The sequence below is a fragment of the Salarias fasciatus genome, chromosome 18 (genome assembly GCF_902148845.1).
Source record: "Salarias fasciatus chromosome 18, fSalaFa1.1, whole genome shotgun sequence".
NCBI lineage: Eukaryota > Metazoa > Chordata > Actinopteri > Blenniiformes > Blenniidae > Salarias > Salarias fasciatus.
In genome coordinates this window covers 21,652,166-21,720,424 of record NC_043762.1, presented here as the reverse complement: position 1 = coordinate 21,720,424, position 68,259 = coordinate 21,652,166, and the positions used below count along the sequence as shown (strand labels likewise).

Below are 68,259 nucleotides of genomic sequence, written 5' to 3'. Positions count from 1 at the left end.
AATGAGATTACTCCACGATAGACTCCCTTTCAAAAAGAAAACCTTTTTAATAACAAAAGTAAAAACAAGCCTCTAACCCAATAATGGGTTTCTCTCTGAAAAACAACCCAAAAATGGTGCATAACCTTGAAAACCCAGAAATTGGGTTAAAATAATAGGGCCTAGCAAATGGGTTCCTCTTTATAAAAATAACCCCAAAATTCAGCTCAGCACTATCAACACTTACAGTAAACTGGGTTACCAACATATTCCCCATCAGTGTGACGCAGCATGAATGCCATATTTAAGAGCTGGAGAGCTCGGCCTTCGTCCTGATCATGGGAAGAGGAAGTCTTTTATTACACGGTCTGTCTTTGAACCAAAACCAGAACTCGATTTCAAGAAAACACACATACATAATACAATCATTAATTATGCTGGATGATTGAGGGAAGAGCTCCCTGGGTTCTCTGTCTTCCTGCCACAGGCTGTTCAAACTGAGCACAGTGTTTGTTTTTTAGTGTGTTGTTGTGTGTGTAACGTACTTTACCAGGAACTCTTTTTTTTAATCGTTAATCGTCCACCTGACTTCTCCATCCTTTCACATTGACTGCGTACTTCATAAGATTGGCTCAATACCATCACCGTGATGAGCGGTGAGATTTACGCTTAAAGCAGCAGAGGATATGCGTAGGGGTGGTTTGGCAAATATGAAAGGCCGTCAGATAAATTAGTGCTGAACTCCTGTTGACAGTAAAAATCTCGACAAATGTATGTTTTTACGTAAGTGATCAATATAATAATGTAGCGCTGAAACATACTAGAACTTCTAATTAGATTCTTCAAGAAATCTTATTCTTTATTAGATCAGATTGAACCAATATTTCATTAGGAGGAATCTGTGGCCTCTGGTTCTGTCTGTACATGTTTCTGCTTCACGTTGGGCTGTGACTCGTTTCCCCGCTGCTCTGGTTGATCCCGCCCTCCTGCCCTCCCCCGAGCCGCTCGCCGCTCCTCTAATGGCTGTCAGGTGTGAGTAGTTCCTCTGGCCTGTTCCCCGGCGTGGAGATGTTTGTCTGCCGGCTCGTCTCTCTCGTCTGTCGCCTCAGTTTCACCCCCTCACCTTGGCGTCTCTTGTCTCTCTGCCTGGACTTTGCCAGTTTGGACTCGTTACCTGTTGCTAAACTCTAAACTCTGCCCGCATCTGAAATAAACTGAGAACGTATCTGTGGGGCCGAGCGCTCGGGTTTCCAGTCACTTCCTGACAAAATGTCTCCGTTTTGAGTTTAGAGTTAATCGACTGAGTTTTACTATCAGTGCGAGCGAGGCGACAGCTCTGCTTTGCTTTAATATTAAAGGAAATTTATTTGATGTTTTTCAGTCCAGTCTGTTGGTGAAATAGCTTTATTCATCATCCAGGGAAGATGAATTTCATTTCTCCTCTAGGCGGAAATGATTAAGTAGATCAGAGGTGGGGTGTGTATATATATATATACTGTATATCCTTATTGCTTCCAGGAAAATCACACTCTGGAGTTATGCATAAAATTTACTGACCAATTAAAAGGTTTCTCTTTAATTCTTAAAGGTCCGTGGATCGAGGGTCTTGCAGAAGGACCATTGATTTGCTATTTAATTTATAGGTCGTTGCTGAGCAGATCTTAACCTTTAACAGCTTTGACCATTGTTGAAAAGACGCCACACAACGCCAAAGTCTCATATTTGCGTCATCATTGAAAAAGTGAAAAAAATTCACTAAAAACATGCATAACGGAAAAAAATAAGGAAACGTCTGTCTGGTAGATTCTTTCTGTGGCGTGTTGTGAACAATATATTGGTGGAAAGCCTGTTCATTCCCCTTTGAGATTTTAGAAATATCACAGAGTTCATATTTAGAAATGATCAGAAACCCATAGGAACAGAGGGATGCATTAGGAAATACCAGCGTCACAATAAAATGAGTGAATGTGTGTGAGGAAAATCCGTTTGGGGTATAAGAAGCAGAGCATGAGGGGCCGATTCCACCGTTCCCCACAAAATACCAAATCTCCTATATGTGATGTGAACAAGTCATAATCTGCAGAACAGAAATACTTTCTCTCTTTTCCATACATGCTCTTCTCTGGTCATGTTTATTGCAAAGTTCAGGAATACAGAAAAACAAAACTTTAACCTTGTTAAATGTGAAAATATGTCTTTACTTTTCTTTGAGGAACACGGCATAAAAAATACATCAAAATTGAGAGAGCACATGTTCTCAGGTGGAACAGAATCTGTCGCTGTTTTCATCCCGCTGCTCGTTGCTCTTGCTAGCAGCATCACAGGCGCTTTGAACTTTGAGCTAAGATGGATTTCTTTTTTTTCCCTCTGTTTTTCGCTGTTGTTGGAATCAGATGCTGCTCCTAAATGAGCCGAGCTCATCTCTGCCTCTCGGCGTAACGCGTGTTCATCTGGTTCATCTGAATCTTCCAGGCCTCAGCTCCGTCTCCACAGTTCACCTCTTTCACGACATTTCAGACAGAAAAAAAAAAAAGGCAAGTCCTGTCAAAGCGGCTCTAATTTCTTTCATATCACTTAGCTCCCATGGGGCTGTTGTTGAGAGGAGCTGATGACCCTCGGGTCAAGTTCTGGGGAGTTTAACGTCTTCGGACAAATCGTGATTCCACACCGACTAAAGATCAAATTCATTTTAACAGAGTTTCATTTGTGTATTTGACTGTGTCAAGGTCTCGCCGGATTTCTTTACCAACAGCAAACCGTCCTTCTGTCTGTCTCTCTCTGTAACACAGACATCACATTTGTCTCCATCTGGCCCAGAATGCACCTGTTCCCTGCTGCTTTCCTCTGTGTCGCCATCGCTTTGTCTCTCTCCATTAAGGCCGTGATGCTCTGGAAGGAGCGCGGCGCAGGCACATTTTTATTATTCATTACGCTTCATTTTTTCCATCTCGGCGGCGAGCGCGGCCTTGCTGCTGGAACAAGTGGAAGCGCGGGATAAGTGACCCCTCTTACGGCGCTCGCTCGGGGTCGCACACTCAAAGAAGCCGTTTACCAACAAGCTTCGCATTATTCACGCGGTATCACAGCCGGTGATCACGGCGGTGATGGAGGAAGGATAAACAGAGGGATTCAGATGCTGCGGAGTCTATGAAAACACTAACGACGCTGTCATTTCTCTTTTCATATTTCCTGAGTCATTACTTGAAAATCGCTGCGGTACAACGTGTCAAATAATGCTAGAAATGTGTTCTCGGAAACAAAATATCGTTTCACCTGGAGCAAAAACAAACAGGGAAGGAAAAAAAAAAAAAAAAACCAAAAACACAGAGAAAGCTCATCTATGAATAAAGCAAAGCCAGGTGGTTTCTTTACATTTCTGAGGAAACAGCAGTCACAGAGTGGCAGCCGGAGGGGCTTTCTCCGGCGCTGATGGGGCTGTTAACCGTAAGCACATCATCACAGGAAGTGGAGCAGGTCGGGGAAACCGAGCGAGCGCCGGGTTTATAAGAGCCCAGCGATGGGTTAAACACTGCTCTGAGAAGCGCTTGTGGCCTGCTGCTTTGCACGCCAGACACAGACACGGCGGCATGGAGACGCTGCTCTTTCTATTTCCTCAATTCAACTACATGGCCCCAAAGGAGGAAGCGTATTTCAGAATGCTCGGTCCAGAAGAGCTGCAGGCGGCGACGATGAAGGACGACAGCAGCAGGTTGGTGACTGAACCCGTTAATCGCCGGCATGATTTATGAACGAGTGCTGGTGCGTTCATGAGTCTTTTGGATACATGTAGCAGAATCTCTCATAAATTTTAAACGGTGATACTTGAATCATTAAGAAAAACAGATTCAGCAGCAGTTTTTTGTGGCATGTCCCAATTTCCTCAGTCAACATGTGACGTTTCCATGTGCTGTAAATCAAAGTCCGACAAAGTTGGCATGGTATTTCTGGATGAGTTCGTCTATTTTTTATAAAGCACGTGAGCCGACGTGACTCCTGGGCCGCAGAGACGTCGTGTGATTTATAGAGTGACATGTCGAAAAGCGGCTGTGAGCAGAGAAGCCTGGACGAGGGGCTGATTTGGCGAACAGCGCCAGAGTTGCAAATACAGACAGTTTGTGGAGCTTGATGTGTTTTTCTTCCCTGTTTGCAGACAGAAAGACAAGGAGAGGAAGAGCCGACTAAGCCTTTTTCTCACCAAGTCGGGCTCCCATGAAAACGTCAGCCCCCATAAAAAGACCGACTCCGCATCGAGCAAGTGAGGCAAAAATCCATCAGTTTCACATGCTGGCAGTGTCTCGGACAGCTATTGTTCATTTTTAACCTCTGTTTCCACTGGCTTCAGTGACTCATTACACACTCAGAAGCATCTCTGAGAGCAACCAAGACTGTTCTTTCCTTTTTTTTTTACATTTGCTGCATCATTAGAGAAGAGCTGACCGCATCTCTGATATGTTTCTTTTCTCTGCAGTATTTCACCAGAGGCAGCTTTGCAATGGAGTGACTCCTTTGAAGAACTGCTGAAGCACTCAGGTCAGATTAATCCCCCAAAACTTCCTTTTTTAAAAAAAAAAAAAACTAGTGTCAGTTTTCTGTCCAAAAGCAGTCCTCTTATGCCACCAGATAATTTGCGGTATTTGATTTGTAGACTGTAACAGAGATCTGCGAGCGATGAATAGTTAATGGCGGAGAGCAGTGTGAGTTTCACTACATCTTTTAATGTTTGTTCGGTCAAATGGTAAAACAGAAACTGTGCAACTTCCTCCTCGTCAGAGAAGTTGCACTTCAGGGCCACAGTGAAACACTCAACACTAAACCACCAACTGTGGTCATCAGGGAGGGTTATTATAGTCAGTGCCTTGTAATGAGGATAATGTCTGCATGACTAGATATTGTTGGTTGTATTCAGGTTAAAACACTTTGCTCTGCTAATTAATGCAATTTTTTAGCTGAAACTACTTTTAAGTTGCCCCAACTATGAGCTGCTCTTCACAAACAAGTGTCATTTACTGCTTCATACCTTGGTCAAAGTTAACTGTTCCTTCCTTTCTTTTAATTGTTTAAGCTGAATTCCTGACAGGAGTGTCAGTGACCATGAAATCTGTGCTTCTGCTTCTCTGCATCAGATGGGATTCAGACCTTCTCCCAGTTCCTCCGGACGGAGTTCAGCGAGGAAAACATCGAGTTCTGGTTGGCCTGTGAAGAATACAAGAGCATTGATTCAGAGACAAAACTGCTGTCCAAAGCCAAATATATTTATACCGTTTTCATTGAATCGGAAGCCCCCAAAGAGGTACGACGCCGTAGCTTTACAGATCCTAATCTGTGTGCTTGTTGTGCTTCAAAGTGGAACTGCTGAAGCCTGTGGTTAAGTGTTTTCTCCTCATAGTCTTCACTGATGGCTGTTGCAGCTCTGAAATATTTATGTCATTGTGATGAAGAGCAGCCGCGGGCGGTTATAGAGCGCCGCATAGTCATGAGCCTGCAGCACCTTGACCTTTGTAAACAATCATGAGGCGCAGCGGCTGACGGAGGTCATGCATCTGTGAGCAACGCGCCGCTGCAGAGCGTTTCTGTGTCAGACGGCTGTGGCGGTGAAAAGGTTTCCACTCGCTTGAGCGTGCTGGAGCCGCGATCTCATGTGACGTCTTGCTGCAGCTTCTGACCAGAACAGAGTTTGGTGTTTAGCGGCAGGTTTGGAAAACTTGAGTTGAAACTTGAGCAAGAGTCTCCCACACATTTCCATCGTGAGATGAATGTACGGAAATATGACTGATCTGAGGCGCAAATGCTTCTTTTAAAAGGAGTATTTTAACTCAAATACAATTACCACAGATTATTTATATTCTGAATTAATTTGATTGTTTTAATTCAAACACAGAGAGAAGCCAGTAAACTAGCATCATGTTGTGTGGCTGTATCAAAAAAAGTTATGTCCATGTAGAGGAAAACAGAGCTGTGAGCATTTAGAGTTTTCATCCTTTAAACCAGAAAGATTTTTTTTTTTTGTAGCATTTCAGCTTGTTCTACTTCACGTTTCTCTCACTGTGGATTTGGGGGCTTCCCCTGTTCTCTTGTCCTTGTCTGATGTTTGAGATTCTCAGTGAAAGGAAAATCCTTTTTCTATTGTGCTTTCAACACTTTTTGTTAAATCCCCCACAGTTTAAATGTAAATCCCAAACTGTTTCCAGAGCAGCCATCATGGCGCGTTGTGCTCTTTTCTGTACGTATATACTGTATTTGCGTTTGCATCGCTGACTGGGATGTGGTGCGGCTTCTCTCCACGCAGGTCAACATCGACTACAACACCAAGATGGAGATCCAGAAGACCGTGGCGCGGCCCACAAAGAGCTGTTTTGAAGCGGCTCAGATGAAAGTCTACAGCCTGATGAAAAAGGACTCGTACCCCAGGTTCCTGCACTCTGACATTTATCTGCGTCTCACCAGGAGGAAAGGCCCCGGGGCCGCCATGTTTCGCAGAAGGTCACGCTCCTGTGTGTTCAACGAGAGGGGAGAGGCCACGTCCGAGCCGGCAGCCTGGTAGCGGGCGCCGTCACAGCAGAGGCAGATCGCTCTTTGAAGCAGCGGCTTTTATGCAGCAGATAAACCCTGATTTGCAGCACAATTGTTGAAACATAATGTGTGGTGCGGAAGTTTATTGTCCGCAGGTTTGCTTCTGCAGAGAGCTTTTTTTTTTATTTTATAACCGCACACTGCACCGTGATAACTTGAGAGTCATAATAATTTAAAGGAACATTTTGGGAAATGCGCTTTCGTGTTTTTGTGCCAAGAGTTAAATGAAAACATGGCGAGAAATCTGGTTTGTACGGCGAGCAGCTACGACTGCTGGCAAGTTTAACTCCGCATTAAGATGAGGAATAGGAAGAAACAGACGCCCCGGATCTATAAGGAGTTTCAAACAACTTCCAGCGCTCGCTAATTAAAATGTTATATTTTGACAGTTTCATTTGTGACAAGGGGGAAAGAAAGTGAAAGTGTTGCATTGTGGGGTTTTAGGTGGGACTGTTTGCTGGCTGAGTGCAGATCAGGTGCAGGTGAGGTAAGGTGAGCGTCTCCAGGCAGCGGCTTCATGACCTGCAGTCCTGGGTGTCGTATCGGCGCTGACATCCAGCGCTTTGTAAAAAAAAAAAAAAACACAAGAACACAAAAATTGGGAAGTATTTCAACGTTCAGGGAGCACAGCTGGATGAGAGATGACTCAATTAGCCGTCGAGCTTGAGAAGACGTTCTGAAAGGTTACGAGGCCAGTATGTCGCTGTGCGGAAAGCGTCGGACGCCCTCTGGCCAATCACGATCGGATTCTCTCAGAACGAGGCCGTTTCTCTCTGCAGCTTGCTGGAATGATCTGTCTTCTTCTGTGGTTTCAACTTTCTACTGATCATTTTCTAAGTTTTGAACGATGGTCGGAGACAGAATCTCAGCCGAAGGGCCTCAGCGCTGCTGGCAGTACCCAGCCAGGCGGCGTGCACGGCACTCTCCTGATTTTAGACACGACACACTTCAATTGCTCCGTCTTCCAATCCAGCAGTTTCACCTCATACAGTAATAACGCAGCGCGCGGTAATCTGACGTTATTTCATTGAGATGAATCCCAGCGTTCCTCCGTCGTTCTGTAAAAACCCCCTCCTGACTCATTCGCAGCGACAACCTACAGACTTAATGACTGCACGGCTCTGAGAGTTCTGTTAATTATCAAAGTGTCTCATTTTCACAACAAGAAAGTGCATATATCTTATTTGAATACTAATGTTATGTTACGTACATTAATAACCAACTTCTTGTATTTTGCTGCCATCTAATAATTTATGTATCACCGGGACCGTGTGTATCGACTCTCTGTTGTAAAATGTACATACTATATTATATGGAATAACCTGAATAAACACTTCCCTGTGAAAGCAGTCTTAATGAGGCCTTCAGTGACATTAATTAGTTTGAATGACCACTTTCAAACGTGACAAATGGAGCCGTAATTGGTGCATATTACACCAGTGGGGGGGGGAATCGTGATTGCATGTAGCTCTTTTTTCCAAATCACTGAAAAATTAATAGAGCTTATCAAATCCCACCACTCCGGCACAGAATTATTCATATCACTGTATATGTATGCACAAGCTATACTTCTTACAAAGACAAATATGGATTAATTCAAAACTGTCGCCCCCAAACTCGTGAATATGTATGACGAAGAAACGCAGCCCTGCGCAGGACGCGGTTCGCTCGCCGCTCCGGTTTACCTCATTAACACAGATGTCAGGCTTTCGAGCTGCTTTCCGAAGGGATAAAGTCCATCTTAGAACCAGTCACTGTCATCACCAGAAAGAACCTGTGTGGAATACCTCACATTTGGCATTAATTATGCATCCGTGTAGCTGGCGGCGGCGGCGGCGGCGTGCGTTTCCAGCAGCCTTCTCCCACAAGGAGTCAGCGAGGAGGAGGGCGGCTTTGCTGTAATGGACTGTTAACAAAAGTAGAGGCTCGGCTGGCCGGCCGAATACATCACAGCACAAGATGAGTCGCCCGCTAAGACTCTGCTGGCAGTTTGCATGTTTCTTTCCCATCGGTATTTAAATTTGTAACTCGGGCCGAGCTAAAAGCCTCTGAAATCACCCAGGAGTTAAAGATGTATTGTGCAACCTCTGACAGGAAACAAAAGAACAACGGAGCATTTCGCCTGGAGATATGAAGCTTGTAAAGCACGATGAGCTCCAGTCTAAGAGGAATATAAAACAAAAAGATTTATTGTGCCGCGTCTAATAGTGGATTTTTACACAGATTCCCACTTCATTTTTCTACTTGGGTCTTCGGCAAAAACACAAAATGCAGAAACCGGCTAATTTAATAAGACGTGATGCATGTTGGTGCAGTGTGGAAGAAAATATAATGTAATTTTGCCTGATGTGAGGACGTGTGGACATTTATCAGGACGGCATGGTAGCCTGTTCTGAAAGAGGATGAGCCACACACCATGTCACTGCTGTGCAGGAGGTAAGTGCAATACACTGAAGACTTCAGAATTAAGCATCGTTTAGAATGAAGTTTCAAAGGGACAGCGTAAAAACGATCAAGCCAGACGCACTTCACTGTGACATGAAGCCAACAGTGTCTGCAGAAGAAGCTCTCTGGATATTTAGGCTTAGTTGATGGAATAATGCACTTTTTGTTTAATCTTCCCGCACCTGATGTAAACTGTGATCGTTGGCTCATCTCCGTCCCGCCTCTGCAGCTCTGTATTCTGACCCTGCATGAGTTGCATTCAGCCAGAGATTTGCTGACTCCCAGGCTCAGATATTGAGTTGTGAAATTTTCCCCCCCCTCTTATAAATCCATTTGCGCCTGACGCGGTCGGCCTGCAACGGTATTGACAGACCTAAATAAATTCCAGTGCAGCCGAAAACAGAAGAAGGCGTTCGCTCTGAAAGTCTCAAGGTGAGAGTCTGTGTCGTCCCCTCTAAACGCCGAACCTCCACTGAAGTGTCAGAAGCATATTTAGCAGCATCTGTTTATGCGAGGGGGGGAGGGGGAGGGGGGGGGATACAGCTGAATGCCGAATGAACGACAACTTCCCCTGAGTCCCGCAACAGATGCATGTTTATCTGTCAGTGAGTGGCAGCCAGGATTCAGGAAGTCAGTCCCAGCGTCGTTTTGACCTGAGTGAAGGTTAAATATTGGAAAAATCTATTATTTGAGGAAACGTCCCGCGTCGTCGGCTTTGTTGAGCCTGTCGAGTCAACGAGGGGAGAAGAAAAAAAAACATAACCAACAACTTATCTGTAGTTTTTTTTAGGAGTTTCATTTTTCTATTGTACTTTGCACCAATGTCAAGCGCGAACTCAGCCAGCAGCTTTCTGGCTGTTTGTTTTTATTTCTACTTTAATTGCCGATGGATACTGAAACTTAAATGCACTGCTGAGGAAAAGGAGTGTAGAAGGTCACTTGTTCTCTCGCTGCATCCTCGCGCTCTCTTTTCATGATATCAGTCAAGAGAAAGAGACGAGACACTAAGTAAACCCAATACATGTTCACAGAATTACTTTCAGGGGGGGTTGAGATCTAATTTAAATGGGTTTTCTGTTACACCTTCACCCCGGCCAATCCTCCGCCCCGCAGCGTGAGGCCCGAGCGGCTCCAGCACCAGAGGCCGGAGCTTATTTCAGTTCAAATAAATAAAGCAAAGCAGGACCAACAACAGAGAAAGCCAGTGCCGTCAGTGATTACAGAGAAGCGAGGACATGAAGGTGGAGCCTGGAGAGGACTAGAGTGCCATCCTGTGCGGGGTGAAGAAACTGCAGATCCTCTTTGTATTGACTGATAGAGGAGCCACAGATTTCACAGCAGATCTGCAGCGTGCATGAAAACAAATTAGAGCTATTTTACCAAACGAGATCTCTGTGGCTTCACAGAGTCCATTTGTCCTTGGGCGTTGTTAACTGGGGCCGTTCAAGTGTGTGTAAATTCTGATGGAGAACCACGAAGGGCTGAATTTCACCCGTGAAAAAAATAAAAACACAGAGAAAAGACTGCAGTGAAGACCGCATCTCTTTTATGACTGCACCTCCTTTGAAAAACAAATGCCTCAACCTGGCATGCCGACACACATGCAAATCGGGGTGTTTTCCATCACCTGTTTTGATTTCCATTCTGGGTTTGTTTGGGCTCATCTCCCTTCAGCCGGTGGTCAAGAGGCCAGGGCAGGTGAAGACGGGGCGAACGCGCTCCAGGTGATGGATGTGCGGCCCGAACACCACCAACAGAGCCGAGAGGAGGACAGGGCCATCTTGGAGCTGTGGTTCGTGATCACATGACTGCCGGCGCTCGTGATCGGTGCGGGTCCGGACCGTCTCTCCGGTGGCTGCTGGGACATTTTGTGCAGCACCTCCACTGTTTTAAGTCTGCATAAGATTCAAACTCCAAATGACACGAATAAAATCTGAGAAACGAAGTGTGCAGCACGCCGAGGTTTCCACCAGCGAGACTTAATCACATCGCCAAAGCACAGGCTGGAAAACCCATTACCTGATTTGTACAATAGTCATTTTCTCCCATAAGACTTACACTGTGTGTAATGGAAAAGCATTTTTAAAACCAGGGCTGCAGAGTGGCGGAGTGGTTCGCTCTCTCTCCTGCTTTAGTTTGCATGTTCACTCTGTGCATGTAGTGGATGGATGGAAAAATACATCTGGGTTTATAAAAAAACATGAATACTTCTTATAATATGTAAAATATATTATAATAAATTCATTATTCTCAGCAACACTGTTCTTCTTCTAACCTAGGCTTGTCTTCTTAAGCCTTTTGAGTTACTCTTTTCATGAAATACACATTAGACTTCAGCAGAAAATATGAACGTTTTCTGAAGTCAAACTAACAGAATAGGATAGGATGCGAGTGTTTTCAGAAGAGCACGTCTGCTTCGGACATCTGGAGCTCCAGACAGTGGACTCAATTAGCCCGATGGCTCAGCGGCTGAGAGCAGCTCCGGAGGAGGCAAACTAAAGAGCATCGCCATGACAGTATCTCAGAAGACGTGTGTCATTTTCAGGGTTCTGCATCAACTGATCCGCCTTTGTTTCTCCAGCTCTTTTCACCCCAAAATTAAAGCCCTTCACACAACAAAAAGGAAAACAGCTGAGGGCTCTGCAAGGATCCTCTGATAAAAGTCATTCCAATAATTAGGTGGAATTAGCACTAATTAGGAGAAGCATAATTTAATATTTCATGATCGTAATAGTCTTAAATTAAATTGTGAAGCTGTCATGTCGTCGACGCTCCTTCTGGTCCTCGTCAGCCCGCGTGCTTCAGCTGCAGCGGTGACATGTTCTTCAGAGAGCAGAGCGTTACAGCAATCCGGCGCACATGGAGAAAGGCGTGGAAAGCTCCAGAGGAACAGTCTCACTCTGGCCACGTTTGGTAAAACTTTAGGATTTTTAAAGTGAAGTCCGACTCATAAATGGCTCTGAGGTTTTAGAGATTCTCACAGAAAAACGTCCAGGATTTGATGTCTAGAATTCGATTAAAAACAAGATCCGCAGGCCCTGATGGAGCGACAGGGGGTGACAGTGTTCAACGTCCAGCAGCGTGTGTGTGTGTGTGTGTGTGTGTGTGTGTGATGCCATGTCTCCTGATGACATCTCCGAGTTGAAGGTTTAAAATAGAAAACAGACCTTTCAGGAACACAACAGTTCATATTACAGCTTCATAAACATTCATATAGAATTATTCGCATTTCCAGCAGCAATAACTGAGCAGAACAATGTAATCAGAACATCTGACTTATCAAGTCAATCCCCTGACTGTGGGATCAAAATAAGTCCAGTTCCTCACATTTACCCAAAAAAACTTTAGATGAAAAAAGCATCCAGCTCTTCTGTAGTTGTATTGAATATAAAGAGTCAAGACAAAGAAGATTCACCTGCAGGAGGATTAATGATTTGAACTCTTGGTGCCGTCGACTCATCTTCTCGACCTTGGCTCAGTATTGAAGCGCAGCTCATCATCTTATGCATTCTTTTAAAGGAGGATAGATGGATAAAAACCAGCTCGTCTTGGCAGACAAAGGCCACTGATACTCTCCTTCAGCGCTGCACACAACATTCATAAGAATTCAAACAAAGGGTAAAAGCATGTTCATGAATATGTGACTAACCCCGTGAGCGTAGCAGGCTTTTCTGGATTTATTTTCATTGAAATGTTTAATCCCCTGTAGGAATGGATTGCTGGGAAATCTGTCAAAATCATTAAACAAGTGTATATTGAAGAAACAACGTGGTAACCCTGGAATTGTTTTGAACGGCTGATGTTTATAAATCAAAGCCAGTTCTTGTTTTTTTTTTATTTGAGCAACCCTGCTGACATGCAAATGGAAATTTGACAGGTCTTTTCCTGAATAGTGAATTTGTTTATAGGAATTTGCGTATGACCTGGACCTTTTCCCAATGTTTCCTGACCATTGCTCATTACTCAAGTTAAATTTTTTTTTTTTTTTTTTGTAGCGTAGACAAGCTCTGCTTTACCGCAGCAACCCTCCATTACTCCTGTGGTCTGTGTGACGACGCCCACAAACACGGTGTTTAACATGCTGTAAGGAAATCACTCCAGCTGAAGTCAGTTGGAATAACTTGGATTAAATGATTAACCGATTGTTTTGTGATTCACGACGTGAGTCAGATCCACATTCGAGACGATCGGCGCTCTGTCAACAGATGAGCTCAGTCCGAATCGCGCTCGCCTCCTCGAGGTGCGACGGACATGGAGGGACGCCCTGTTTCCCCTGCTGCGGCGCTTTGCATACAGATTTCCATATATTCCATTCATGTTGGGTGGGGGTCATTTGGATTTGTTCAGTCACTTGACTCCCTCATTTCCAAACAATCAAAGCCCCATCTTCAGTCTGGCAGGATCTTATCTCCGTCTCCCTTCGTAGAGGACGAGGAGATGGCGATAAAGTGAGTTACTGCATATTTGATTATTGGGGCCTTTACCGTTTTCAGCAGGCAGCAGCTTACAGCAGCCATGGGGAAAATATCACGGAGGTTTTCACTCACTGTAAGTTTCACTCTGCGTCGTGTCTCTGTCTGAATGAGGTTTGAATTGATGTGCGATTCCTCTCGGGTGAACTGTGCAGTAAAAACGGATGTTTACAGGTTTATGCTTTGGATGTGAAAATGTCACTGGGTGTGCTGAAGGATGATGGGGCCACTGATAATTGGGCTAGTGATAGATCTCATTGCTCTTTTCAAGGGTAGATTGTGTTGCTTTCCCAAGGACCCTCTTGAGGATATTGAGACTTGGAGTGAGTCTGTGGACAAAGTTCTTGGTTGTAAAGGTGAGTTTCTCCTTCTTTGTATTGTAACCTCGTGTGTGTGTGTATGAAATATTCACCGGTGTCTTGGGGTTTCCAGCCGGACAGATGGCTTTCCGGGAGTTCCTAAAGACCGAGTACAGTGAGGAGAACATCCTGTTTTGGCTCGCTTGTGAAGAGTACAAAAAAATCAAGACGGTCCCAGAGATGATCTCCTCTGCCAACAGGATCTACTCCGAGTTCGTCCAAACAGAAGCGCCCAAACAGGTAAATCACCGCCGCTCGTAAAACCAGAGGCATTTTTAGTGAGGAATTTCAAACGTGAATCTAAAGGGTCATATACTGATAGTTAAAACGGCGAATATTTTACAGCCGTTAAACTGCAGAGGTGCGCCTGTGCACACAAATCATTTCTAAACAGAATATTCAAGTGAATGCTAATGAAAAGGCGCTCTGTAATCAGCCTCCGGGTGATACTGTCTGATTCCAGATCAACATAGACTGCACTACCAGAGAGAACATTACAAAGAACATCTCCCAGCCCAACCTGACTTCGTTTGATTCGGCGCAGAAGCTCATCTACAGCCTGATGGCCAGGGACTGCTACCCACGCTTCCTGAAATCTGACATCTACCAGGGACTCCTGAGGAGGAACGATTCAAGGTGACTGTATTAAAACGGACAGCCTCTCAGACAAAAGGCTCATGAAATCTTCTGCTCGGCTTCTGATCTGCTGTAGCTCTCTGTAATTTCCGTGTGGATAACAGGTTTATGCCACACAGTCCAGATCCCGACTAGAGCAGATGTAGTTCCTCTCAGTCTGTGTGATTCAGTAGCAGCTCCAGTCAATCTGCTTGTATATTACGTTGCGCTAAGATGCAAAAACCTCCAAGAGATCATCCGCATAGTTTGCCCAGGGTCATCCATATTCTCTTTTTCAATGCATAATAAAAAAAAAAAATCCTTTATTGTAAAGTATTATCTTTTCTTTGTTTAATTGAAGATGCAAATGTAAATGCTTCTGAGAAACTGAGCTCCCATATGCAAATAAATGTGGTTAAAGTTCTGTCTTGGTTTATTTACTCGAGAAACTTTCTCCCTTGTTTGCCCTGCAATGTAAGACTTCAGAACAACAAGGGGCTCATGAAGCCGAGCGGCATCTGGGCTCGGCTCCTTTGAATGCAATGCAAATTGTCTGCTGCCGTCGCGGAGGTCAGCGTCTCTGATCTGAAATACTGTCGTTGGTCATGCAAACAGCAGATGGCAACAGAGTCCCTTAACAACAACGACGACAACAATCAACAAGAAGAACCGTGTTTAAATGCTTCTGTCCCTGTTGAATTTCTGCAACATGTCCAGATAAGGTTTGTGAGGAGTGTGAAGACAAAACCACACAAATTAACTCCAGATTCAAGTCAAGTTTGTTCTGATTGGTGGAAACAGGATGATGGACATGCATCTTTAAGATGAGGTGCAAGTGCATTCATTCATGGAAAAAAAAAGAAAAAAAATATTTTAACATAAATGCAAATAGTAGAGTTTCAGGTTTACGAGTGCCGCTATAATAGTCTGTTGGAACATGATGTATTTATAGATAATGTCTATGCAAAAGGCATGCAGGCAGAACAGGAAGGTAAACAAAAGGTTCTAGAGTACAACACGTTCCAACCTCAAACAGTCCTATTGACCACATCCTTACAAGCACAACAGACTCTGAATTAAAACTTTAAAACCTATTAATTAAAACATAATCAAAACACATCCTCTGATGTGTTCTCTTGTGTCTGGAAAGCAGAAGTAAACACAGCATGGCTTCTCCATGTGATCACCCAGACTCAGACGGACAGTTTCCTGCAGTTCAGACGACTCTCTGTGGGAGGAAGTTTGAATTCAGTGGGTCAGGTGAAAAAATTAGACAACCAGTTTATAAACTTAATGGATCTTTGGTCTAGCTGAGGTTTCAGAACACTGCACGTGTACACGGTGAAGAAAACAGGGAAATGACAGGCAGTGAAGATATGATCTCAGTATCTGTTGACAGAGGAAACCATGTTGCAAACCAATGAAGAAGATAAGACGGGAGTTAAGCTCAGCGTGCCAGGTCGCCAGCGTCTCTCAAACAAAACATTTCCTGTCGGAGAACATCCACTGCAACAGACCACCTCCCACCTCAGAGCAGCTCAGGTTTGTACAGATGTGTGTGTACACTGGTGATGTGCTTTTGAGCAGAGCTGCTTTGTGAACAAAATGCACAGCAGACCACCATGAAAAATGTATTCACAATTAGCTAATGTTTATATACAATAAAAACATGCTACATGTAATAATATTCCATTCTTAAGTTTTTCAAATATTATTTGTGATTCGTTTGTGAAAACTCTTAAACATTATTCACGACAGTGTGCCAACAGCTATCGCTGTGTAATTCACTTAATATTCAGTACAAATGTTTTACAAATTATAAAGAAAAACACAAAAATAAACACAGTATAAAACTGAGATCTGAAACAGGTATTACACCAATTGGAATGCAGATCAAGAAATAAGGATTAATAGGATTAAATGAAGTGTAACAAATAAAATTACACTGCTGTATGAGTCACAAAACCCAAGCTGTCTTGAAAAACTTTGAGGCAATTTAGGTTTACGATTCAAATTTACTGTCATTAGACATGAATACGGAGTCTAATAGAGAGAAAAGTGTGTGGCTGTTGGCTCCATGTTCCCAAATAAACAGGAAAACATAGATGGACGGATGGATTGATGGATGGGTGGATTAAAGAATGGATGGATGGATGGATGGATAGATGGATGGATGGATTAAAGAATGGATGGATGGATGGATGGATGGATAGATGGATGGATGGATTAAAGAATGGATGGATGGATGGATGGATGGTGGCTGTGTAGCGCTTCTTCAACGTCCGTTGATTGGTCAGCGCCCCGAGTCTTAATCTTTTCCCCTTTTGTTCAGTTGCGTTAGCCCCTTAAAGCTCGTGTCCGGAGTTTCCGTTCATTTCCAACGTATGTATCATTTTTCAACAGAGCTTAAATGTGTCAGTCTGGTTCGATACTACAATATAATATTAGCATAAAGCAATATAAAAATTTATTTATGAGCCCCGCCTTCGTCTCATAGACCCCCATGTTATCCGAAAAAGCGCCGGTCAGCGTCAGCCAATAGATTTCGAGCTTCCGCATTCTCGTGTTGTCAATCAATGTGTGCGCGCAGCCAGAGGGCACGGCCGCTCGCCCAGGCAGAGGAGAGTTAGCTCCGCAGCAGCCGCCGCGCTTACCTCGGATATATCCACTGTCTGCTGAACATCCACCGTAAACAGCTAAACATGGAGGATGCTGTAGGACTCGGAGGCTCTCATTTTCACCCGACAAATAATTCGCGTGCACAATTAAAGGGGCGTGGCTTGGTCGCTCATGAAAGCAGAGGGAGGGCGGAGCCTCGAGATGTTGGATTAAAAAAAAAACTCTCTCTTTCAAAACTCCGGACACGAGCTTTAAATATGAATAACGCCAGCTTCTTTACAAAATACTCTCAAATTTATTAAACAAAATTACATTGGAAAATGATCTGATTGCAGAAAGAAGAAAACACTAAAATAAAACGCCAACCAAAGACTCTTTGATCCACAGCCAAATTGGTAACTCAAAACAAATACATACTGCCGCCTCGCTACCCTCACGGGCTCTTAACAACTGAACAGGCAAACCAGTTCCCAAAACAGAATCTGTTGAAATCACCAACTTTCGTATCCCTAAACAGTTTTAAATTGTGGGCCCACAATACCTTAAACACCAGCTGGTTAATAAACAAAATAACAAAACAAAACCTGTTGCAGGCCTGAACGACGCTGGCGCACATGGGAGCCAAAAAAATTGTAGAGGACCTTTATCAGCTTGAGCAAACGAGAGAAGTTGCAGTACTCACAATCTTTGAAGAGTCAATGTCAGTCTCAGTTAGGCCTGGGCGATTATATGATCGTGATTGGTGATCACGATTAATTTCCAGTCGATCACGGTGATCAGCTGTGAGCACATTTACTCGATCAGACACGACAATCACAATCACAGCCAATCACAATCGACTTTTTCCTGCTCAACTTCCGCCTGTAAGTGTCCTGAGAAGTAAACAGAGATGGAGCCGAACGTGGAGCCGAGGGCAGCGAAGCAGATGAAGTCAGCCATGCCTCGGCGTTATCCTCTGAAGATGAGGCTACTGTTGACAGGAAAGGCTGCTCCACGCCGCACCGCTGCTAGCTCACCGAGCCGCAAGGAATCTGGTCTTTTGAGTACAGGAACTACTTGTGACACAGTTTAACTAACGATCGTTCAGTTCTTCTCTTTTACTGAAAAAACGGTGCATCGCATCATTGAACATATCACCACGTCTTGCCGCCAACACTCTTCTTCTAACAACATGCAGAAAGAGCCTGCAGCGGCTGCAGTGCCCTTCTTCCTCTGTGGTGTCTGTGTAAAATGAGGTTGAACATGCAAACAGCACACCTAGTGGCATGAAGTGCAAATGCAGTCATGGCGCCATCTGTGCACCGTGGTCTGAATGAGGTTATTCCAAATGTTTCAGAAACCAGAATATTTATCTTAAAGGTGCTGTAGGCAGGATTCAGCATCTCCGCAATTTTGCTTAGGTTTACCTAAGCAAAATGGCGATTTGACCCATCTAAGATGGCGATTTGAAATCCAGCACAGCCAATCCTGTCCTGTTTTCTCTGACATCACGCCCTTACGCAAGTTAAGCCCCTCCCACAAGAACGTGTGACGAACGCCCCTCGACCAATCAAAGTTAGAGCCTCAGGGGCTCTTCTGATTGGTCAAAGATACCTGGAGCTGTCGAGATTCCTTTTCAGCTCAGAACAGAGACAGATGGAAACGCTGCGCCCTCGCGGTAGTGCAGTTATGCTACACTCCTAAAGGATTATCAATGGATACTCTAACATTTAATCCAAAGAAAACACAGAAAAATTAGCATTGACTAGCAAAATCCTGCCTACAGCACCTTTAACACGAATATTGACTGCACGTAAACATAGCCAGTGTCATCTTTTCAGGCCATTGCACCATACGAGCAACATTCTAAGAGGAGAAAAAATGATTACTTTTGTCTATTTTTCTTTTTTTTTTTTTTTTGGTATTATTGTAGTTTTGTATGTTACATTCTAAGTCTAATCTGTCAAATCTAAATTATTTAAATTTTGTACATTTGATGCAAGCATTAATGATGGCAGCAGCATATTTAGCATCATAACTTGAAAATAACATTTACATTCTAAAGCACCTTCATTATCCCCAGGCGGTTTCTTTAGTTTTTTAATCTTTTATAGCAACAAAAATCCTCGGGGCTGTAAACTGTCACACTTTAACTAACAATCGTTCAGTTCTTCTCTTTTACTGAAAAAAAACGGTGCATCGCAAGATTTTATTATCTTGTTGCTAGATTTTTTTCCCCCATTTACTGCACTGTTCAGTAAGATTGTTCTTATATTTTTCTATGTTTATATTATTTATTTTGCACTGTTATTTACTTGGTTCGTTAATAAAATGCTAAAATATTCTATCGTTCTAGTTTTCAGTGCAGATGCTTTAAAACTGATTTAAAAACAATATAACATATCGTGATTATAATCGAGATTGAATTATATGAAAAAAAATAGTGATTTTTTTTTTGCCATATCGCCCAGCCCTAGTGTCAGTGTCCCTGTTTTCACCTCCAGACAGCTTGGAGTGGAGATGTTGGCTGAAGAAGCATGAGATGAGGAGGAGAGATGTTCACCATGGGAATCTAGCCGACTCCCTCGCCGCCAGAGGAGCTACCTGGCTTTTCCGGTCACCTGGAGCACTATCTGGGTTGCCATGTGTGCTCTCTGTAATTAGCTGCAGCCGTTAGCATAGCTTGCTAACTCAGCACCCAAGTCCTCTCTGGACGTCCGTTACAAAGTTTTCCAAATTGCTACAGTCTCTTTCACCGTTGCAGCTAGAGCGTGGCCACTCTTCAGCCCAATTTCTTTGGGTTGAAGTCGTGTTTTTCGCCGTTAACTCCTCCGTGAGTGCAGCCGCAACTCAGCCTCACATGCTTCGCCATCTTCCTCCACCGTTCTCCATCGGTCTCCTCTCACATCACCTTGCTCCCGCCCCCCAGCCAATCAGAAAACCTCACCACTGACTTGACAGCTTCACAACCAATCAGAACTCATGAACCACGCAGTGCTAGTTGAACTTCAAAACAATACGTTTTTTGCACTGTACACACGAAAAAAAATATTGAACAAAACAAATACTTCTCCATGGCAAATACAACATAAACATGATGAATTTCCATTTAAAAAAACACACAACCTCAAAATATGAAATACTAAATTTCTTAGGGGTTACAGATGGATGGATGGATTAAGGAATGGATGGATTAGGGAATAGATGGATGGGTGGATGTATGGATGGATAGATGGATGGATGGAAGGATGAATTAAAGAATGGATGGATTGGTGTATGGATGGATGGATGGATGGATGGATGAATGGATGGATGGATGGATGGATGGATGGGTGGATCTAACTCCAGGAAGTCTTGACATTTAACCAGGATAAACAACTCTTTGTTTTCCTTGTTAAGATGAAAGTCATTCATTAATTGTTTGTGATTTTGTGAATATTCTTCATTTTAACCCCTCATTTCCTCCATGTAGCCAGATTACTTCACCAAACCACCAACCTTATACATCTACAGTCACACATTAGTTCCCATGAAACCAACAAAATGTTGAGCTCCTCTGTAATGTTCATGTAGCCTGTTTGTCATTACTGTATAGATCTATACTACATAGACCACCTCGCTACTCTACATAAACAACATTTGGACCTAAATGTTTTGGAAAGCTGTGACCTCTGCAGCTCTCAGAAGCTACCATGATATAGTTTTTCTATTTTTTTAATTAAATCTTTAATCAATAGGAGTAATTATTGCAAAATTCGTCAACATGGAGAACAAACACTGAAAGCAGGTAAATCTAACCGCTGCATCTATCTTCAGTAGCGCCTTCATCCTGCTCAGTGTTGCAAGGCACTGGAGCCGATCCCAGCTAACTGCTGTGGACATAAGCATTTGTGACTAATTAGAGCCTCACCGTCTGGGCCTGAACTCCTGGGCTTTTAACCACCTCTGCTGGGCGGCTTTTAAACAAAAGGAAATCATTGTCTCAGGATACAGACCAGTCATTCGCCACAATTAAAAGGGCCTCAAGCTCCAGTGCAGTGAAGAAACCCAGGATTCGCATTTAAAGAAAGGAAGAAAGAAAATAATAAGGGCAGGTAAGCTTCTGACAATTACTGCAATAAAATGTTGGTGATTTCTGAGGAGAAACAGTATAAACCGCACAGTATACACCCTCCTCTTGGAAGAAGCTAATTTGTAATCTATCCCACCTTCCCCCGTCTTTCTACAGGGCTGTTTTAAAATGGACAATGTTAAGAGATTTGACTTTTCTGTATTTGGTATGAGGATCAGGAGTGCATCAGAAAGAAAAAGGGAATTTCAGACACAAATTCACGTCCTGCGAAGGTGCTCGAAGAAGAAAGAATATCTGAGGAGGTCACACCGTATCCCCCGTGGTGGAGCGGTGGTTGACGCTCTCACCTCACAGCGAGTCCGTCTCCTCCTGCTCAGGGGTTTGGGTTTTCTTCACGTACACCTGTTTCCTGTCAAAGTCCAAAAACATGCATTTGAGGTTAACCTGCGCCTTTCAGCGATCAGTAGTTTTAATCATGTCATGACTGAAGCCTTGTCTGTACTGGACTACTATAAAGGATGCTTAAATTCACATTATAAAATCATAAAATGTCGCAGTCAAACAGCAAGTGACACCATGAACCACTTCGTGAGACCAGGTGGCTCCAACAGCCGTAAAACCAGCCTTGCAACGGTGCCACGTGAGGTTAAATGTGGAAAAGCAGAACTTCACCTACAACAACATCCGCATAAAACATTGGAAAGTAATGTTCTTTACCCCGTGGCATACATCACTGAAACCACCCAATTTGATTTCAAATTCCAGAGGAAGTACAACTTTATGAAAAAAATTAAGGTTCCTGTGGATATTTAGAGCTTTTTGACGTGTGGAGAAATATGTAAATGACATTTTAAACTAACTCCAAAAGTCTTTTACTGTGCGACAAAATGTGACACTTTAACAAAGCTTTTCTGCAGATGTAATCTCATTCATGTGTCGGATCAAGAAACTGCATTGCATCGTATGCATTTGCAGGTTTTCCTGGTTCCTGAAATGGAAACGATGATGATTAAACCATGTAACCACAGCGCTGGTGGTCTGTCACCTGTCAGCCACCGTGCTTCCTGTATGACTGTTCTGACAAAGGTTGAATAATATCCAGAACCTGTAAAATAGAAAAAAGTATATTAACATTGTCACGTAAAGGTGAACTTGTGGAAAGAGCAATCTGACACACCGGGGTCAAAGAGTCGAGCTTCAATTTCCACCACATATCAAAGAAAGTACAAGACTTGTCATGAGAGCAAATAAAGACATGTCAGTTGTCCTTGTGTGACAACCAGAGGACTGCAGCGAGAGAACAGATGAAAGGATGAAAACCCAGAAAACTCACCAGCTAACACAGCGTGAGCGACAAACCTGGAAATCCAAAAAACACGCAATTAAATTTCATTGCATCATGAAGTTCAGACATCTCTCCACTGTGAGCTTAAAAAAAAAACAACAGAGCAAAGATCAAAGTTACAGCGAAAGATTTACACTTTAAAAAAGCAAACAAAAAAAACCAAGCCTTGATCCATCAGGATATCTTCTAATGAAAACCCTGAAGTTATGTGGGGTCAGACTGTAAAATAATGAAAAGGATGAATTTATTCAGTTATTCGTTCATTTGCAAAGGCAAGATGGTGTTATTTCTTTTCTTCCATCAGAAAACAACAGTCCAGCTGTTTAATTCACTCACTGCTAACTATTCTGTCGCACCTCTCTCCTTTCTTCTGACTTACTGAGAACGAGGTTTAATATGAGGCTGAAAAGGTTGCAATATGTTGGAACAGCTTTTAGGGGCCAGTTAATGTAATATTTCCCAAACATGAAATGCTGGTATCAGTCCTGGAAACTGGACAGAGGTCAGAACATTTGCTTATCTGTCTCGCAAGTTTCCAGTGCATGTTTTGCATGCATGAACCCAGAAGTAAACAAACAGCCGAGCGGGTCTGAGCGCAGCGTGAACTACCTACTGTGACATATTTGCCTGTTCGGTTGCGTCAACCCCCCCAAACTTCCTCTTCATGTGCGGTTAGCTCAGGATGGAGCTGTGACGCTGCCTCGGCCCTCGTTTCAAACTTCCGCTCCGCGTATAAAAGTCGGCGCAGGGCGGGTTCCTTCAACTCACCCGGTTCAGCAGCTCCAGTTCCAGTCGGTGCAGCGACCATGCCGATCCTCGTCACCAGTCCACCGGGGGAGCTGCGGCAACCAAACATGGATGGTGACGACAAAAAGACTGGAAAATACAGGTACTTTTTTAGGTTTTGTTTTGTATGTGTTTTCTTGAGTATTTTTTTCTTGTTTAAGAGAATGAGCTCTGATGGTTTCTATTTGTCTTTACCAGGGGAGGAAACCTGAAATCTCGACTGCAGTGTCGATCATCTCAGTCCGCTGAAGGGTAAATGAAGAACAGCTCCTCAGTGGAAACAAGGCGTAGACTCTGCTGCTGAGTGATGTGTGTGTGTGTGTGTGTATGTAACATGTGCCTTTCTTTTGCAGGCTTTGCTTCGAAGAGATCTCCCAGTGGTCCGACTCACTCGAGAGACTTCTATCGTCTAAATGTAAGTGGATCACTGCACATTTCCAAAGTCTGTACTCTCCCTGGAAAACCACCTAATTCCTTCTAATTTCTCCTCCTTGATCAGATGGGATGAAGATATTCCAGGCCTTCCTGAAGTCAGAGTTCAGTGACGAAAACCTTGAGTTCTGGGTTGTGTGTGAGGACTACAAGAAGATCAGGTCCTCCTTCAGGATGTCCTCCAGGGCCAAGAAGATCTTCAAACGCTACATCCAGCCAGAGGCTCCCAGAGAGGTCCGCTCGCTGCCTTGAATAATGCACAGCCACTTTCTGTTCTGTTCAAAGCACGGAGCGGGCGCTGCTGCTTTGGATTATGTTGTCCCTCATTATGTTTCCTCTTGCTTTCAGATCAACATTGATCAAAGGACCAGAGAGCTGATCAGGTGGAACATGAAGGCTCCGTCCCCGCTGTGTTTTGACGACGCTCAGAAGATCGTCTACGGCTTGATGGAGAGGGACTCGTACCCGCGCTTCCTGAAGTCTGACATATACCTGACCTTCCTGGACTCCACTTCAGAGTCAGTGAAGATGTAAAGAGAAGGAAGACGAGAGACGATTGGTCCGGAGCGGCCGGACGGAGCTGGACGACGTGAGCGACGGCGAGGGCTTTCCTGATCCTGGAAGAGACGGCGTTGGACGCCACGCTGGAGCTAAAAACGTCTCTGTGTTGTTTGCTGAGCTGAAGAAAACCGTGGCGCTGGCCGGTGATCTGCTCTTCAGAGGACTTTTCTCAGAACGTGTGAATCTGAACCAACAGCATCCACTGTCAAATCAGCTGTAAAGTCAAAGACTTTTTGCTGCTTCGGCGATTTATGCAATGAAAATGCTGGAAAATGTCTGTGAGCGTGGCGCAAACAGCCCCTCCCGGAGATGAGAGTGAATAAGCTGGAGTCTGTATTTGCACATCAGGTTGATTTTAAGTCACTAAGGAAACAGACGCCTTGATGGAGATGTGGATTTTCACTGCAATGCAACTGTGAATATTTGTAAAAAGCTGAGTTTTTTGTTGTCGACTGTGAAATTACTGTAACAGCAACAATTAAAGTGTTCTTTTAAATGAAAGAAAACAAATTTGTGTTCAAGTATTAAACTTCCAAAAGTGAAAAAAAGCCAATTTCAGACTGACAGCCACAAATGAGGTCTGGCTCTCGTGACACCGTTTCGGCTCCGGAAGCCGCGGAGCCACCAGTTCATTCATGTACTCTCATTCACTCACTCACTCAGGAACACTCGCAGTATTAGATGCTTAGTGGCTTTTGTTATTTCAGAAATACCGAGTTAGTCACGCAGAAACCCTGACTGCGTTTTCCTGGTACATGATGGACCAGAGCTGTAAGCATTCTGGATTATATAAGAGATGCTTCACTTTCACGCCATCATGCCTTAGAAAGATGTTTTCCCCCATCGAACAGCACACTGATCATTTCAGATCATTTCTCTGTTTTGACACTTGGTGCTTCTTGGTGTCACTTTTCACTCTTTAGACTCCTGCAGCTCTTCCCAGTAAACCTGCTCAAACTTTCTCATTTAATCTTTTGCAATAGTTTGTTTCTGCCTCTCCTTGGAGCTACAGAATGAAAACACAAGGATAATTTTATTATTATACGGCTGAAATGACATTCTAGATGCCTTGTTTTTTATTTTATTTTATGCAGCCTTGCACATGTGGTGTGTTTGGAAATGTTGAAGTTAGCAGTGGAAGATAAAAACTGGGTCTGTCATGCTGAGGTAAAAGAAAGCCTTTCAGGCTCTTCAGTGCTCTCTATATAAGGAAGACAGGTTGTGGCACTATGCTTCCACCTACACAGCATCTGTGTTTCCATCAGCTCGCCCTGTGTCACCGGCCTTTCATGCTCATGAATGGGCTTTTCTTCAAATGATTCTACCATTCACTCGCCGTCTTTAATTCATTCAGCATTCATCAGCGGAGTGAACAGATAGCCTTCATAAATTGTTCCTAATTCGCTTTTAAAGGTTTTAGAATTAAATCTGCATTATATTTCTTGTCAGGAAGAAAAAGAGAGAGAGAAACATTTGAAGCGAAGGCCAGTTTGTCTGTGGGAACACATCAGCTACCACTCGGTTGAAGGTTACAGAATTTAGGGAAGAGTGTTTGGACCCAACGGTTTCTACCACATCCTCTTTTCATCTCACTTCGAGCACGTACACACACACACACACACTCAAAAAAATTTGAGGTATCAAAAGACATTTTTGATCATCAGAACATCCTGTTCCTTTTTTACACCGTTGTCACCTCTCCTTTTTTTTCAGCTGAGACGTCTGTTACACTGCCCGTCACTTCCTCATTTCTACCCCTTTGTTTATTAGCAACAAGACGCCGGCGTGATACATCAGTCATATGAGGATCCACATTTTAAGAAGACGTCTCGGAGGCTAAAGTGATCGTGCGGCGAATGACGCACAGCCGTGAAACTCCGACGCGGAGCTCGAAGGATATCCTGCAGACAGACACCACGCAGCAACTGAAAGTAAAATCCAGCCGCTAAACGAGCAGGTTTTGTCTGCGATGTGTGTCATGAGGCAGAAGTCATCCTGGTAACCACATGATTCCTGTTCAGAAGGTCACTGAGATCTTCCTGGAGCGGCTCAACACAGGCGACTTTGTTCCAGGCGCAATTCACAAGAAGGTGATTTGGACAAATGTGGAGTTTTTTTCTGTCAGATAGAAATCTGCCTCAGTCGGGCATGAGGTCAAAAATATTCAGGGAGCAGATCAGTGGGAAACTTAAAAATAGCCCTCAGTATTTCGTCTTCTGTTACACAATCAGACAGAGTTCGGCGAAGGAGAGCCGAGAACACAGAACATGAGTGTCCCGGCGCAGACGGGGCTCAGGATGAGGATCATGTTCTGATGGATCAACCAATGAGCATCAAGTCTTCATGTGTGAGTTTTGATGCCATATCAGGAGAAAGGTTGAAAGGTTTGAAATCATGGTGCCAACGGGAGAATAAGTGCTTTTTTTCCACATCTTCATTAGTTTACACTGAATGCTGTATATAAAACACAACACACAATTACATAAAGAACCCCCCCACCCCCCATCAGGCTGTTTCACATACCTAACAAAGACCAATAGGCAAATGGTTTGAGTTGAAAATGTGTGTCCAAAGCCACTGCTTTAATGTGTCGAGAAGTTTCACATGTATATTAACCACTGCAGCCTCGGTGAGGTCGACTCAGACATGCGACTACCAGATATCCAAACTGCGCCGATACGAATTGCAAATGAAAACTTATAAAACTTCTTCAGCTCTTGCTTCTTGCTGCTGCATTATGTAAAAAGAGTCTCTCGCTATAATCCTCTGGCCTCTCATGAAAATCTAGGTTCTATATTTATATCTAAGTGTGATATTAATGGTTGCATAACCTCCTGTTTGAGAGGAAGGTTTTATCAGCTGCTGCATTATACTGTCATTTAACTGTTTTTGTGAGCCGCGCATTAAGTTTACAATGAGGACGGTGAACACCGAAGGAGACGCTGATCCACTCTGATCTTTATTTAAACCTCCGGATGAAGGTTTGTCACAGTTTCCGGTTCTCTGTGCCCTGATTAAATGTGATTGCACAGGTCTTTATGTAGGAAATGGTACAGCAGCCGCGCGAAGACAGACCTCGGTGTGTTTGTTTTGTGTCTCTGCTCGGTGTGTTTGTGTCAGTAATGACCCTGATAATGAATCGCATGCCGCTGACAGAAGCATCAATGCTCACTCATTTGGCCTCATTCTTGATTTTCACACGAGATGTGCAGGTGGATGGGATCAATTAAGATTTTACTTTTACGTGATTTAATGTACAATAAGAATGGATATCGAAGAAAACGTGTGTGAATGTTTCAAGTTTATTTTTTTCAACCAATCAATCAATCATTCTTTATTTTGGAAACACTCCTCATACATGAATAATGCAGCATCATGTGCTTCACGAAGCAAAAGCCACAACAGCAGCATCCCTCCCAAGCATGAACACAAGGACTAAATTTAAAATCAAGGCAGCTAAAGATATTCCTCACATCTGCAGTGAGGGAAGAGACGCAGCGAGGTGTTTATAAGGTCAAAAAATACAAATAAAATACAACGGCAAGGCAAGTAAACAGCAGGGAGGAAAAAACCAAGGCCTTAAAAGAAATATTAAAAGAAAGATGAAGTCGTTAGGTGCAACGGCACTCATTAAGGTGACACATAAAACAAAATACAGGTCAGTCAGGTGAATATTTATTTCCACAGGTAAAATTCTCTAAATAAATAAATAAATAAGTAAAAACATGGTTGTGCTTAAAAAGGTAGGCTTGGAACCTCCTTTTAAAAATATAAATTTTCTGCACTGCCCTGAACTCTTCAGGCTGTTCAGATGTGGGAATATAATAGTAATGAAAAAAAATCATCTTATAATAAGCACAGCATTTATCATGGTCCCTACTAGAGGCTGATGGAGATGTGGCTGAACTGTCCAACACACCGGAACGCCCACGTCTGTCTCAGTTCGACATTTCAAACACACAAAGTCCTCCAACAATCAAGCTTCACAACCTGTGACTGGATGTCACGAGTTCAATCGTTTGTTTTGAGGAAGTCACAAGACCAAACCGCCGGGACCCGAGGTGGAAACTTGAAATAACTTTCTGTACTCTGTGACTTTTTTCACTCGGAGTATGTAACGGTAAATTACCTCACAGACAGAAAAGCTGTTGTGCCGGCGGCTGAGCTGGACTCTTACTGGCTGTTTCCCAGTCATAAAGTCATCACTGCCTCTTTTACATTTTCTCTGAAAACGCAGTCATGAAGCTAACAGAATAAGCAGTTTATCTCCTTGAGAGGGATAATGAGTTTCCAGTCCTCTCCGGGATGTGTTTGATTCACAGGTTTTCTCTGTCAGGGTCACGACCGGTCGGATCCGGCTCGCTCCGGTCCTGCAGAACACACACTCTCTATCATGTGCATCGTCTTGTTTCAGTTTCAGACAGTCGAGAGTGGCGTCTCATCCGGGCCGGTTGGGTTTGCTGTCTGTGGTCTTTCAGTCGCTTTGTTTTCAGTCACTCACTGTTTCCCCAGTAACAGCCTCTCCTCTCTAAATACCAGTCAAACAAATAACTGGTTTATTTTTCTTTCTGGAAGATGACAACTGAGAATAAACTTCTCTTCTATAAACAGTTGATGAATGAAGAGGAAGAAGAAAGATCAATTTCAGATTTATCTATAAATATCATGCCAATAAACATTCTATTTTTTTCTTCTTCTTGAACATGGCATCCTCAGCTGTGGAGAGACAACAAGAGCCATTCAAGCTGGTGGTTTCCGCTGACTTCCTCTATTGGTTTCAACTGAACAAACACAACTCTTTGTACATAATGAATTTCTCGAAATTGAACAATCTTCCTTTTACTTTCACTTTTCTCTGTGACATATAAAGTGCCTTAAGAATACACTTGATTCCTCTCAACGCTGAGAGAGTCTTTTATAGCAGGCGCAGTGTGAAGAGATGTAGAATGGCATGAACTCCCAACAGCAGTGGATGGAAAGTAAAAAAAAAAAGAAGACAATCCTGTCAAAGACAGACGGAGAGAGCAGCACAAATGTTTAGAGAGAATCGTGACAACTTGACCTCCAACTAAGAATAGCAGAGACTTGAATAGTGAGCTAGGTGCCACGGAGGCTGAGGAGCGATGTAATGCACTTAAGTGTGGAGAATGCGATGGAGGGTTACGACACACAGCAAAGTTTTGTTCTAAAATTAAACAGTGAGGAGAAGCACAAGGTTTGACGTACTTTGAGCATTCATGTGGCGATTTCTAATTATATAACAAAACCAGACAGAAGGGGTGGTACGGCGCGGAGATGCGAGTGCAAAGAAAACCTGGAACCCAGGGAGAAATGTGTTGACGTGACAGTCGGGCTCCATTCTGACCCCGGCGCCATCGGTGAGCAGAAGCTGAAGCAGCCAGCAGCGGGGAGGAGATGGAAACCTGGAGGAGAACCCTCTGAGGTTCAGCATGCATACCGAGGGGAATTATCACCCGATTCAGATTCAGCAATGAGCAGTCTCTGTAAAACATCGCCTATGGATTTCCAGGACTCAAAGAGAATGTAAGTACAGCGTGTTTCTGTTGCACTGGGGCCGTTCTGAAGGTTTTCCTTCTTCTGCACCTGGGGAAGCAACATGTTATAAATATTCCAACCGTTATTCTCTCCTGCAGAGATATCGCATGGAAATCCAGGATCCATACCCTCATCCAGAGTCCGTTACCCTGGACCAAGACCATCAGGTGTTTGATTAATTAGATCCCGCTGCATTCCAGTGCTGGAGAGCTTGGCGTGTTTATAAAATGTTAACAAATCCCTGAACCTGTTTCCTTTTGTGTGCAGACAGGAAACAAATGAAGCAAGCCTGCTGGGCGACTCTCTGGAGACATTCCTTTCCAAGAAAAGTAATTTTCATCTGCTTTCAAGCAGCACAAAACTAATATCACTGTTGGCCACTGTGTTCTTTCTAATGAAGTTACATTCTCTTGTGCGTAAGGTGGACAAACTGCATTCTGGGAATTTCTAAAGTCGGAGTTCTGTGAGGAAAGTCTGGACTTTTGGCTGGCCTGTGAAGACTTTAAAACCTGTGACAGCCCTGAGGAACGAACTCAGAGGGCAGCCGTGATCTACGAGGAGTTCGTCAGGGACGACTCTCCCAAACAGGTAAAGCCAGAGGATTTTCAAAAATAGATGAAGCAGAAATCGTCAAGTTATTGTAGAAGGAAATTTCCTGTAAAATAATACCCTCGATCTCTGGTAATGATATGTTTTTGCAATGCTATTTTTCCAGGTAAACTTGGATTTCTACACGAGAGACATCATCAGTCAGAGTCTCCTGCAGCCAAGTCAGTCATGCTTCGACGTGGCACAGAGGAAAATCTACAGCCTAATGGAGAATGGCGCCTTCCCACGGTTTCTTCAGTCCGAGCAATACAAACTCTCGCTGGCTTCGACCCTGAAGCAGAGGGGCCTTGGGAAGTCCTGCAAGGCCTCGAGGAAAATGAAAGCTGGAGGTGTAATACAGCGAGATTCAAAGGCAGTGGTCCTCTGGAATGACCTCTGCCTGCTGCAGAAAGACTGACATCGCACGTGCCGCTGTGGAAAGCTGCACCGAAGAAGAAGTATTGTTTTTTTCTGCAGCGTTGGGGTACCTCTCCTCTACTCTCCTCCAAACATCACAGCAGCCTGACGTCTCGCAAGGCTGAAAGCTGTGTCAGTGAAATGGATATAAAATACAGCATGGAGCGCCGTGAAAACTCAGCTGTGATTTCTGCAAACAAAAAAAACAGCTATCCTTTACAGACCTACAGTATAAAGGAAACTTAGACGGCTGCACAAGTTTTCTTTTCCGTATTTTGTGAATGTAGTATTAATTTATGAAAACAAAATCACGTCATGTGTCATAAAGCAATGTGAAACCCTGCTGGGCTCTGCTGTCAATGATTTTAAATCGCTCAAACACTGAACAAGAAAGATATGCATCTTCCAGTGGAATGAAAGTACATCAAATATTCTTATGTGCTACTGCCACCCAGTGGTTACTGAGGAAACTTGCAACAACAAAAAAAGCTGCAGGTTTCTAGAAATATAGAAAATCATCAAAGACCAGCAGTGTCAGAGAAAGAACGCTTTTTTAGTGACAGTGCTGTATAATGTTACATGAAGGTACTAAAAAAAAACAATGATTGTTCTCTTTATTATTTGCACATCTTCTCTTCCCTGCTGTTACATGAGGATAGAGGCTGTGGCCGGAGCTGGTAACCTCATATTGCCTGGTTCAAATCCCAGTGGGTCGCCTATGAGAGTCCCTTTGACCCCCAGCTTCTCACGAAGTTGCTCCAGAAAGGCCGTTCCTCTTAAATTCTGTCAAATCATACTTACAGACAACAGGATCTACTGTTTTGTTTTTACCACAGTTTTTTCCAGGTGTTCTCACCTCCTCATTTGGTCCCCGGAAAAACAAAGTCATGCTTGTTGAAAACTACTACTAATTAAAAAATGGGAATAAAAATCAGTCATGACATTTTTGTAGCAGTATTTGTCTTCTACTCCTTGTTTGTCTTTGTTTTCTGAGGACAATCTCCAGCTTTTCTGATTTGATTATGGAAATAATGGTTAAAATGGCTGCATTGTGATGAGAAGAGCAGACCAAATGGAAGGAATAAGGAGGGGAGGAGAGGAAGAGATGTGATAAAATCCGAGAAAAGAGCATCATAAAGATGTATATAATAACCAGATGGTCAGTGAACTGATGAGCGTTCATTACAAACATTCCAAAGAGCAACTACTTGTCCTGAAGTCTCTCTCTCTCATGTCCATATTTGCGTTGAGTCCCGCCCTCAAACTTATGTAAACTCGGGCCTACTATTTACTTACATAACTCCAATCTTCCTCACCACAACACGTATTTGCTTAAAATGCATTCATTTTCCTGTCAAGAACTCCGTATTTGTCTTCATTGACAATTTTGAAACTGAGTTCTAAATGGCGTGGCACTAAGCATCATGGAAAACACCACCAGTGGGGCCACCCACACTGGGAGAGTCAAAGGTCATGATTGCTGGGGTCCCGGGTCCCAGCGCCCAAGCTCCAACCCTGCCAGACCAAGAGAATCCCCACAACAAGGTGTGGAGCCCCCCAGGCCAGCCGGTTTGCAGTTTCTGGTCACATACTACCAGAGTGGTTAAATGTCGATCAAATAGAAGTGCTGACCCAGGCAGGAATTCCCTCTAATGGTTATGGGCCTTCATTTTGATTTAGGAGCTGGATCTCGCTTCATTTTTTAAAAGTGATGAAAATCAGTAGCAGGATCACATGAAGGAATAAAGTTTTTTTTTCTCTCAGTCGTTATGATACATACCAATGCAATGATTTTTTTTTCAAGAGGATCGTGTTTATAGTCATCATGCACAGGACTATCTGTGATTTTCAAAGTGTGAGACAGGCTTCAAATTCATTTATTGTATTAATTTTGAGAAAAATGTAAACCAAAAAAAAATAAAAAATCAAAAGAAAAAGACCAAATGAAAACAAAGGTGCTTTTGTTAGTTTACTTTTCTGTTAAACTGACAAAATCAGATTCAACATAAGGGTCCTTTTTTCATTTTTGCCAAAAACTGGAAAAACTAAAATTCAATTCAAAAGTTTCTTCAGTTCTGATTGACCTGTGGCTGCCTGGGCGGGGCTTAACAATGCCCGCTTCTGATTGGCTCACGTTTTCACCTTATTCATCAAAGTAAAGGTGTACTTCAATATAGTTCAGCACTGTCTGAATGCTGTCGATCCTTCCTCCTGTCAGTACTGTTGATATATTATAAAAACTGTTTTACTATGAAGCTAACATGCTCTGTCTGTCTTGGAAATGGGTGTAAATACTTTTTAAAACCCTGACAACTACAATTGCTGTTGGGTTGTTAAACCCCAATTTTTTAATGTAGAAACATTAAAAACAAAACAGTCTTTAACAAAACATCACCTTTAATAGGTATGACAGTTAATGATTAAATATAAAGGCCAAACAGTTGTTGGCAATATGACATTGTAGAGTGAAACATAAATAAGAAATTAGTACATTGGTGAGAGTTTGGGTCTTGGAACAAGAAGGGACTCATCTGCCACATCTTAAAAATATCAGTGAAAGAGTGAATACATTTGGAGTTGAATAAGTCAAGTTTAATAAGTATCTCTGATAACAATAACTTAGTTTTGTTTGATTTTGTATTTCTTCTCAGATGTACCATCGTTCGATCCACTTCCGGGAACAGACCCGCTGGTACTCCGTATCCCGGCATGCATCTCGGCGCCGCCCCTGGTTAGCTGAGTGAGGTCAGAGGGGGGGAGGCCTGTCTGCGTTTAGCTCCCAGCTACTTCTGAAACTTGAGCACTGTGTATTTACATTGAGGTAAGTTCCTGTTTATATCGTCAAGTTTCTGCATTTTGCACTCTAAAAAACGTTATCTTTCCACGGTTTATCCGACACATTTCAGGGGAGTTTGGTGTCCGTTATTCTCTCGCTAGCTGCCCATCCCGGGGATGAGCCGCATGAAAGCACCGAGCGCAGTTCTCCGGTGTCCCGGCTGCAAAACCGCTCAGATCCGTCACTTCATCTCTTCATTTCGAAAGAGAAGTGAAGGACTTGCACATGTCGGTTCGTGGATGACACATAGACTCCAGAAATGGTCGGTGGTGCTTTGCAACGTACCTCACTACTTGTCATCCACACAGTGTTATCGGTTGACTAACTTAACTAGCTTCCCTTTGGCTGACGAGCTGCTGAGCAGTTCCACATCTCCCTGAAGCACTGGAGTGTTTAAGGTGTCTGCCACGTTTAATGAAGGGTTCAGTATGGCGTGTCGTATGTGTATCATCATGTCCTGTAATCGGCTTTAAGCTATTCCTGTCAGTGAGGGAGTTGGTCGTGTTGCTGACTGAACTCCAACTTTAATCCTGGCAAATATGAATTTGAGTGCAGACTGTCGCATTTGGTCCATCGATTTAATAACTCCTTGCCAGTTTGGTCTGATGTGTTGCAAAATTAGAAGATTTACAGAGTGCACTAAATGCTATCTTCCCACACAGAAGTGTATATCCTCCACAAAGCTCTCACAAACTGATCACACTGTAAATACACACTGATGGCATCACCTCACAACACAAACATGTTAACACTTTGGACTAAGTGATGAGAATAAACCTGAAAATGGTTAAGAATAAGAAAGGTTACTGTAAAACACATTTTGAAGCATCCTTTCTATTTTATTATTGTTTATTAGTGACCCCATGAATGAACACATGGTTGACTTAAGCTGCATGTGTTTGATCATATGATTTTTTTTAACTTCCTGAGTCCTCATCAATGGGCTCTTTTTTGTGTGAGTCTACATAGCAGTATAAATTGTATACATTTAACTTCTGTGTGAATGTAGTTGAATGTTTGGTAGCGTTTTGCATAAAACCACACACATACGCACACGGATACCTGATATTGATGGACTTGGCATTCGGTAAGGAGATTTAACTTTGTTTAATGTCTTTCTTTCGAGGCCTTTTGAAGTGTTGCGATGGAGCCGTCAGGAAGTACTCCAAGCAACCACACCCAGAACTCAACAGGTGGCAGTTGTCCATGGGAGGTCAACGACAAGGCCAAGCTGTGTCGCTTCCTCTGCTACGGCTCAGAAGGAGACATATACACTGCCAGAGAAGAGGATCGAGCCAGCATGGAGAACGCCGGTGCTCTGCTCTCCATGCTTCAGGAAGGCCGAGGCACTGAGGTCGTGGAGGAGATCAAGAGGTTCTCTCAGGACGGGCGAGCCGTCAGACTGAGTCCATCCTTTTTCGCTCTGGCTTTGTGCTCGCAGCATTCAGAGCTGAAAACCAGACAGGCGGCATTCAAAGCGCTGAAGGAAGTTTGTAGGGACCCTGCCCATCTGTTTTCATTCATCCAGTACAAGAAGGAGTTGAAAGAGGGCATGAAATGTGGGATATGGGGACGCGCTCTGAGGAAAGCCGTGTCTGACTGGTACAACGAGCAAGACGCTCTGAGTCTGGCTGCAGCTGTGACCAGATGTAAACAGAGGGAGGGCTGGTCACACCAGGATCTGCTGAGACTGTCCCACACCAAGCCGGCGAGAGATGGTGAGATGAGACACACAATTCAAACAACAATAATCCACTATTATAATCTATATCATTATTAGAATCCATAAGATATCAAAGTGTAATCATTCTAATTCAGTCAACCTCGGCTGGAGGAGTGATTTGAAATGTAGGAAAAATAGGAATGAATCCATGTTTCAAGAGGGGGGCAGTAACCATGCAGGTTACAGCCTTCTGTTTGACCTGTTTACTTGGTTTTTTTACACAACTTCAGTGAAAGTAAAGGTTTGTGACCGCAGCGTCTCTGTGTTTGCAGCTATTGCCTTGATCAGCAAATATGTGACAAAAGGATGGAAGGAGGTTCAGGCTGCTTACGCCGACAAAGAGAACTCTGAGGAGGTTGTCAAGGTGCTCTCGTACCTCGAGGTAGTGGAGAAGGTCAAACACAGTTGTGATGAGACAGAAGTCATCGCTTTAATGGAGGAACACAAGCTGGAGAGGGAGCAGCTGCTCACAGACCATCTGAAGTCCAAACAGGTGAGCGTCTGTTGAAATGACTTCAGCTTGAGGTTTTCCCCTCATATCCTGTTCCGTCCGTTGATTTTATTTCAAATCAGTTAATCTCAGGAGAAATGTATGTAAAGGGCTTTTGAAGAAAAGAATAATGAGTGGAATCACATCTTTATGTAAGTTACTTCAGAGGAAAAATAAATGAGAAGTGGGAATTACTTCTGGCTGTAAGGTTTCTTTTATTCACCCATTGTTCATGACTCTATTTAAAAAATGTTTGTTTGTTCTGTTGAGGTGTGGAGAGCCTTGCTGAAGGACATGCCTCTACATTCAGTGCTGAGGATCTTGGGAAAGATGACGGCAAACAAAGTTCTGGAACCGGGAAGCTCAGAAACACAAAGTGTCTGCGACAGAATCCAGAGCGAGACGGCGCTAAAGAAGGTGGGAGCTACAACTGTCTGTGAAAAAGGAAATGCAGCTTTCTCTTTGGAACCGAATGAGACTCAGCATTGGTTATTTCATGTGTTTCCACAACCCCAGGCAAAGATACACCCTTTCAGCATACTGCTGGCCTCAGAAAACTACAAAAGAGGCCAGGGATACCAGGGTAAAACTAAATGGGAGCCAGACAGCAGCATCCTCAAAGCGATGGACGCCGCCTTCTACAAAAGTTTCCTGGTGAGTGTTTTACACTTTTGTCAAGCTCCCCACTTCCCCAAAGAGAAGATGACATTCGGTGCTGTGCTCGTCCCCGTCCTCAGAATGTGGAGCCTTCTGGTAAACGCTTCGTGGTGGCGGTGGACGTGAGCACGTCGTTGAGCAGCATCGTCCCAGGAACGTCGGTCAGCACGGCCGTCGCCGCCGCAGCCATCGCCATGGTAAGGCCGTCCTGCAGTGAGAGTGGGTAACTGCAGAGGAACAGCTGAGGAACTGGTCCGAGTGGAGGAATTAGTATGTTGACACATACTCTGGATTCCAGGGAAATTCTTTCCGTCGTGTCTCAGCCCCCTGGACCTTCAGCGGGTTCTAATTTGGACGCCTGACATCAGTGAATGAGGTTTAGGAAGTCAGGAGCCGCTGTTGTATGAACCTAAAAGTAAACCAGTCAAATGTCGATCCAATTAAATGTGCATAAACACTTTAAATGTGATTGTATTCGCACCATTTGAAAACACCAAAAAGCGTCATCACTCTGTGAGCATGTCACAAACCGCAAACGTCACAGTGCAAAGCATTATGGGATTGAGTCACTGACATGAATCAAGTCACATCCTGATGCATATAAACCTGCACAACATTCCGATCACTTTATTCAGCGTTCATGTGAAACAGACCAGTCTGATCGTAGAATCAATTAAATTAAAACAGACTGAGGGAAAAAGTGACTCTTTAAATGCAGCTACTGATGCAGTTTGGAGAGATTGAGAAATCTGTCCTTTTTAAATACACAAAAGCTCAACTGTAACCGAAAATGAAACACATAGAATAAAGTGCATGTATATAAACACAAGGCTGATTTTTTTTCTGTGGTTTTCCTGCTGTCTTTCTTTCTGGGACAGATTTTTGTGCGGACGGAGGCAGACACACATGTACTGACGTATTCCGAGGGCGCTGTGGTTCCCTGCACCGTTTCTCCGGACATGACTCTTGCTGAAACAACAATCGAGCTGGTTAAGGTGCGATCGTTACCCTGTATGTGTTAGTTCACCGTATGCAACAACACCGTTTCAGTGAATAGCATCGCATCCCGCCTGTTGTGTTCATGTGAATTTCATTGAACGCGAGCTCACCTTGACCTCCGACCCGTTGCATTCCAGATCCCGAGTGGGAGCACAGACTGCACGCTGCCCATCGCCTGGGCCACGGAGAGCGGGAAGTCCGTCGACGTGTTCATCATTTTGACCAACAACCCGTTGTGGAGTTTTTCTGCCAGCCCGGTGGAGGCCTTAAAGAAGCACAGACAAGTACATTTATTCATCCGTGTCTGCCTGGGGAAGAGATTTAATGGAATAATTTGTGCATTGTTAAAGATCATTTTTCCAAACTATAATTATGGAGCACCGAGTCAAATTAATCCTTAACTTGATCGGCACAAACCTAATCAAGTAAATGGAATCGGGTTCCTTCTCTCATTCATATTAAAGGCTGTTCTGTACTGATGATTTACCCTATTTTCTCATACATTGTTGTTGTTTATGTTAATATGTTGAATATGTATTGTTCTGATCCGTTGATGGGTCTTGATTAATCTCTTGTATGAGAACTGAAAGCTAACTGGGCTCGATCAGAATATTCAGCGTACTGTCATCTGCTCTCGTAGAACACTTTCATCTCAGCAGGACAATCAGTGTGTTCAGGTCAATGTAAACCAACGGCGCTTTTCAATTTGTATTTATTTCCTGCAGATATCTGGAGCGAATACCAAGCTGGTGATGTGTGGGCTGACGTCCATCGGACACGCCGTCGCAGACACAGAGGACAGGGGTCTCATGAGCATCTGTGGCTTTGACCTGGGAGCGCTGAGCGTCATTCGCAGCTTAGCTCAGGATCTGATCTGATCTGATCTGATCTGAGGGGGGGTTCCGGGACCGTTTCGATCGGACGGAGAAAGAAGAAGGCACAAAGTGGACCTGCATGGCTCAGTTAGCATGTAGAGTGCCCCGAAACAGCACTAATCCAAAATATGCCGAGATTTACAACTCCACATTCTGTTTTTTGTGTTGTGTTGCTCACAGGCCGATTGACAAAGCGTCCAGCGGGCTGGACCGATCTCTGGAAGTGTTAAGCACAGAAATTTGTTTTGTTTTTTTGTGGAATTTGAAAAATGAAGAGAAAAGACATGACACGTCAAGCAGGACTCTGTATATGACAGGCTGTCCAGTGATGTGATGGTTCCTGATCAGGCAGGAACCCTCTCCATAGTTACTGCTAATCATTTAAGGCAAGAAGAGGTTGGCAGGTGGGATAGCAGTAGCCTCGTAAACCAGCCCCGCCCACTCCTCATCCACGTTTGGATTTTGGAGTTGGGCTCAGTCTGGGTAGGAGCCCATAGAAGGGGATTCATGGTCGAGCCAATCAGCGTTGCCGCTTTTTGTTTTCAAATTTTTTTGGCAAATTCCGGTGGCTAAACCGAAAGTGACACCATCGCTGCGCGTAGCGGAGATGACGGACTTTAACTTTAACCATTGTCTGAAAGCTGCGATAAGTAAAGTTATAGCCAAAATACCAAGAATTACAACAATCAAGCAAGAGCAAGAGTCTGCGCCTGGTGAGTTTCTAAAAGGAAAAGACATTTTCGCGTGTCTTTGCGCGTAGAGAAGCTAACACATTTTTATGACGTATTTGTTTTGAAGCGCTGATTGGGTGAAGTACGTGGTCAGTCAAAGGAGTAACCGACACCCCCTGCAAGAAGTTTCCATGGGCTCCTATCAAGACTAAGCCCAACTCCAAATCCAAATGTGGATGAAGAGTGTACGGAGTGTGGATGAAGTAGTTTACAAGGCTGGGATAACAGGAAGTAGTAGTCACAATGGAGGTGGCTGAGTGCCGCTGTAGATTTATTCCTTGCTGTGCTTTAGGAGGTTTGATGTAATGCGTAGACGGCGTTTTCAACCCAGAAAGCCTGTAAATACAAACAGTAACTGAAAAAGCACCAAAACTCAACAGAATACCTTGCAGTGTGTCTTGATATACTGTCAAATTCTTTGATTTATTTGGGTAGGAAGTATTTTTAAAAGTAATTTGTAGGACTTTTTCATTCCTGCGTTTAGTTGCATTAATGGAAAGCTTTCCATTTACACCCGTGCTCTCCCCTGTAGTGATGAACCGGGTCACGGCTGAAAGGACAGTGGACCTCACCGTGAATCAGACAGAGTAGAGCCGCTACCATGAGGCTCGGGCCTCTGATGACTTCCCATCGAAGGTTGACCCGTCGTGATGTCCAGAGGTCGAGGGATGTCTCTCAGAGGGTTTGGGAGCAGCTCAGCGTCTAACTGGACGCTGTGGGGAAGAGGAACGTCTGGGGATCTTTACGCTTCCTGTTGCCACTCGTGGACAAAGTGGAAAATAATATCAATGGATGCCTTTAGTTTAGCTCCATTTTTCTTTTAGCAGTTATTGTTTTATGTCAGCCAATTTTAGCAAAAACGTGTCTTGTCTTTGTCTTGTTTGTAAATGAAGAATACCCCTGGTGCTCTTAAATGTGACTATATATTATCGGAGGGATATTATTTTCATTATGAATTATTTTCAGATGACAATGCCAAGTAAGTCGGTTTACTGTAAATTTGAGGACATGATATTATTGGCATGCTTTAGTTCAAATTCTATGCATAAATATTGGGATCTTGCTGTATTATGTATAGAAAGGACAACCCACAGCTGTTTACCATGACTGAGTCTGCTCCAGTTATGTTTCTGTGTCATTAAGAATGTTTATGCAAAAATTAACTGTCGCTACCTTCCCTTCAATACATGGAACTGAATGTACTTTTGTAAGACATATACTAGGAGAGATTTAAATTACACTACTTTATACAGTATTTCTTTGAACACTGAAAAAACTGCACACTGCTCAGAGTGTTCAGTTGTTAGGGGCCAATCTGTTTTGTTGAAATGCAAGCAAATGACTACGACACTCCTTCTTTTGCAAGTATTTCTGTACTGACTGACGCACCCCCTACACTTGTTCCCATTGACTCTATTCTTTGTGTTGTTATGAGAAAGAATAACAAAAAAAACACACCTCCTGACCACGTAACTGTGAAGGTTGTTGGTCTACACATCTGTAATGTTACAACCTTGTCCTGCTCGTTTTTGAACTGAAGGTCAAAATGTTATGAAGCTAAAATATTTGTATAAAATGTCAGTTGACACTACGTTTGTAGTCTGATGAGAGATAGTTATGAAGTGTGGTAGTTCGCAAGTGTTTTCTTCACCATGGTTAACTTTTTTCAATCATACTGATTTATTCATTTTGCGTAACGTACTTGACTGTAGTGGCAATGTAAACCCTGCCCTAATAAAGAATTTGCTGCTCCACAAGTGTTTGTTTGTTTGTTTCTATCTTTTTTAGTGACTACAACGGATTCTTGGAACTCAGTTTTTGTGTAAATATTTCAGACAAGCTGACCTTCAGGTAAGGTCAGCTGGATATCAACCCAAATGACAAATAATTGGTTGCATTTTGTGGGATGAGAAGGAACAACACTGGGAAAGAGTAGCCCAAAACTAACAGAACAAAAAAAATGTAAACAATTAAATAATTATGGTTACAGCTATTATCTGCTGTTATAGTTTATGGCATGTATAAAACGTGTCAAAGCAGCGGTCATCCACAACTCCACAATATCTCAGGATGTCACAGGTTAAAAGAAAGTTTTATTGAGCTCAGGCATTCTGCGAGGCCAGCTGGTGTTGATACCAGGGGGCCTTGCTTGCGAACGCACTACATGAAGACGAGTGAAGATGGCGGATGTATTGAGTGTTCTTCGCCAGTATAACATCCAGAAAAAAGAAATCGTCGCGAAAGGAGATGAAGTTATCTTTGGAGAGTTCTCTTGGCCGAAAAATGTCAAGACCAACTACATAATCTGGGGGTATGTCAGCGCGCGGACTGGGTTGTATTTGCCTCAGCAGGCCTGTCTTGTGACGGCGGAGGACTGGTTAGCTTCCAGATGCTAACATGCTAACATAACTCATCCCGTTGCCCTGCTTCAAACTTCAAGCACTATTTATTTGCTTCGATTTGATGCTTGTGTATTGGATAGTAATGCACGAAGTCTATTCACTAGCGCCTGCGAATGAAAACTCTTTTCAAGAACTTTTCCTGGTCTTTCTGAGAGCCAGGAGAACTTAGAGTTCTGATGTGATGCTGACTAGCGGCGTTAGCGCTGAGTTCAGGTCCCACGGAGTCGGAGGCTCAGGGCGAAACTGTTTATTTCCCCTACTGTAGGTCTCGCGAAACACTATCCTGTTATGGATACTAACTTTGGGAAATTAATTTTTAAGATAATTGTGCTTCAGCCAGCAGAATAACTTGATATTTTCGTGTTTACGTGACTCCAGAATCTTTGTTTTCCTTTATTTATATTCATGAAACTTCACCAGTTTACCTTCCTGTCACATCTGAGGTAGTTTACATGGACCGATTAAATTTACGTGATTGTTTTCCTGTGTGTTTACTTCTAGTACTGGCAAAGAGGGGCAGCCCAAAGAGTACTATACACTAGACTCGATCCTATTCCTGCTCAACAATGTGCATCTGCCGCATTCATCCTATGTGCGACGAGCCGCAGTAAGTGTTTAACTCTCAAAACCTCTTCATGTCTCGTGCACACCTGAGGACGTCTGCAGGTTGAGTAACTGTATTGTGTGTCCTTTACAGACTGAGAACATCCCTGTCGTCAGAAGACCAGATCGAAAGGATCTGCTCGCTTATCTCAATGGCGAGAGCTGTAAGTGTCATTTGTCTCTGATCACAGTTTGCTCATGTTTTCACTTGCTGAAGATGCTTACACAGTTCAGTCACTGTCTTATGAGGGTTTGAGTACTAAGATGACATGCTTCATGTATGCGATTACCTGCTATTTGTTTGTTTACAGCTACGTCAACAAGTATCGACAGAAGCGCACCTATAGAAATAGGTCTACAGAGGCCAACACAAGGTACGGCCATGACTTCATGTTGTTTTTGACAGTTAATTTATTTTTCCTTTCAATCGAATAAAGCTTAACTTGTATTATTCAAGTACAAATCCACTAAAGTGTTGCACTGCTTGCTATTTGATGTATTTCATTTTTATTTTAGTCAAACGAGCAGCTGATGAAGTATCTTCTGAAGCCAAAAAGCCGAGGATTGAGGTAAAACAATCATGTTTTTAACGTTTTGTCATCATAAATTGAGAAATGCAGCTTTAAATGGTTTTCATATTTGTTTCTCAGGTTTAAAGTCTGTGCTTTTATGTTGTAAACAGTTTTGCAGGATGAGATAATTTATAGTAAAAGAAATGCCACTTCCTCATTACTCCACACAGTGTGACTGCTGCTTCAGTCCAGGGAGACGAACAACCTTTAGAACCAGCTGAAAACGACATGACGATGGAAACAATTTCAATGTTGCGCCAAGATAATACTTAGAAAATGTTGATGTGGTCCAGTATTTCACCTTCTTCGAAATCCCTTTATATTTCCATACTTAACTTCTGCTCTGCACCTCAGGGCTCCTGAAACAAGAACTTGATCCTGGGTTTGCTGAATGTAGTTATTTCCTGAAGACACCAGTGACATGTAGCATGTAACATTGATTAAGCAATTTAGAAAAATCTCAGGCTGTGGACTTCTTTAATCGACTAGTCTTTAAATCGACTTTCATATGCAAGGCCAGAGAAGCAGCGGTGAAATCGTAAATTAAAGCTACATTGTAGTGGGCAGTGTCACTCAGTTTATTAACACATTGTCGGTCTGAACCTAAATATTTCTTGTGTAATGAAACTTTTGTGACAAAAATAAAAAAGTATATTTGACCTCATTATTCAACCGAAGTGAGTTCACAAACACGTTTGCTAAGTTTTACTTTGTAGATTTGTAATGTTGTAAATGTTTAATTTTAAGGATGAGGAGCGAGTGCGTCTGGACAAGGAGCGCCTGGCCGCCCGTCTGGAGGGCCATAAGGAAGGCATCGTGCAGACCGACCAGATCCGGTAGAATGGATAATGCATCTTTCACACACACTTGTTCAGCTAATTATAGTCCAGAACAACAACAACTCTTCTTAAGTTCAGCTTTACAGTGATGTGTTACATTTGAAACAGGTTAAAGGTTACATTTTGTAATGGATTGTCTTCATTTGAGTAAGCGTTCTTCTGTAAATCCTTATTTACAGTCTGGTTAATGTGGAAGTTGGTTCTCTGCGATGTTTCTCCCACAGGAGCCTTTTTCATCAAAGCAGTTTTTAGTTTGAATGATGTTAAATGATTCCTCCTGTTCCTCCAGATCGCTGTCTGAGGCCATGTCAGTGGAGAAAATTGCAGCCATCAAAGCCAAGATCATGGCCAAGAAACGCTCAACGATTAAAACCGACCTGGATGACGACATAACCCTGAAGCAGAGAAGCTTCGTAGACGCAGAGGTGGACGTCACCAGAGATATTGTGAGCCGAGAGCGGGTCTGGAGGACCAGGACAACCATTCTTCAGAGCACCGGCAAGGTCAGAGTCTGCTGTGAACTGGGGCTTTTCTCTCCGATGCTCATTTTTCAAGACGCACACTTTTCATATTGGCTCCTACTTTTGCTGTGCGTCTTCACTGGCCTCACCGTTCGATTCCGATTAACTTGTCTTCGATTCCGCAATGCATAACTGCGTGTTTGGATCCTCGATTGTCTTCAGAATTTTTCATGGCTAATATTTACCATTCATGAATTGAAGCAGTCGGATAAAAATAAACTCGCTTCTTCATTCAGAAAACGGCAAACACTATAAACATGAATTCAGTCTGAAAACAGCCGAAAAGTTTTTTTACCACAATAAATACTAAAATGGTGTCAATACAGTGCCGCGTACTTCATTAGAGAAAATATGTAAATGCAAACCTAAACATCAATAACCTGGCAAAAGCCATATTGACATGTGCAGCAACGAATTGCTTCATGGATTCTCGTGATGTGTGTGTGTGTGAACAAATACAGCGAGAATTCAGCTTGCCGGCAAGGTTAAAACATCAAAACATTTAAATAAACTAGGGATGCAGCAACACCACCTTTTTAAAGGACGAGTTCAAATGAGAGCACTAACGTTTAGATATCTGCAGATGCCGGGTACCGGTTGGAGTTCTTATTAAATGACATGAAGCTTGATTCATACACAAACGGGCGTCTACGAGCTGCTCTATGCATCCTGGAGCCGGTAGGATGGCTCACAGTAAAAAAAAAACCTCCTGGACCCTGAGCAGTTCGACTGAAGAGTGAATCTAGGGTTACACTTGCACGACTTTTTGCCACGATGTTGTCGTGGCAAGGTGTGCCAATCTGGAGTCACGAACCGGCAGGCTCCCGCACTGTTCACAACTAGTTCACGCACAGTTCACGACCAGTTCACGAATGCAGCCGTCAGTGTCGCGAACTGGCACGACGCATTCACGCATAGTTTGCGCATAGTTTGCGAGCTTCCCGCGTTGGCACGACGTGGTTGCGCGCACAATTAGGCACGTCATATAAAAAGAGGGCTTCCCCAACCCCGGGTCATTTTTGGATTTGCTGTGGAACAGACAACATGCTGAATGCCAGAGACCCCTAGGGCCCCGAGCTGAAGGGGGCCCCGACGGACGGCTGACATCAGTCAATTTCAATGACAAATTAAAGGCGCTACACTTGATGCTGCAACGACACTGTGTCGAAAATTCCCCCGCATGGGGCCCTTTTCCGAGTACTCGCCGGTGGCCACGACTGGCACACATCCTCCCGCATTGTCCCGACGAGTTCACGGACAGTTGGCGCATAGTTCACGGCCCGTTTGTGATATTTTGTCGTGACCAAAATTTTGATTGACCAATTGTCGTCCCAGCATGACACGCAGTCACGACGGGTTTACGCACACTTCACGCCACTTTATGGGTAGTTAGGGACTCGATTCGTGCCAATGCGTGCCACAGAATCGTTCAAGTGTAAACCTCGCTTGACGGCAGGTCAACTCTGCCGTCTGAACGTCTCTGGTGACTGAGGAGTTGGTGTCTTTCACCTCTTGATTTACAGCTTGTCTCTACTTTTGTCATTCTCCTTAACATTACTCACCAAACTGTTCACATGGTCTGCGCTCTCTTGCGGGCCTCGTTATTCATGGCGTCTCATAATACTTGCCGTTTTTGTTTTCTTTTAACTTGAGAAATTTATTATTCCACTCATCCACTGCCAGGGAATCAAAAACAAATGAGTGTGTTTTATCGATGCAGATTTGCCCTTGTCTGCATTTTAGAAAAGATTAAATTAAAAAATTTGTGCATTTAGTTTTTTTTTTTTTTTTAATTAAATATCCCTCTAGTTTTGCTTTTCTCCATCCTTAACCAAACCGATCACAGACTCCTCTTTAGCGTTCTGTTCCTCACAAACCTCAGACTGTCCTCAGTGACTTCAGTGTCTCCAGCTGTGAATAACTGTAGTTTTTCAGTGAGAACTGTTTGGCACATCAGATGGAAGTTCCCTCTGAAGCTGAACTGTTCTCAGACTGTTTCTCCGTCTCTGCTTCAGTCTGGCGGCGACTGTTTTATTGTCACACACTTTATTAACCCAGGGGAAGTGTGGTTTGTGTTTTCCAGGGTGGAACTTCAGAGGGGCTGTTCCTCATCAGCCGTCTGTAATAAGATGATAATCACCGCTAGAGGGCAGCAGAAGCGTTTATTTTCTCCCCCACTCTGAGGGTTTATTAAACCTCTGATGGATGTGGTCAATTCAAAGCCATTAGTTGGTTTTTTTTTTTTCTTTGCCACTCTATTTCATATTTGTCGGGCCTTCAAGCAGAACCCTGTTTAGGGTTTCATACATTTTTCAAAGCAGCTCGTTTACTCATTTACCTCTTTAAAGTCTCTTTCACGGACTATTTTTGTTTACTTATGGCAAACATTGACCTATATTTGGGTCTATGCTGATAACGCTGTCATACTCTGACGAATTTAGACACACTGGGTTTCTGGAATTCATCTTCCATCAGTATTTTCTCATCAGGATTTCCCACAGAGGATCATCTTCCAGTTACATTGACTGGTTTTATGTCGTTGCAGAACTTCTCCAAGAACATCTTCGCCATTCTCCAGTCGGTGAAAGCCAGGGAAGAAGGGCGAGCCCCGGAGCAGAGACCTGCACAGAACACCACTCAAGTGGTAAAATGACTTTTCTTCATATCGTTTGAGTGAAAACAGCAGGAGGTTTCCTTTTAAAAAAAAAAAAAAAAAAAAAACACTGTCCATATGGCAGTGGCAGTGTAGTAGAGGTCGTGGCCGTTTCTGCAGTCAAGCTGTATTTTCTTCGGAGATGCCGTTGTAAGTAGTCTCCCTTGTCTCCAGGACCCGTCCCTGAGGAACAAGCAGCCGGTCCCAGCCGCCTACAACAGATACGATCAGGAGCGATTCAAAGGGAAAGAGGGTGAGTGTCGGTCCTCCTCGGTCTGAGCGCCGAGCCTGTACGGAGCCGTCTGTGTGGCTGAGAGGCTCTGTGCGGTCCTCAAAAAAAAAAAAAAAAAAAAAATCAATAGTCCCGATCACTTGCCCGTGTGTCGGTGAAACCTGAGTTTTATTGATACAGCAGTCGCCACTTTTAGACGCAGTGAGCGAAACCGCCAAACACACCTCAGTCTCCACGGCAGCGTGACTTCAGCCATATTTTAACTTGGATGTCGACACGCTCGTCGATACGGCCACATATTTTATTTAATTTGGCTTTTAATTATGCATGTCTGTTGTGATCGCTGTAACGATCTCATTCCATCAGTGGAGGCTCTATGTTTTATGCTACGATGACGGAAACTGTTTTTTTCTTTTGTTTTTGTTTTCATTGGAGAAATCCAGAGAGGCGTTTTGAGAAAAGTGATCGCTGTGAGGAACCCGTCTTGTATTCACTGGTACTTATATTCTGTTAGTAAGTCGTCGTGTTCTGCCTCTTGCCAGAAACGGAGGGTTTCAAGATCGACACCATGGGCACGTACCACGGCATGACCCTGAAGTCAGTGACGGTAAGAGCGAAAGGCCGGCCTCCGCTCTCCGCTCCAGGCGTTACAAGACCGCAGACATTTGATTACCACATGATTAATGTATCGCCAGGAGCCACAGCATCAGATGGCATTCACACACACACACACACACACACACACACACACACACACACACACACACACACACACACACACACACACACACACACTCTCTCTCTCTCTTTCTGGAATGAGTGATGCAAGGTTAAAAGGAAGACATTTTTAATTTTAGAAAGTTCATGTGAGATAAGTGTATCTAGAAGGATTTAGCTATCAGATAGCACATTCGGGATCTCACCTTTTGTGGATAGGATTTGTTATTTCATCAGACATGGACTCTGCTTTCAGTTTAAATATCGTTTTATTACAAAAGAATTACCCTTTACACCAATAAAACCCACACCCAAGATAGAATTGTGTACATAAACGGGCATCTTTCATATCTTAAATGAAATGAGCCTTAACTCCAGAGCACAACACGGATGCAGGTTTTCTTATTGTCCCTTTTATGAATGAAACGGGGTTTCTCACAGGGAGCAAACAGGCCTAGATGTTGGATGTGATCGGTCATTTTACAGCAGTTTTTAGGGACTGGAGTTGCTGCGTTTTCCGTCACGGAGCCGGTTTGTCCCCGCCCACCCTGAGCGGGCGCGGCCGGCCGGCTCGCTCTCTGACCGGACGGATGCAGGCGTTGTGTTTGTTGCTCTGCAGGTGATGCCAGTATTTCAGTAGCTCGTTGGGGTGGAAGCCGTGCGACGTGATCAGGTGGCTGTACTTGCAGCTGGAGTAGGACACCCGCCAGTGGTTGAACAGGAACTCATTGGGCGGGGGCGTGGGCTCGATCCGGAGTTTGGCCAGGCATATTCCCACATACACGTCCTCCAGGTGCAGGTAGGGAATGCTCAGAGACGCCCGATAGATCTTCCTGGCGAGATCCGCGGAGAAGACGTAGCCGGTCCCGGAGCAGAAGGTGGGGTAGGTCTCGCTGGGGTACAGCTCTGGGGGCATGTACCACTTGCTGTTCTTGTTTCGATTGGGTCCGAAGCCCCTCATGTTGTTGCCGGTGAAGTAGCTCCTCCTGGGCTTGAGTTCGGGCCTGAGCAGCTTGTAGACGAGGTACTCCGTGTTGACGAACATGTCGCTGTCGGTCTTCATGACGTAGCTGGCCCGGGGGCAGTACGTCGCCACCCAGTTGGCGCCCATCAGCGTCTTGATGGTCAGGTTCTTGTAGGTGTCCAGGAAGTCCTGCTGAATGATGTCGCGGTGCCTGCGGCTCTCCGCCTGCAGCATTCCCTGCTGCAGAAGCCCGAGCTCCCCGTCGTTTCTGCCCAGCAGAAAGATCCGGATCAGCCCGTGGGGCGGCGCCGCGCTCTCGTTGCCCCACGTCTGCCGGATGGCGTTCCTCTCCTCTACCTGCCGAGCCTCCGTGGCGATCAGCAGCACCAGGAAGGGAGCCGCTCTGTTCTCTGCACATTTGCGGGGCTCGTTGATGACGTAGGGAAACGGTCCGTCGGCGACGGAGCCGCCGTCGTCTCCGTCAGTCTGGCTCGCGGTGGTCAGAGCGCGGTCAGGACTCGGCTCCCCCGGCTGGCCCGGGGAGTCCTGCCTCTCGTGGGAGCTGGCGTTGTCGTCGGCCTTGAAGGTGGGCTGGGGGACGATCACAAACCTCCAGGCCGAATGTCTGCCGGTGGCGTTCCGACCGGCGCCGTACACCACGGGGTGACCTCTCCACCACGGCATCCCGGTGAACCGGGGCAGCCACACCTGGTTCACCAGGAACACCAGCGCGCCCAGCAGCGAGAGGACGGAGAGGAGTTGAGCTGTGTGCGCACAGCAGTGGCGCCGTCTCCACTGCATGGTCCGGCCGGCGTCGATTCACCGCCGCGCTCGGTGCTTCAGCGGCTCGGACTCGGCGAGGTTTTCCTGGACGCGGCACTCCTGCGATCGCCTGGAAAAACAGCACTTTGATCAGACGCTGAATCTTACTGCAAATTAATATGCTGCTAATGCGACGTCCACAGCGGTGACTGACGGCTTGAACCTGGATTTTAACCTGAATCTCTGATGCACTGCGCCGTTGCATAGATCTAAAAGCAGAATTAAACCTCATGTTTGGAGTTTATGGTAAGTTTGTGAGCGTTATTGGAGAGTTTCAGATAAAAATGGTTTCTTCTGAAGCCGTGTCAGCTGTTGAATCTGTATGGAAACATACAGTTTTTAATAAAATGATATTTTCTAGCTGACAGTGTTTGGTCTCATGTAGCACATGCTTTAGTTAACATTCAATGCTTTGGCTTCACATTGTTTTACTGGACAGTCTTCACCTCAGAGCTTTGACACCAAAATGTTGAGTTTAATAAATCAAGAGCAGCCAGCTGGAAATTCTGTGTCACTTTCTGTTGCAAACTCACTAATGAGAAAACAAAATAATATTTGTCTCACAGAAAATAACCTTGTTGTGTGTGAAGAATGGTTTCATAGAGTTTTGGGTTAATATTTCTGTATTTCTCATCTTCCTTTTTACCCTTGACTGGAGTGTGTTCAGTTGAATTTTTCTTTTTTTTTTCTTTTTTTTTGATGAAATACACACTCCGCTCCTTTAGTATCCTGACAAGACAGGGAGTGTTTTGTTGAAGCAGAGAGAGCCGATCACTTTCACGCTGCATCAGAAATTAAAATCAGTCTTTCCTTGAGAGTAAGAGGCACACCCATCACATCCTGTAAACACGGTGACTATTGGTGTTTTCGGTCTGACCCGACCCTTTAACGCCACCGTGCATCGAACGCTTCAAGTCGTCTCGGCCCAGGACTTACCCGTTCTGGTCATGGCTGTGCTTCTCTCTTTCTGGTGTGTCTCGTTTCCCCGATACGATTCCTTCCACTTCAGCATGCTCGCCGCCGCTCTGTCCGTGTCGCTCCTCAGACTCTGCGGCTCATATCCTCTGTCACTTCCTCTGCAGCGTGTGGCAGATCACCGCCGGCTCTTTCTTTTTTTCCTTCCTTTCATGAGAAACAAATGGGTTTTTATTCTCATCGGCCCGCCGTCCGGGGGCTGGGAGCGATCCGGGTTCTGGGAGCGATCCGGGTTCTGCTACCACATGCGTGGAGTGTGTGCGCGCATGAGCTGAACATGTGTCGGAGCTCCAGCGTTGCAGTGGCTCCCTCTGCCTTGGTGCATTGTCCCCAGAGGTTTGAACCTGGCAGTGCTGCCGCCGCCGCCGCCGCCGCAGCTCGGTCTGGCCACGGGGAGAGGAGTGCACGGCTAGCCGAGTCCTCTCTCTGTCCTTGTTGTTATGCGGCGTACATCAGAGCAGCGTGTCTGAATCATGCCCCGTTAAGCGTCCCTCCTCATTTTCACGCCGATGCGCGCTCCCTCCCGCTCGCACGCCGCCCCCCCTCCCCTCGACGCGCGTCTCCGTCCTTCTCTCCTGTCATGCTGCTGTTCTCGCCCTCCTCATTCAGCGGCCCGTCACGCTCCGCTCTCCCTCTGCTCGCTGCGCCGTCCGCTGCAGGACGAGACGGCGGAGAGCGGCGGGGGAGGAGAGAGACGAGCGGAAGGCGGCGGTCTGAGTTCTGAGAGGCAGCTCCGGCGCTCGGCGGCGTTACGCTCTCCCAGCACGTCACGCCGTCTCTGCTGCTGTTGCTGCCTGCTCAGTTAAGGGGGAGGGGGGCTGGGCTACTGACCTATTTGTATTCACACCCACTCTCCAGAAAGGGGAATACAGCGTTCATCTCAATCTGGCACGCTGCGAGGTTCGGGCTGGCCGGCCAGAAGCCGTTCTGTTGACACTTCCCCAATCCTGAGATTTGCTCATCAGGCTCAGCTCTCATGTCCTTACTTGAGCAATGATCGATGCCGCAACTCAGAGCCCTGATGTGGCATCAAGGCAGATCATGATTGGAACACCGTCTCAGTCATGCTGTTTTGAAGCAGGTTTTTTTTTTTTTTTTTTTTTTTTTTTTTCTTTTTTGCACCAACAGTCTATTTTTTGCATGTGTTAAGCAAAAACAGAAGCGCTGGTTCTTCTTCTGTCTGGGGTCACGTGTGGTCGTGTTACCTGCAGCTGCTGTTTCTGAGGCTAATATTATTTTATATACAGTGACGTCCAGGACAGACTCCCGTGCTGGTGTGTTTTTGTTAAGTTGCAGATAAAATCTGTGTTTTTGTGCAGTTTTCTGCAGAAAGTGATGTAACCGCGGCGCTGTCACACATCCAGCCTCATCGAGGTAAAATAGGCTCATTAGATCCTTTCGTTTATGGGTGTCAGACAAGCAGCCTAAAGGCCTCAATCGGTCCGATTTGGCTCGCCAGTTTAAAAAAACAATCAAAGATTAGTGGTGCAGCAGTAATGACTTGCTGGGGTCGTGCTCAGAAATCAGTTTCACAGCCAGAAAGAATTCACGCTCTAAGTTGTGTTTCAGATTGCAGAAGGTTTTGTAAATGAAGTATCAGGTTGTCCAAAATTAGTTGGTTTTTTTTTTTTTTTTTTTTTTTTTAAGTGTAGTAGCTGTGAAGGACTTCAGGATGTTCTTGTTTTTTGGAAAAACAATCGAAAACTGGTCGTTGTTGAGTTTGAATCCTTTGCCAGTTTTGGAAACGATTCCCTGATGGATTCCAGTGGTGCAGTGGCGCCGTTCACCAGCGCAGCCGGCAGGAGAAATGCCGCCAGAGTGTCGTAAAAGAGATGGCGTGTCTTTTTGAATGTTCGCAGATTGGGCCTGGGGGTCATTGATCGTTTGCAGTTCGGTATTACCTTTCTGCTACGGCTGTTTCTGTGCAAACGTCTCTGATCCTCCGTCCTCAGAGCCTGGAGTTTTTCTCGTGCCGGTCGTTTGATGGAAAGGTCACTGACGCTCCCACTCACTGTCACTGGACAATAACGTCTATTCTTTCTATTCACTTTTGTTTGACGTCCTCGTTACTCAGACTTTGTGCTGGAGACTCGGAGTCGGACAGAAATGTCCAGTTATTGCGTTTGGACGGTTCACGTGAAGACCAAGACGAGTCACGACTGTTGAAGAAAACGTTGATGCGAAATCGGCGCCATCAGCTGTTTTCTGCCCTCTCTCTCTCTCTCTCTCTCTCTCTGTTTTTGTAAGTGCATGTTGTTTGAGTGGAGTCAGTAGTTTCTTGTTTTCAGGTTTGACTCATCCACCTGCTGCTCACTTTGACTAAATCCTCTAACGGAACAGCCGCGTGGCCGAGTTTTGGTTCTGGTTTGGATCAAATTGCAGGGAAAATGTCACGATCTGAATATTTGTCTTTGTAGAAAATGATAAAGGCTGTTTGAAGGCACAGAATGCTTGTCATGTTACATCCCAGCACGTTCCTTCAGGAGATAAACTGCTACGAGCTTCAGTTTGACGAGGCTGATTTGTTGACGAGTCTCTTCATTTGAACCGTGGCCAAACCGGAAGGCTTCAGGAGACGCAAGCAAAACCAAAATACGGCAGTTAAAAGAAAAACTCAGCTGTGTCGTTATCGTAATCTGAGATGAGATAAACGACTGCAGATACTTACCCCTCAGAGCTATTCTTGGCGTGCGTGCGGCGGATAGGCCATTTATCGGACGATGACAGTGATTCTGTAGCGCCGCTGATAGACTCTGAGCTGCTGAGGCCGGAAGCAGAAACACCAACAAGCCCCCCGCTGCTGATCTGCAGAGAGTAGTTCATATTCCAACTTAAAGCTGTCTTCTGAACGCCGAGTCCTTGTGGCATCAGCGGCGATTCAGAAGAAAAGTGATTGCTGTTGTTGGTCGAAGCAGCAACATAAAATATTAACAGGCGGTTCATTATTTTCACTGATGAAACATGCTTTTGAATAATTTATTCAAAGGAGCCTCTTGAGCACAATGGAGACCGCTTAAATGAGTCAATCATGTATTTATTATTCCCTCAGCTCGGGCAGGAATATCACAATCCTGATTTTCGTGGTGTTTTCCCTCTAATGAAATCAGCACGATTGGTTTAACTGAAATTGCGCTTCATGTGCTTTCTGGAAACCAGCTGGCTGCTGCGCGGCGGACCATGCTCTTCTAGAAACCCTGGTTTCTAAAATGACCCTCTGTGTTCAAAGCGTATTTTGTGAAGGCTTCATGTGTTCGTTAAGTCCTGGGACAGTTTCATACCAATATGAACTCTCCATCGTTAAAATTCTTTGATAAGCTGATATGAAACCGGCTCCTGTTGTCGCTCAGTAAACAGCATCAGACCAGTCAACCGGTTGGATCAAAAGCAGCGAAGCAGGAGTTCAGAGCGTTGGTGTGTGGTTCCTGTGTGTGTGTGTGTGTGTGTGTGTGTGTGTGTGTGTGTGTGTGTGTGTGTGTGTGTGTGTGTGTGTGTGTGTGTGTGTGTGTGTGTGTGTGTGTGTGTGTGTGTGTGTGGTGTGTGTGGTGTGTGTGGTGTGTGTGGTGTGTTTCTATCCAAATGTCCCCACAAGGATAGCAAAATGTGGAACGACGTGCCTTGTGGGGACCTTTTTCCGGTCCTAAGTAGGAGAAACAATGTTTTCTTGACCATGTTGTTTTTACTGAAAAAAGTAAAAGTGCAAAAACATTTCTTTAGGGTTAGGCTTTGTTGTGGTGTGGGTTAGGGTAAGGGTCAGGGTTAGGGGCTAGACATGAATGGGAGTCAATGGACGGTCCCCACAAGGATAGAAATACAAGACTGTGTGTGTGTGTGTGTGTTATGTGTGTATTTTGTGTACATATGAGCCTTGTGTAATCAGACCGTCTCTGTCAGTTAACTGTTAGGTTTGGTCCCAGCAGGCTTTGCTGATTGAGGAGTAATTTATCAATATTTCTTTTGGGCACATCAAATGTAAACTTGCAGAATCGATTAAAAAAAAAAAAAAAAAAAAAAATTCTGTTTCCTATGAAAAGGTGGCGATGCCGGCAGTTCAGGTGCTTCAGACGTTTAGCTCAGAGCAGCAGCTCATCTGCCGTGTGTCAATATCAGCAGCCGTCTACATAGTTTAGTTTTTTCCTCTTGAACATAAAGCCAGGGCTTCATTTCAGTGGTGATGTTACGTTGTGAAAACATTTTATTTATCTTGAACAGATGCCCCTCGCCGACAGGAGACCGATTCAGGAAGAAGAGAAGTTTAAAATATGTACCGTATTGATCTGAGCTCTTCTTTCCTCCTCCTCCTCCTCCTTCCTGGAAAAAAAAGTCAAACAAAAGTTGTGCTTTTGGCCGTATATATGGGTCCAACGTGTTTGTGCGTTCCACTCCTTGGTGGTTTTGCCGTTGGTTCTGATGAGCTGCAGGAAGTGAGAATGACGCTGGATGATGGATTACTGCTCCGCTTGTGACCCCATGTTGGGGGGGCCCTCTGTGCTGCCCCCTCCCCCTCCTCCTCCTCTTCCGCGACACACACACACACACACACACACACACACACACACACACACACGCACACTGTCTTCTTGGGAATCAATAGCGAGCCGTGGAGCGGCCATGTTCTCCCTCAGAGAGTTGTGTTAATGCGGAAAACGGGTCACGGCCTTTAAATAGAACAATTCTCTTTTCCCACATCTCAGCTGTTCATCTCCGTCTGTCTTGGAGTGATGGTGAATAATTATTTTTCAACAATCCGATCATGATAACACCTGATTCGTAAAAGCGAAGGCTTTCAGTGGTTTTCATCAGACAGACACATATACGTATACAGATCAGCTTCACTGGTTGCCTGACCTTCATGCGCTGCTGTGTCTTCCAGGAAGGAGCGTCGGCTCGGAAAGCCCAGACCCCCGCCATGCAGCCGGTCCCTCGCCCAGGTCAGTCTCGTCTAGAAACCTTCTCTCCCTGCGTTCAGTGAACAACAGTCGTGCCGTTTGATCCTACAAGCTGCCCCAAAAGCGTGAATGGATAGGTCTTGCTGGGTGTGGACTTCGTGGATGTGCGGCCTTGAGATGTGCAGAAACCATCTGGTGGCTTTTAGAATTCAGTTTTACTTTGAGCGCTGCACAGAATCCTGACGCTCCTGCAGCTACAAGGACCCAGATGGATTCAGATTTCTCCAGCAGTCACTGTGTAACCAGATTAGCTGCGACAGAGGCAGACAGTGTCTACGCTTACATGATTGAAACCCCCACAAAAATATAAATCTGGGTTGTTGTTTTTTTTTCTTTCCGGCAATCAGAAAATGTCCTTTGTCATCCACTCCTGTGTTTTCTGAGCCATGCACTCCTTTGCTGACGAGCAGGGATTGAATCAAACTACAGCAAAATGGAGCTCAAAGAAGATTTTCTTTCTTCCTTTGTGCTTTTGTCATTGTGCAGCAGGAGATTCAGTGCAGCGTCATGTCTTCATAGCCTGCACAGCAATAGTTGTGATCCTGTTTAGAAGCAGTGAAACTGATTGGTCATTTAGAAGTCAGTTAATCTTATATCTTGTTTTTCTGTTTGTTCCTTTCAGTCTCACAAGCCAGGCCGCCTCCAAATCAGAAGAAAGGTACGTCGATGTGACAGAGGTGTTATCCTGTCCTGCCGTTCGCGCTTTCAGCTGAAAACCTGGTGCAGGCTCACAGTATCTGTTTGGCGTTCCCCTCTGCAGGATCCCGGACTCCCATCATCATCATCCCCGCTGCCACCACCTCGCTCATCACAATGCTCAACGCTAAAGACCTCCTGCAGGACCTCAAGTACGTTTGTTCTGCTCAGCGAAGCGCTCTAATCTGGGGCCTGAAAGTGGCGTGAACAGCTTCCTCTGCCAGCGACGACATTGAAACAGACGGCAGCATGTCTGTTCTAAACGGCGTCTTTAGTCAGGCTGCGTTTCCAGACAGACGTCACACACACGGCTCACCATGACCTTACTGACCTGTCAGAGGCTCAGCTCACTGTTGGTCAAGATCTGGACAGGTTCTCCGTGTTCTGCAGAGGACCGTGGTGTCGGGGCGCAACCTGCCGCCGTCTCTCCGATCTGAAGCGTTTCGCTGCTGCAGCGCCGTTTATATACCAGCCTCCTACCCGGATACACGCTTTTGTTGGATTCTTCATGACGTTTTGCTCAGGTTGTGTTAATGCCTGACGGTTCTTCTCCTGCTCTATTTACTTACTGTCAGGTTACACGGCGACCAGCCTGCTGCCCTCAGGCAACATAATAAGCAATATATTCCCCATATATGAGCTTTAATAGTTTGTTTTCCAGTATATGACAAGATACTGAAATCGGAAATTATTTTTATATTTTGCAAAATATTGCACTAGACTCCAAGAAATATGTTGGTACATATATTTTCTTTTCGTTGGAGTAACTAAAACTGCTGAATGATCGGAAATACCTGCAGAATAAATCAGCTGGGTACCTGAAGACGGGCAGAGATGTCACCTGGCGTCTTTGACAATCAAATCCTGATCATAACAGTCTGAGCTGATACCTGAACACGGACTTGTCGCTCCGCAGCAGTGAAACACCTTCTGCAGAGGGAACTTTATGGTGGGAGGTGGGCGTGTCTGCAGCAAGTCTGCAGCTGGACAGCTGGAGGGTTTTCATACAGCCGCACCCTGAAGTAAAGCCTGCAATGTAAATGATAACAGGAGTGCTTGTTTACCGTGTTTTTCTTCTGTTCAGTTTTAATGGTTTTGAACTCCTGTTATCTGTTCTGAGGAGTTCCGTTAATATAAGAAAGAATGTTTATGGAACACGAGGCTCAGCTCAGAGTCTGACGGGAGTAAAATCAGGGGAAATAACGCTGGTGTGCGCACGGCTGTAGGTTCGTCACGTCGGAAGAGAAGAAGAAGCAGGGCATCCCGCGCGACAACGAGGTTCTGCTCCAGAGGCGCAAGGACCAGATCCAGCCGGGCGGCGCCACGCTGAGCGTCACCGTGCCGTACCGCATCATCGACCAGCCGCTCAAGCTGGCGCCGCAGGACTGGTGAGAAACGGCTGGAGCTTCCAGCGGAGACATGTCCAGAGTTCTCAGCCTTCTGTTGATGTTTGTTTTTGTTTTTTTCCCGTGCAGGGATCGAGTGGTCGCCGTGTTCGTGCAGGGTCCTGCCTGGCAGTTCAAGGGCTGGCCGTGGCTGCTGCCCGACGGATCTCCCGTGGACATTTTCGCTAAAAGTGAGTCACAGACGTCCGGCTCACGAGTGTCTGGAGTCAGAAATAGCAGCTCTGCTCACATGATGTTTCAGTGAATCATGAAACGTGACGCTGAACGTCCCAGAATGTCCGGAAACATCATGTGACGAACAAAGCTCTTCTTTTTTCCTCCACTTGTCAGAACTTTTTTTAGTTTTCTTTTACTCTTTACTTAAAACAGTCAGATCTCTGAAGAAAGGGTTAAAGTTTCTTTTCAAAATGTCAAACAGAAGATATGTGATGTTTAATGTTGCAAAATCTGATTAGAATAGTTTAGTTTCAGGCATTTTATGAGAAAAAACCCGCTGCTTAATTATGAAAAGAACTGAACTGAACGAAAGCGATAGAATCCGTCCCTGGTCCGGAGGACATGAAGCTGAGCGCGTCTGTCTGCCGCAGTCCGGGCCTTCCACCTGAAGTACGACGAGGCCAAGACGGACCCCAACGTGCAGAAGTGGGACGTGACGGTCCTGGAGCTGAGCCGCCACCGGCGCCATCTGGACCGGCCCATCTTCCTGCGCTTCTGGGAAACCCTGGACAAGTACGTCAAATCCCGTCCCCTCCTGGTCGACGGACGCTGCCGTCTCCGCTCACCCGCCGCTCCTCCCGTCTCACTTTTTCAGATACATGGTGAAACACAAATCACACCTCAGGTTCTGAGCCCGGGTCGCCGCGTCCGCTACCAAAAATCCCGCCGCCGATGTGACCGGCCTTCCGCCCGAGCCGGCGGACCGCTCCACTGCTCCACCGCTCCCTCCGAGGACGCCCCAGGGAGTCTCTGGATGTGGGAGAAACCGGTTTAGGGGATTTTTGTGTGCTTGTTGTAATTGTTTTCTAATGTTTTCATGTAGGTAAACAGAAATACCAAACTATGTTTTATATTTAAAAAAAATGAAAAAAAAACAGCAACACAGCGAGACGATTCAGACGGGAGATGGAAGAACAGGCGTTTGGAGCGAGACGTAGTTTGCTTTGTTGTGACTGTTGATTTGGGGGAGGGGCCTGAGCGACCACCGACTTCCTGGTCGCTCTTCTATTTGTGGGTTGAATGTACATAGAAGACGAAACCTCTTTCAGCAGGTAAGTGGTTTTCAATATGAACTGATCTGCTCAGCGGCACGACGTCAGCCGGGCGGTTAAAGCCCCGTTCACCTTTAGCGGCACATCTCCGGGTCATGCAATGACCCCGTTCAAGTCCTTTACTTCTTTATCGGTGTTGTGCTAGACAAGAGAAACGATGGAAAGTATTGCTTTAAGTCATTACATAAAAATAGACAATAAAGCCTCCGAGAAACAAACGAACGTCGTGCTGGAGTTTTTCTTTCTTCATGGGAGCTGAACGGCGCCGGCCCCTCGCTGCAGATCCCCTTCATGAAGAGCATGAAACTTGTCCCGGTTAGTTGGATAACTACAAAAAGAAGAACGTGGCTGAATGTCTGGTTCTTAGCTAATCATTACTGCTTGGTGTTGATCATTCACACCAGAATCAATGGGTTGGAATCCATGTTCAGAACGCCCTTCATTGAATTCAACACAATGCTGGATCGATTCCCAGAATGTTGACACACCGTCGCACATTTTCAGGATGTTTCCAGCCTGATGTCCTGAAGGTGCTCTGGTTCAGAGGTTATGTTGATCCGCCGGTCGAAGCTCCTGGTCGTCACGGGAGTCGGCGCTCCGAGGGGTCGGTTTGTCCAGGGAGGCGTTCTAAGAGTGGACACAAAACATCAGCACAAAGACAAGAGGAAGTGTTTCTCATTAAATAGTTTACAGCGTGGCTTCGTGCAGCCGGTCAGGTTGGTTCTGTAACAGGAAGCCTTTGTTCTGAGCTGTGCTCATTAACTGTGTCCTGGGGCGAGGTGTCCTGCTGTCCCCACCCCCCCACAGAGCCTCGTGGATCCACTGTGACTGTCCCCTCAGGAGGACACCGACTGGTTGACACCCCCGGTGGTCCCAGGCCTGGCCAGAGGCCTCAACACTCTTCTGAAAGAGCCCTCTTCACATCCCAGCCCCCCATCCCCCCGTGTGAGGAGCAAGCGAGCGTGGAGAGGCTAATACCCACTTATCAGAATAAATATTAATCTGCTCTCCCGGGGCGCAGAGCCAGGCTCTCCTCTTCTGCTGTGCAAAGATGAGTGAAGAAGAAAAGCATTTAAAGCCCCAAATAAAGCTTCCTGCAGCTGTTTGCTGTGAGCTGAACTGAACTGCGCTTGTGGTGGAAAATGCGGCTCGTTATGTGTCCTTTTTTCCAGGTATTTGACAGTGAATGTTGACTTAATAGCAGAAAGTCTTTGATTCTTGACTGGGTGAGCTTTAAACCCCCAGTAATTGTTTTCCAGTTGTATTGACACACGAGGTCTGCAGGGCGGCATCTGATCAGCACAGCTCAGGAAACACACAGTGGGCGATTGCTGTTCACACTGGGGCTGAAGAAGCAAGATAAGTCTAACAGTCGTCATTCAGAACCTGCATTGCTTACATGCCACCCATCAGGACCTCTGAATCCAGTCCCAACCTGCCAGACCAGACACAGGTCACATGATCAGCAGCTGGCACGGTCTTGTTAGATTCATCTTTTTTCCTTGTATTTAGATCAGGGCAATTGGTAAATGTGTAACTTACTGAGTGGTGATGTTTCCGCTGTGGGTTGAAGGTTTGCCCTCACACCTCCCGGTGCGGTTTGCATGATGCTGTGATGTGATGTGTGTGAGTCGCGACCTTTTTGCTGTAAAGTTAAACTCAGATTTTTTTTATCCAAACTGATGTGCTCAGCCTCCTTTAAATACCTACTAATATACTTGATTTGATGAGCATGAAAGCATCCAGCAGGTGGCGCTCACAGGCAGAAATGAAGCTCAGTAACAACCTAATGATCACATTGAAATAATTATGGACCAAAGTCTTCTTTCTTCACACACTTTTGATGTTCACCAACAGATATATTTGATCCCTGAATTTTCATCTCTGTTGTCACAGTGTGACCTTTGACCTGTCTGTATTTAGTGTTTCCTAATCATGACCTCTGAACGCAGCAGTCCGGGAAATCACTTTCAAAACTCAAAACAAATAACAGCCTTTAGTGGGAGGAACTCCAAACACTTTATCCAACAAAATATAGAAACCTTCAGCTGGCACATTGTCCTGATGCCCTCGGAGAGACGAGAAAACATCACATTCACGTCTTTCCGTCTGTGAACGTCCAATATGGGAGGTTTATTTGTAAAAAATGACAATACTGTGACAAATGCAATGTTTTCTTCCACAGTTATTCTGAACAGTGATTATGAGAGACTGGGTCAGGGTGCGCCACTGGACATCACTGAGATTCAGGAGAACGTTGTCATCTTTCTTCAATCAAGGCAGATTACAGAATATTTCCCAAAGTGTTTTGGATCATCGTATTGTGCAGCTCTAATGGCTCTCAGAGATATTTGCTCAGAAGAGGCGGGGTTTGGCGTGTTGGATGTTGGCAGAACAACAGACTGTTACAAAGAGTATTTACCTCACATTTCTCAACTTCGGGGGAATTTACCCTCAACAATGATTAACAGGCCGTGTTGTCGGTTAGGACTGGCTTTCTGCTTTCTCGTATCGGCGTCCAGATGACGGTCACAATGAGTGTGGGACGACTTGGGTTCCTGTTTCTGCTGGTGTCTCCAGGACTGCTGCAAGGTGAGCGCAACGTGGCGTCATCTGAACACGGAGTAAGATCCGTGCTGCTCCTGAAACACGTTGGATCGTGAAAACTGCATGTTTGTTCTGGTTCCAGCTGTCAGAGCCCAAGCCCTGCCGTGTCCTGCTCCCAGCCTGAACAATGGCTTTTTGCACCAAGAAATGCATCCTGATGGAGAAGAGCTGACTTATGCCTGTGACACTGGATTCAAACCAATAGTGGAGGGCTGGTGGGCCAAGAGCAAATGTCAAAATGGAAAATGGTCCCATGTGCCACAATGCATCGGTAATTTCACTCAGCAGTGTCATCAGTAATGCTACTTTTGTTTGAATTGGATAGAATATGTACAAACAGTGATCAGGCCTCATAAGCATGTAGTCAAGAAGAATTTCTTTTCCTCTGCATCAGATGAGAGGTCCTGCCTCCCACCAGCGGTTCAGAACGGGGGTTTCCCAGTGAGCCGAACCGGCTGGCATGAAGACGGCGAGAGCGTCAGGATAACATGTCACGATGGATATGAAATCACAAGCGACTACGCAGAAGCAACATGTTTGGATGGAAGATGGTCCTCTCTGCCCATCTGTGGGGGTGAGTCTGCTGGAGCCGGACTCCTCTGAGCCCTTCACCTCTCCCGCTTCACCTCTTCTTTCCGTCCAAACAGAAAGTTCCTCTGCGTGCGGCGAACCTCCCCCAGTCCAGCACGCAGTGGTCACTAATGTCGAATACCGGACGGTGTTTGCTGCCAACGCAGAGGTGGAGTATGAATGTGAAGATGGTTATTTCACTCAGGAAGGCGGCACCAAAAAGTCTGTAACTTGTTCCTCTGGAAGATGGACGGAAGGCCCAACGTGCAGTAAGTGGACTCAGAGCTGTGATATGTACTTCAGAGAATACTCTCTTTTTCTGATGTATCTCAGGCTGATGTGCTGTCAGTTTGTTTTTCACTGCCAGCAAGAAGTAATTCAACAACTTCTGCTGCCATGTCTTTAATCGTCTCCAGTCCTGATCTCAGTGCACGAGTCTATATAGAGATTGAATTCAGTGTGGTCAGGGTTGGGGAGTAACGGATTACATGTACACATACATTGCGACGCTTTTTGAAGTAATTAAAGTAAGTTACTGATTACATTTTTTGACAAGTAACTTGTAATTGTACCAGATTGCAGTTTTAAAGCAACCCTCCCAACCCTGAGTGTGATGTACTGTATTCATGAAGTGTTGTCTCTCAGGCAGAGGCAGAAGACCCCCACCCGGACGTGATGACTCCACCACGTCTGCAGGTCCGGGCAGGTTATTTTAATCTCCGTCCATTAGAGAATATCATACAGATGGAATTTAGTGTGGAATATTCATGTAGTGTTTACTGATTTGTCTTTCAGGCACAGGATCGGGATCCCAGCCCGGGCATGGTGACTCCACCACGTCTGCAGGTGGAGGCAGGTTATTTTAATTTTATTCTCTGTCTATTTCATCATCAGCGTGCAAATGACCTTTTAATGGGCTCTTTATCAAATATAAAAGAAAAAATAGATTTAATCACAGTATTCATGTAGTCAGCAATATTCCATTAAGATCAAGTTTTGAGCTGTAAAACATGAAATCTCTGCTTTTCCAACAATTTTTTTTATGAATAAAAAAGCACCTGAAGGTTTCATCTTGCACCCTTCAAAAATCTCGAGGAAAGACAGAAACCCTTTAAAATATCTTTAGGACTGATATCCTTCGCCTATTTTCATCCACACAGATCACACAATTCCCCTTCATCTGACTGAAATGTGTTGACTTCATCTCTCTTCCAGGATCTGATGCCAGCTCAGACCCTACAGGCAGCAGTGGACCCATGATAACAAGAAGTAAATCCTTCAGATTTAATCCTCCCTTTGTGCCTCCTGTTACAGTCATACAAACTACAGGGACGAAAAAAGACTTAAAAGCTCAGTGTAGTAAATCATGGAAGTTTCACAGTTTGAGTGGCAATACGGAGAAAATGGATTTCTCACTGTCGCTGTTGGAGATGCGCCTGTTTTCACTGTGGTGCTGTTTGTCAGCAGCAGTCGTCGCTCCTCTGTTATCAAGCACATGGACACTTCTAGACAGATTGTGATGGATACCATGCAGTGTCTTCCCTGTCGACACACACACAAACACACACGGAGAAGGAACCTGGCCCATTAAGGTTGATCAGGACTGGAAGAGCAGCAGTCTCTGACAACACGTCTGTCTCTTTCAGTCAGTGCCTGTGGACGTGGCCTGCCAGTCATTCCAAATGGAGATGTTGTGGAACGAGCTGCGATGTATTTGAAATACCAGTGTCAAAATTATTACAAACTAGTTGGCAGTGAAACAGTGCATTGTTTCAGTGATGGCACCTGGTCAGCTCTTCCTGTCTGCCAAGGTAAGAACAAAATCCAGCAGCTGTTCAAAAGGTGTGCGGGAGAAAGGAAAGTGAGGAGTTGTGTGATTTTTTTTCTCCGTTTTCCTTTACACAGATGCATTTTGTAAAGTGAATACTGCTCTTTACCGGGATCTGAGACCATCTGCTCCTCAGTTCATGAAGGAAGGAGAGAGAAAAACATTTCACTGTGTGGAGCAATACTACATAGCTGAGGCTACGTGCAAAGACGGTGTTGTACAAATGTCAGCATGTAAGTATATGAATGTTTTTCACATTTTGATTTGCCACTACGTTTTTAATTTCAGCTACAGTTTATGTTGACAGTTGTGAAGCATTTCAGTGGATAGCAATGAAACAAACTCTGCCTTTTGAAAGCAACTCATTACTACTAAATCTAACTGCAGTTTCCAGTTTGAGATTGAATTTTGTCCAATGAGCTGCAGAAACACCTCGAACGAATATTTCAAGTCTTCATATCCAGAAGTTTGGATAACTGTGGCTCACTTATAATGAAAACACAACATTCAGAAAAATTAAATATTGCAAAAAGTCATTTTTTTTTTTTTTAAAAAGGATATTTAACAGAAATGCCAGGCTTCTGAAAATGTTTTCATTTCTGTGCCTCGACTGAGACCCTCTGAGTTTATGAGCTGATCAGAGTGTCACTCCATGACTTTCCAATACTGAACATTTTCACAATATTCACATATTTTCAGACAGTGAATGTTGGATTTTCATGGGCCACAGTCATCCAAATTTCAAGAAGTAAAGGCAATAAATATTCATTCTTTGGGTAAAGATGGGTTCCACTTTCTGAAATGGGCGATAAAAAATATTGAACTTTCTTATGAGATTCTAATTTTCCTTTTGGACGTACCAGTATGTTGTTTTTGGCCCCACAGCTGTAACATTTAGGGAATGATCTACAAACATCCTGCATAGAGTGCGCTCAGTGGAAGCTCATGCCATTAGATCAGAGTTTCTTTTTGCCTGCATTTCGTGGATGATTTAATACGACTGTAGAAAAAAGTGATGCAGAAATGCTGATTTACACACAATGTAAATATTTCCCCTTCATTCATGAGAATTAACATTCACTGCTGTGCTTCTTTATGATTTTACAGGTTATTACTATTGGGTAAGAGCTAAAAAATAAAACACTCACACCTGGAAGATTCTTGACTTTTCAAGTGGAATAAGCATTTCTCTAATTTTAGTTTTTTTTTTTTCCTTTAAGTGAACGCTTAGTGAGAGGAAACAACATGCAAACTCCACACAGACCGGCCCAGCTGATATTTGAAGCCAGATTTCCTCTCTGTGAAGCGAGCGTGCTGACCACTGCTGCACCGCTCAGCCTGCAGCAGAGCTCATGATGTGAACTGAATTAAAGAGTTAAGTCTGTCTGGCTCATCGTCCTGTTCTTCTTTTTGTTATTGAGCATCGACAGCGGCGAGGGTTTCCCACACACACACACACACACACCACTTCTGTCCTCGGTTCAGCCAGTGCCGTCACCGCCTCTTCCCCACGGCCCCACGTTGGGCGCCAAATGTGACAGCTTGCTGCCTGTCCGTGGGTTCGGCTGCAGGGTCACGGTTTCCATGATTTCATTTATAAATCAAAAATACGAAATAAACCTGCACCAAAAACTCATTCTGCTGGAAAACCCTGCGGACCGTCTGCCTCTGTCCGCTCACCAAACTCTTCTGGCTTCTCCCTAACCCTAACCCTACAAGTTTCAGTCGGGTTTTCAACATCTGTTGGTCACAAGTTAACACGGACACCAGTTAATTCGAAACATGAGGAGCAGCGGCACGTCCTGACCGTGTGCCGCTGGGCGGGGCGGGACTCCGGCCGGGGGAGCGCTCGCTCCTTGAGAGAGGCGAACAGTTCAGACTGCTGCGGCAGACGTGCCAGCAAAATCCTGAAATGTGAAAGGGAAAGTTGGCTCTGCTTTTGAAGAGAATGTTCCCTTTTCATCTTCATTTAGAAGTTTGCTGTATTTCTATTTCATAGCTGCTCTCTCATCGATTAGTTTCTCCAGTGGTTCAGCTCATTTCTTAAAACAGAAATCACATTCTCAAAACAGCATGGACAAACCCCCAAACTACTCTGCAGCTGCTCACAACACAACGGCAGTTCTCATTCTTTTCATCACCTTGGGAATGTCCCAGTACACGTCTCAATGTCTCAGAACGTCTTTGCAAATGATTTAGTACAGTTAGAGCAGCAGGTCTCAGGCTGAGGACCCGCTAAACACATGAGATTCCGGCAAAACTGGACAAATGAGACTGGCGGCCGGTGCTTCTGGTGCAGTGAAGCTTCGCTCAACAGAAGAAGCAAGGCGCCACTGCTCTACTGACACTGGATAACAGGAAGTGTCTCATATCGAGAGGGTTCTCCTTGCTCTTATAAAAAGCAATAATAAACCATTTCGGCTCAGATTTACAAATCTCATTTACAGAAAAAATCTTCAGAATAAACAAAACTACATAAAATGTGACCAATGAGCATCACATCAGCCTACATTTAGCACAATTTCCCCGGGAATACATCATGTTGATTGAAACCGATTGATTTTCAGTCTAATGGTCTCCAAAACATATCGGCATCATTTCATTCTGTCACCTGCAAAATCATCTGTTCGACTGGAAAATTAGTCGAGGACAAACTTCAACACCATGAAGGCCAGACGTGAATCTGTTAGCACGAGGGTGAGGAGGAGGACAGTCAGGGGGGAGAGGATGGCGACCAGTGAAGAAGAGAGCTGTGAAACTCCAGTTTATTTACAGCACTGAGGGCTTCATATAATTTTTTGTTTGTTTGTGTTTATGTTACAGTACGTTGAACTCTGATGGATGAAGTTACGTGTTTATGAATAAAAATAATTATAATTTCCTTGGCAGCATGAGAGCAATGTGTGAATCAAAACTTGAAGGTTCTTCTCACTGTAAAATCCTTTTTTTCTTCATTTTCTTAAACAATATGTTTTCTGTTGAACTACCCAAAAAAAAAAAAACTATCGTGACTGAAGGACAGGGCTCAGACTGAAAGGTAGAGGAGGGATATTTCAATGTTCCTCTGCCTGAAAGACAAAACATCTTAACATGCTGACAGTCAGAGCCACACAGTGCCAAAAGGATGAGGCATTTTAAGGACTTTGATCATCTGTTTGAGAAAGAAATGTAGTTTGCACGCCTGAGTGAAGTGTTTGGGAGGAGATCTGATCTCTGACAGGTGAACCATGTGGTTCTGCTGAACCGTCCAGGTTGTTTTTGACAAGAGAACCAGGAGAACTGAGAACGTCTATTTGGAGAAATGAGCCCAAACTGTGAGAAGGATCTTTGCATTTTGGAGGCTCTGACTGTTTACATGGGAAAGAAATTTGGATTTGAAACGTGAGCGAACAGTTTTTGTTAGAGAGATGAGCTTTAACAGGTGAGCCGAGGTGTTGAGCTGAACTGTGAGACTGTTTTTTCCAAAAGATCTTAGAGTTCTGAAAATGTAATTTCTGTTTAAAGAAGTGAGCCAAACCAACGGAGAAAAAAAAATCATAATGAAACATTCCAAAAATCTTTAAACATGTCCAGATCGAGCAAAAACAATGACCTGGTGAGACTTCCTCCAAATATATCAACCAATAATAAGACATGAAGTAACAATAAGGAGTTTTATTTGAGCTGTAGGTCACCACAGATATATTTTATGCTGCATTAAAGATGATGCAGAAGCCCTGGAAGGAAGCACAGCTCCATCTATGTTTGCTATAATAAAAACTGCAACTCCTGTTGAAGTAAATACGATCAACAGGTTTCTGGCATTTTCTTCGTGCACAGCGTTAGTGTGAATGACTATTTCAACTGGTACTGTTTATATACAATCAGTCAGTGGAAGTTATTTCATGTATTCACATTAAAAAAATAAAGATGTAGAGGATCTATCAGAAAACTCTGAATAACTCCAGCTCTTGCTCAAAGCTCCGTGACGACATCATAAACATCCCAGAATGACTCAGTAATGAACACGGGTCAGCGTCTGCTTTGCTTTTGTACTTTTTGAGTCTGAGTCGGGTTTTATTTCCCGCCAACATGACTCGGGTTCTGCATTTCACAATGCTGACCTCTGACCTCGACTCGCTGAGAAATCAATGAAACCTGAACCGAAAACAAAGGAGGAAACTACAGAAGCTACAAAACACACGAGAGTGTGAAATAATGACTTTTATTTGGTTTCTGGTGTCGTATCATATCATGGTCAACAGTTCTAGATAAATAAAACAGATTTCAGCGGCTTGTGCTTTTGGTTTGGACGCTGTGTGCGGGCTGGTGACTAACATCACCTCCACTCAGTGTAATGTTTACTCTTTCCTAACATGTGAGTTCTTTATGTAAATGGACAGCAGGTATTAAACGCTCCACAAGCTTCCTCTCCTCTGCTTTGGCGGTGATTTCCTTCCTGACGCGATGTGCCGGCGCTTCGTTCTGTTGCTCTGTCTCGCTGGAGTCCTGCATGGTGAGAACCGCAGAGGCAGAACCTTTCAGACCCCCTC

At 44.6% G+C, this 68,259-nt stretch overlaps 7 protein-coding genes across 12 annotated transcripts; 6 read left to right on the top strand and 1 right to left on the bottom strand.

The window, feature by feature from the left end:
* The first annotated feature begins 3,482 nt into the window (after nt 1-3,482).
* rgs18 (regulator of G protein signaling 18) lies at nt 3,483-7,182 on the top strand. Of its 2 annotated transcripts, XR_003933477.1 has the most exons (6): nt 3,483-3,688; nt 4,130-4,234; nt 4,448-4,509; nt 5,103-5,269; nt 6,266-6,626; nt 6,668-7,182. XR_003933477.1 is itself a non-coding variant. In XM_030115693.1 (5 exons), exons 1-5 carry the CDS (start codon nt 3,567-3,569, stop codon nt 6,518-6,520), a joined length of 711 nt encoding a protein of 236 aa, XP_029971553.1. In that variant the 5' UTR covers nt 3,483-3,566; the 3' UTR covers nt 6,521-7,182. The 2 variants fall into 2 exon arrangements, 1 of the variants encoding a protein (XP_029971553.1); XM_030115693.1 differs by having other exon boundaries at nt 6,266-7,182.
* Nucleotides 7,183-13,416: 6,234 nt separating this feature from the next.
* LOC115405530 (uncharacterized) lies at nt 13,417-24,207 on the top strand. The gene is made up of 10 exons (XM_030115134.1): nt 13,417-13,442; nt 13,743-13,822; nt 13,899-14,065; nt 14,289-14,461; nt 15,842-15,982; nt 23,132-23,344; nt 23,440-23,493; nt 23,595-23,656; nt 23,741-23,907; nt 24,022-24,207. Exons 1-10 carry the CDS (start codon nt 13,432-13,434, stop codon nt 24,205-24,207), a joined length of 1,254 nt encoding a protein of 417 aa, XP_029970994.1. The 5' UTR covers nt 13,417-13,431.
* Nucleotides 24,208-29,224: 5,017 nt separating this feature from the next.
* Nucleotides 29,225-31,098, top strand: LOC115405320 (regulator of G-protein signaling 21-like). The gene is made up of 5 exons (XM_030114876.1): nt 29,225-29,778; nt 29,889-29,957; nt 30,058-30,119; nt 30,212-30,378; nt 30,506-31,098. Exons 1-5 carry the CDS (start codon nt 29,726-29,728, stop codon nt 30,794-30,796), a joined length of 642 nt encoding a protein of 213 aa, XP_029970736.1. The 5' UTR covers nt 29,225-29,725; the 3' UTR covers nt 30,797-31,098.
* A 2,437-nt stretch (nt 31,099-33,535) lies between these two features.
* On the top strand, nt 33,536-38,497 carry ro60 (Ro60, Y RNA binding protein). Of its 2 annotated transcripts, none has more exons than XM_030114874.1 (9): nt 33,536-33,616; nt 34,758-35,349; nt 35,627-35,847; nt 36,115-36,261; nt 36,361-36,498; nt 36,582-36,698; nt 37,380-37,496; nt 37,638-37,784; nt 38,226-38,497. In XM_030114874.1, the coding sequence occupies exons 2-9, from the start codon at nt 34,776-34,778 to the stop codon at nt 38,376-38,378; spliced, it is 1,614 nt and encodes a 537-aa protein (XP_029970734.1). In that variant the 5' UTR covers nt 33,536-33,616; nt 34,758-34,775; the 3' UTR covers nt 38,379-38,497. The 2 variants fall into 2 exon arrangements, with proteins under 2 accessions (XP_029970734.1, XP_029970735.1); XM_030114875.1 differs by lacking the exon at nt 33,536-33,616 and adding an exon at nt 33,725-33,893.
* A 2,754-nt stretch (nt 38,498-41,251) lies between these two features.
* Nucleotides 41,252-58,547, top strand: cdc73 (cell division cycle 73, Paf1/RNA polymerase II complex component, homolog (S. cerevisiae)). Its single transcript, XM_030114549.1, has 17 exons — nt 41,252-41,417; nt 42,010-42,115; nt 42,206-42,275; nt 42,423-42,485; nt 42,628-42,680; nt 43,431-43,519; nt 43,812-44,025; nt 46,589-46,687; nt 46,871-46,949; nt 47,471-47,535; nt 55,277-55,334; nt 55,975-56,010; nt 56,113-56,200; nt 57,275-57,436; nt 57,524-57,624; nt 58,042-58,183; nt 58,266-58,547. Exons 1-17 carry the CDS (start codon nt 41,287-41,289, stop codon nt 58,300-58,302), a joined length of 1,593 nt encoding a protein of 530 aa, XP_029970409.1. The 5' UTR covers nt 41,252-41,286; the 3' UTR covers nt 58,303-58,547.
* On the bottom strand, nt 47,906-53,276 carry LOC115405095 (beta-1,3-galactosyltransferase 2-like). 3 transcript variants are annotated; one of them, XM_030114550.1, is made up of 3 exons: nt 53,075-53,276; nt 50,368-52,972; nt 47,906-49,501 (listed from the first exon to the last, which is right to left on the bottom strand). In XM_030114550.1, the coding sequence occupies exon 3, from the start codon at nt 49,408-49,410 to the stop codon at nt 48,166-48,168; it is 1,245 nt and encodes a 414-aa protein (XP_029970410.1). In that variant the 5' UTR covers nt 49,411-49,501; nt 50,368-52,972; nt 53,075-53,276; the 3' UTR covers nt 47,906-48,165. The 3 variants fall into 3 exon arrangements, with proteins under 3 accessions (XP_029970410.1, XP_029970411.1, XP_029970412.1); XM_030114551.1 differs by having other exon boundaries at nt 50,368-50,553; XM_030114552.1 differs by lacking the exon at nt 50,368-52,972.
* Nucleotides 58,548-61,217: 2,670 nt separating the features above from the next.
* On the top strand, nt 61,218-65,076 carry LOC115405097 (complement factor H-like). 2 transcript variants are annotated; one of them, XM_030114554.1, is made up of 11 exons: nt 61,218-61,314; nt 61,412-61,600; nt 61,724-61,903; nt 61,977-62,168; nt 62,545-62,595; nt 62,695-62,751; nt 63,115-63,168; nt 63,546-63,710; nt 63,805-63,960; nt 64,835-64,848; nt 64,948-65,076. In XM_030114554.1, exons 1-11 carry the CDS (start codon nt 61,245-61,247, stop codon nt 64,948-64,950), a joined length of 1,131 nt encoding a protein of 376 aa, XP_029970414.1. In that variant the 5' UTR covers nt 61,218-61,244; the 3' UTR covers nt 64,951-65,076. The 2 variants fall into 2 exon arrangements, with proteins under 2 accessions (XP_029970414.1, XP_029970413.1); XM_030114553.1 differs by lacking the exons at nt 64,835-64,848; nt 64,948-65,076 and having other exon boundaries at nt 63,805-64,177.
* Nucleotides 65,077-68,259: the final 3,183 nt, after the last annotated feature.

Coding starts and splice junctions, on each gene's coding strand:
- ro60 (XM_030114874.1), top strand. CDS start 34,776: ATGGAGCCGTCAGGAAGTACTCCAAGCAACCACACCCAGAACTCAACA. Junction 36,699..37,379: donor CCGCCGCAGCCATCGCCATG/GTAAGGCCGTCC, acceptor TTTCTGGGACAG/ATTTTTGTGCGGACGGAGGC. Junction 37,785..38,225: donor CCTTAAAGAAGCACAGACAA/GTACATTTATTC, acceptor TATTTCCTGCAG/ATATCTGGAGCGAATACCAA.
- LOC115405095 (XM_030114550.1), bottom strand. CDS start 49,410: ATGCAGTGGAGACGGCGCCACTGCTGTGCGCACACAGCTCAACTCCTC.
- LOC115405530 (XM_030115134.1), top strand. Junction 13,823..13,898: donor CAAAGTTCTTGGTTGTAAAG/GTGAGTTTCTCC, acceptor TGGGGTTTCCAG/CCGGACAGATGGCTTTCCGG. Junction 23,908..24,021: donor AGCCAGAGGCTCCCAGAGAG/GTCCGCTCGCTG, acceptor TCTTGCTTTCAG/ATCAACATTGATCAAAGGAC.
- LOC115405097 (XM_030114553.1), top strand. CDS start 61,245: ATGACGGTCACAATGAGTGTGGGACGACTTGGGTTCCTGTTTCTGCTG. Junction 62,752..63,114: donor CACCACGTCTGCAGGTGGAG/GCAGGTTATTTT, acceptor TCTCTCTTCCAG/GATCTGATGCCAGCTCAGAC. Junction 63,169..63,545: donor TGGACCCATGATAACAAGAA/GTAAATCCTTCA, acceptor TGTCTCTTTCAG/TCAGTGCCTGTGGACGTGGC.
- cdc73 (XM_030114549.1), top strand. CDS start 41,287: ATGGCGGATGTATTGAGTGTTCTTCGCCAGTATAACATCCAGAAAAAA. Junction 43,520..43,811: donor GTGCAGACCGACCAGATCCG/GTAGAATGGATA, acceptor CTGTTCCTCCAG/ATCGCTGTCTGAGGCCATGT. Junction 58,184..58,265: donor TTCTGGGAAACCCTGGACAA/GTACGTCAAATC, acceptor TCACTTTTTCAG/ATACATGGTGAAACACAAAT.
- LOC115405320 (XM_030114876.1), top strand. CDS start 29,726: ATGAGCAGTCTCTGTAAAACATCGCCTATGGATTTCCAGGACTCAAAG. Junction 29,958..30,057: donor CCCTGGACCAAGACCATCAG/GTGTTTGATTAA, acceptor TTTTGTGTGCAG/ACAGGAAACAAATGAAGCAA. Junction 30,120..30,211: donor GACATTCCTTTCCAAGAAAA/GTAATTTTCATC, acceptor CTTGTGCGTAAG/GTGGACAAACTGCATTCTGG.
- rgs18 (XM_030115693.1), top strand. CDS start 3,567: ATGGAGACGCTGCTCTTTCTATTTCCTCAATTCAACTACATGGCCCCA. Junction 3,689..4,129: donor ATGAAGGACGACAGCAGCAG/GTTGGTGACTGA, acceptor CCCTGTTTGCAG/ACAGAAAGACAAGGAGAGGA. Junction 4,510..5,102: donor AGAACTGCTGAAGCACTCAG/GTCAGATTAATC, acceptor TCTCTGCATCAG/ATGGGATTCAGACCTTCTCC.